The sequence below is a fragment of the Ostrinia furnacalis genome, unplaced genomic scaffold, assembly GCF_004193835.3.
Source record: "Ostrinia furnacalis isolate ACB-3 unplaced genomic scaffold, ASM419383v2 OfSCF7447, whole genome shotgun sequence".
NCBI classification, from domain to species: domain Eukaryota; kingdom Metazoa; phylum Arthropoda; class Insecta; order Lepidoptera; family Crambidae; genus Ostrinia; species Ostrinia furnacalis.
Window position 1 is genome coordinate 1 of NW_021137686.1, and position 71,262 is coordinate 71,262.

The 71,262-nt window shown below is 38.3% G+C and overlaps 7 protein-coding genes across 12 annotated transcripts; 2 read left to right on the forward strand and 5 right to left on the reverse strand.

The window, feature by feature from the left end:
- Window positions 1-1,548: 1,548 nt before the first annotated feature.
- LOC114364561 (glycosylated lysosomal membrane protein) lies at window positions 1,549-7,375 on the reverse strand. Its single transcript, XM_028320751.1, has 4 exons — window positions 7,063-7,375; window positions 6,371-6,619; window positions 3,484-3,666; window positions 1,549-1,806 (listed from the first exon to the last, which is right to left on the reverse strand). The coding sequence occupies exons 1-4, from the start codon at window positions 7,156-7,158 to the stop codon at window positions 1,564-1,566; spliced, it is 771 nt and encodes a 256-aa protein (XP_028176552.1). The 5' UTR covers window positions 7,159-7,375; the 3' UTR covers window positions 1,549-1,563.
- Window positions 7,376-11,526: 4,151 nt separating this feature from the next.
- On the reverse strand, window positions 11,527-17,833 carry Trm1 (tRNA methyltransferase 1). Of its 2 annotated transcripts, none has more exons than XM_028320761.1 (10): window positions 17,714-17,833; window positions 17,230-17,469; window positions 16,898-17,085; window positions 16,119-16,347; window positions 15,205-15,353; window positions 14,361-14,529; window positions 13,653-13,876; window positions 12,629-12,766; window positions 12,020-12,187; window positions 11,527-11,684 (listed from the first exon to the last, which is right to left on the reverse strand). In XM_028320761.1, the coding sequence occupies exons 1-10, from the start codon at window positions 17,756-17,758 to the stop codon at window positions 11,546-11,548; spliced, it is 1,689 nt and encodes a 562-aa protein (XP_028176562.1). In that variant the 5' UTR covers window positions 17,759-17,833; the 3' UTR covers window positions 11,527-11,545. The 2 variants fall into 2 exon arrangements, 1 of the variants encoding a protein (XP_028176562.1); XR_003656857.1 differs by having other exon boundaries at window positions 11,587-11,684; window positions 13,480-13,876.
- A 145-nt stretch (window positions 17,834-17,978) lies between these two features.
- Window positions 17,979-35,902, forward strand: Lon (lon protease homolog, mitochondrial). Of its 4 annotated transcripts, XM_028320756.1 has the most exons (17): window positions 17,979-18,521; window positions 18,898-19,159; window positions 19,523-19,817; window positions 19,944-20,073; window positions 20,219-20,359; window positions 20,723-20,886; window positions 21,322-21,551; window positions 22,152-22,273; window positions 23,053-23,123; window positions 23,581-23,686; window positions 24,528-24,609; window positions 27,068-27,243; window positions 29,363-29,528; window positions 31,136-31,322; window positions 32,087-32,276; window positions 33,945-34,094; window positions 35,784-35,902. In XM_028320756.1, the coding sequence occupies exons 1-17, from the start codon at window positions 18,117-18,119 to the stop codon at window positions 35,823-35,825; spliced, it is 2,919 nt and encodes a 972-aa protein (XP_028176557.1). In that variant the 5' UTR covers window positions 17,979-18,116; the 3' UTR covers window positions 35,826-35,902. The 4 variants fall into 4 exon arrangements, with proteins under 4 accessions (XP_028176557.1, XP_028176556.1, XP_028176559.1 ...); XM_028320755.1 differs by lacking the exon at window positions 23,053-23,123 and having other exon boundaries at window positions 22,152-22,344; XM_028320758.1 differs by lacking the exon at window positions 23,053-23,123 and having other exon boundaries at window positions 17,980-18,521; window positions 19,577-19,817; window positions 22,152-22,344; window positions 35,784-35,901.
- fws (Conserved oligomeric Golgi complex subunit 5 four way stop) lies at window positions 35,840-44,675 on the reverse strand. Of its 2 annotated transcripts, none has more exons than XM_028320759.1 (2): window positions 44,620-44,675; window positions 35,840-38,181 (listed from the first exon to the last, which is right to left on the reverse strand). In XM_028320759.1, the coding sequence occupies exon 2, from the start codon at window positions 38,144-38,146 to the stop codon at window positions 35,906-35,908; it is 2,241 nt and encodes a 746-aa protein (XP_028176560.1). In that variant the 5' UTR covers window positions 38,147-38,181; window positions 44,620-44,675; the 3' UTR covers window positions 35,840-35,905. The 2 variants fall into 2 exon arrangements, with proteins under 2 accessions (XP_028176560.1, XP_028176561.1); XM_028320760.1 differs by having other exon boundaries at window positions 35,840-38,192; window positions 44,625-44,650.
- On the reverse strand, window positions 39,156-39,858 carry LOC114364568 (histone H2A). Its single transcript, XM_028320763.1, has one exon. It carries the CDS (start codon window positions 39,569-39,571, stop codon window positions 39,197-39,199), a length of 375 nt encoding a protein of 124 aa, XP_028176564.1. The 5' UTR covers window positions 39,572-39,858; the 3' UTR covers window positions 39,156-39,196.
- A 429-nt stretch (window positions 44,676-45,104) lies between the features above and the next one.
- Ras85D (ras-like protein 1) lies at window positions 45,105-51,891 on the reverse strand. The gene is made up of 3 exons (XM_028320693.1): window positions 51,255-51,891; window positions 46,205-49,258; window positions 45,105-46,160 (listed from the first exon to the last, which is right to left on the reverse strand). The coding sequence occupies exons 1-2, from the start codon at window positions 51,648-51,650 to the stop codon at window positions 49,079-49,081; spliced, it is 576 nt and encodes a 191-aa protein (XP_028176494.1). The 5' UTR covers window positions 51,651-51,891; the 3' UTR covers window positions 45,105-46,160; window positions 46,205-49,078.
- A 1,579-nt stretch (window positions 51,892-53,470) lies between these two features.
- LOC114364543 (Dolichyl-phosphate mannosyltransferase subunit 3) lies at window positions 53,471-53,844 on the forward strand. The gene has a single exon (XM_028320734.1). The coding sequence runs from the start codon at window positions 53,472-53,474 to the stop codon at window positions 53,748-53,750; it is 279 nt and encodes a 92-aa protein (XP_028176535.1). The 5' UTR covers window position 53,471; the 3' UTR covers window positions 53,751-53,844.
- Window positions 53,845-71,262: the final 17,418 nt, after the last annotated feature.

Below are 71,262 nucleotides of genomic sequence, written 5' to 3' on the forward strand. Positions count from 1 at the left end.
GTAATTGGAAGAAAAAAAATTCTATAAATTTTTTTAAAAAAATCTCAAAAAATTTTTTGACCTCTTTTTTGTCGATAAAAACAGGTCTATACCTTGATTTTTTAGAATCCAGCAGAGATGTAAACAAACACTTTCATACACAATTACACCATAATCACTACGTGTTCATAATATCATACACACTATTTAACAAGCCCATGAAACCAACTTTATTTTCACGTTTATACAAGTTTCAAATCAATCTTTGAAACAAATTATTTTAGCAAAATACGTGGACGATGAAAATTTGTGACATTGTCAAATTGACTTGACGTTTAAAATCATGTGTTATCTCCATATTGTCTATGACTTGTCTCTGACACATCAGTGCCGTAACCTGTGAGTCATAGACAATAATCTGTAAATTTAATCGATATTATTTTAAGTATTCACTTATTTCGATTACTGATTAATTTTAAATAAAAAATATACGTTTTTTTTTTTTTTTTATTTGTGGCAATTAAACCTCTCTGGGAGGTTTATTTCTGCCAATGTCGAGTGAAAAATATTGACATAGTTATCAATAGAACGTGGGTGTTTCAGTTCTATTGATTTTTCATGGATTCCGTGGGGTTAAGTATGCCCGTAAGCAGNAACTATTTGCCCAAGGATCTATGCTATAGGATATAAATGTTTGTTAAATCGTTTTCACAGTATTTTTATAAAGATTTCGGCTTGTAAACTGACGCTAAAGTGGAAATTTACAAAACCTGTGTGGACTTATCTTGATAGAATTCTTAAATGCTAAACTAATCGCAATATTTTCTCAATTAACTATTTAGACGACGAAATTGCCTAACTATTTATGCCTATAACATATTTGTAGTATTACTGGTTAATGATTGTAACGAGTTGAAAAAGTACTGTTTTTGCGCCAAACGGCGTAAACGCTCTTAATTTATATTTCATACATGCCGCCCGCGACTTCGTACGCGTGGACCCCGTTTTACCCCCTTAAAGGTTGAATTTTGCAGATCTTTAAACCAGGGTTCGAAAATATCCTTATAAATATCGGATATTTTCGAACCCTGCTTTAAACCTACGTAACTGGTGTTGATATGGTATCTTTTATAGATAGATTGATTCTAGAGGTAGTTTAGTAGGTTTATTATACTTAGCAACTCCGGGTAGGTAAGTTCTACCTAATAACTCACCTCAAAGACCCCAGGCGTGTGTGTGTTTACTATCGTCCACACTAGCCAGCAGCACCCGCAGCGCAAACCGCGAAGCGTACAAACGTCTCGCGACGCCGTCAGGTTCACAAGGCTAATATCGGCGAGGGTGGAGTGGGAAATTGTGTTCTATCCCTTTGGTAATAAGTCCTAATCTAGTAACTCACCTCAAAGACCCCAGGTGTGTGTCGTCATCCAGACTCTTGCGTATAGCATAGCGCATCGTATCGTTACTGTCATCCACACTGGCCAGTAACACTCGCAGCGCGAACCGTGACGAGTTGTAGTCTCGCGACGCCGTCAGGTTCACGAGGCTAATATCGGCTAGGGTAGAGTGGGAAATTGTCCGAATCTAGTAAATTACCTCAAAGACCCCAGGTGTGTGTTCGTCATCCAGACTCTTGCGCATAGCATAGCGCATCGTATCGTTACTGTCATCCACACTGGCCAGTAACACTCGCAGCGCGAACCGTGACGAATTGTAGTCTCGCGATGCCGTCAGGTTCACGAGGCTAATATCGGCGAGCGTGGAGTTAGCTGTATGGATCAGATGTGGGAGTTCCACCGCGTAGTCCTTGAATGGGATCAGGTCTAGCTGTGGAGGAAAGGAAAAAAGTTAGAAAACATAATATAACTTACTAGCTTTCCGACCGCGGCTTCGCCCGCGTGGAATTTTGTCTGTCACAGAAAAACTATCGCGCGCGTCCCTGTCTCAAAAACCGGGATAAAACTATCCTATGTCCTTTCCCGGGACTCATACTATCTCTATGCCAAATTTCATGAAAATTGGTTCAGTGGTTTAGGCGTGAAAGTAAGGCAGACAAGAGTTACTTTCGCATTTTATAATATTAGTATAGATTGGTAATTTAATAAAGAAATAAGGAGATCCGTAGACGAACTAAAGTCGCTGACATAGCCCGACGGATTAGCAAGCTGAAGTGGCAAAGGGCAATAATGGGCATGCAAGGCACTGACGGCTAATGGGGCAGCAAGGTTCTGGAGTGGAGGCCGCGTACCGGAAAACGCAGCGTGGGACGTCCGGGACGGACGACATCATAAAGGTAGCGGGAAGGCGCTGGATGTTTGTTGGCCGCTACGAACCGGTCAATATAGAAATCATTGGGGGAGGCCTATATTCAACAGTGGATGTCCTATGGCTGAAATGATGATGATGATTGGTAATTTAGATTTAGGAGGATATTCATCTGTTCAAGGATAGATTCTCGCACGCATGCACAAGCCGGTTGCATAATTTATGTACTTTATTTAGAAAGACGCCAACGAACCACGTCATGCATTGATAATAACTTATTAGCTAAAATGTGTCTGTTAATTAATTGATACAGTACATTTCCAGTACATTCTGTTCAAGTAGACTAAAACAAAGAAAATGATAAATAATGTATATTTATTTACAACCAATGAAAGTGAGTTTTTTCTAGAACTGACACTAAAAATCATATTTCCAGTGTAATAAATCTGTCTCTGTATGTTTAATTTAGCTACGCATTTTTCCTTCCCACATTTCCCCATCATTAACCATTTTAGAAACAGAATTAGAGGCAAATTAGATTGCTTAATGAATGTAGACAAATTGAAATTAACAATGCATTATTTTTAACTGCATTCATAATACAATCATTTGCAGTATAGTCATCAAAGAATGTGTGACAATATGAGTCATTTTGGCGTGAAGTTTATTCATCATTATTAATTAAATAAAAACGTCGAGTCATAAGATTTGTATAGGACAATGGCATTTATGAACACTATCTTGCCATTCCCCCTTGCACGTGGCGGGGGTCATTTGACTGCCTTGACACAGATGTTTATGCAATCGCAATGTTTATGTAACTATGTACGCTTATTACAGATTTATTTTTATATAATTGTACGATTCTTTATCTGGTTGTTACGCGAATACGTGCTGTAAAGAAAACATCAGTGCTAATATGTGAGAGATAGATTGGAGTGATTGGACTTTCAAAAAGAGATTAAATATAAGAGAAAGGGAAAGTAGTCTTTTATTTATTTCAAAAAATCCTTGAAGAGGTAAAATAGGGGGTGAAAGATTAAAAGTATGAGGAACCCACACATTTACATATAGCCCATAAGGCTTTTAGGGTAAAATGTCCGGCTAAATTAAGCACTGAGTCCGGCTTTTGGGTTTTTGGACCTGGCAACCCTAGGCGCGACAGAAAGTATCTACGCGCTATAAGTTTTACTCGTTAACATGTTAAGAATTTGCAGTGCGGAGCTTCGTAGGTCTCACCTTAACATCAATCGTGCCATGCCTGTGCTCACTCCTCAGGTGTCCTCTCATGAGCACCATGACCTCGTCATCCGTCCGGACGTCGGTGGCGAGCCGCCACGAGACATGTCGCAGCGGCACCACGCGGCGCGGGCTACGCGCGTCTATGTACCCCGCGTCTTGAAGGTCGTTGTATTCGTATATCTGGGGAGGGTAAATAATAAATGACACGGTACATAATGAGGGCTATCGTTTTTTTACCTAACAGTTGGCACCTCTGGCGATTCACAGGACCTTACTCTACAGTGGCGCCATCTTGATGAGTGCAAATGCGATAGTCCTACCACTTTCGCGCTCACCAGCTGGCGCCACTGTCTTCGCTACTAGCAAGTGACAGGACCTTACTCTACAGTGGCGCCAACTGGTGAGCGCTAAAACGATAGCCCTCATTATTTCGGGGAATGTGATTGATGACCATTTCTATAGACTGCCTACCCCTAGACAAAGTACAATTTCGAAATTGCTCGCTGTTTTTTTTTGCACGTTCGTAAGTAACTATTTCGCGCCGTGAAGCGATCGCGAAATTGCATCTATCTAAACTCAAAATGTAACTGACGAGCTAGGGGGGCTTTTGCCGGGCACAGCGGAAGACCGTGAAGAAAAATACTGCCTTGGATTATATGGGAATTAGGGGATCATTGATACTAGCAGCAAAAATCATACCTATTTCAATTATTGTACAATTCTATTGGTAATAGGATACAATACATCAAAGTGAAGTAGGTTAAGCTCACTAACACCGATTACTGCAAACGCCAGTTGTCGGCCCGTGACTCACGGCGCGCGCGCATATTTTGATCAACCAAATATCACCACAATGGGCGACTTTAGTCACTGTATCATATTATTGCTTTGTGATATCAATTTCTCATGCATCATCAATAACTCCCCTCTAGTGGACTTCAATATAATAATGCTTTTTGAAAGGGAATTATAGCTTCATTACAAGGTCATGTGGTGCATATCCCAACTAATATTATAAATGCGAAAGTAACTCTGTCTGTCTGTCTGTTACGCTTTCCCGCTTAAACCTCGCAACCGATTTTGATGAAATTTGGCATAGAGATAGTTTGAGTCCCGGGAAAGAACATAGGATAGTTTTTATCCCGGTTTTTGAAACAGGGACGCGCGCGATAAAGTTTTTCTATGACAGACAAAATTCCACGCGGGCGAAGCCGCGGGCGGAAAGCTAGTGGGTCATAAATGACATTCTTTATTTCAAATCTTTATTGCACACAAAAAATGTGGTACAAAAGACGATCATTATCATTGGGGATTATAGGGAACTGTAATTTTTTGAATTGGCTAAGAGTGACTTATAGTGGAATATGAGCCTTTCTAAATCTGCTGGTGTAATTAAAGTCAATTAATTCCAATAATTAACTTTAATACACAAATGATGATTGTTTTGAAATTATAAGTAAGATTTATTTTGTAATGGTGATTTTTTCAAGATAACTATACCTTGATTTTTTAGAATCCAGCAGAGATGTAAACAAACACTTTCATACACAATTACACCATAATCACTTACGTGTTCATAATATCATACACACTATTTAACAAGCCCATGAAACCAAATTTATTTTCACGTTTATACAAGTTTGAAATCAATCTTTGAAACAAATTATTTTAGCAAAATACGTGGACGATGAAAATTTGTGACATTGTCAAATTGACTTGACGTTTAAAATCATGTGTTATCTCCATATTGTCTATGACTTGTCTCTGACACATCAGTGCCGTAACCTGTGAGTCATAGACAATAATCTGTAAATTTAATCGATATTATTTTAAGTATTCACTTATTCCGATTACTGATTAATTTTAAATAAAAAATATACGATACTTTGCTTAGTTTTCCAGCGATAACTTCGACAATATTGGAGATAACGTAAATTTATTTTTCTACTTTTAGTGTTTACTTTTTCGGAGTCAGTTTAATTTTTAGTCGGTTTTATTTAAACGAAATTATTTTACTTTTTTATGCAATTATGCTTACGTATTGTTCCATTGTTTATTTTTAAGAAAATAAAAAACTTCTTTCAATGAGGGTTTTCGCGATTGAAAAATCCGCCAGATGGCAATACGTAGACGCGAGGTCCAAATGCTGCATGATTGGTTATTTTTGACATGACATTGACAGATATGTCAAAATCCACCAATCACGCAGCAAGCAACAGCAAGCAACAGAAGTTTAATAACTTTACGGATATCATTGATTGTTTTACTGTCCAGTGTGCTTTTTGATTACATCTGTGCATACAGTTTGTTTCCTGTTCTCGAAAATTTCATAATCAGTTCACATTCAATGTTGCGACTTTGTTGCATATTTTTAGTATTTTCACGATCACCCGGCGATGATACGCAAGTACTACAACATTTCACTTCGCGATTAACGAGAGGTTTTGTCGCATCACTAGTTCACAGACTAAAAATATTTTTATGTCAGTTGGCCATATTTGATGACATTTCTGCTGATTTCTAAAAAATTAGACTGTAAACATTTTATTGAAAACTAGCTTTCCGCCCGCGGCTTCGCCCGCGTGGAATTTTGTCTGTCACAGAAAAACTTTATCGCGCGCGTCCCTGTTTCAAAAACCGGGATAAAAACTATCCTATGTTCTTTCCCGGGACTCAAACTATCTCTATGCCAAATTTCATCAAAATCGGTTGCGAGGTTTAAGCGGGAAAGCGTAACAGACAGACAGACAGACAGACAGACAGAGTTACTTTCGCATTTATAATATTAGTTGGGATGCTTAACATTTTTGATACATAATGCTAATTATTGTTAACCTAAATAACCATTGCTTTAGGTCTGACTAGAAAATATGAGTTTTCTTACCTTATCAATAACGGTTGCAAAACTATACTTTGGGGTCTCAGAAAACTTGAATCTGGACGGTACAGTGCCATCCCATGTAATGTTCAGTGTAGAATTGACTCCGGCCACGGACAGGATCACTGTGGGGGATCCAGCTGTGAAGTCCCATATTTGGTGGACGGTATCGTGGGAGCCTTGTGCTCGTGTGTACACTAGGGTGTTGTTTTCGTCAACACATGCATCGCAGCCCGGGTTGAATTTATATGTTATCTGAAAATAATTTTATGGTGATATAATGACACGGCCATGATTAAAACATGATTATTATATTGGGAATAGACAATAGTACTTCAAAAGAGCTTGATATAGAAAAAAGCAGTCTGATATAGTAATTCAAGAAAGTAATTGAACACATAAAAAACAACTAGGTAATTTAGGATTAGTAACAAAAGGTTATGTATTTTTTGTACATTTTATAATAATTGTTAGCCTGAATGTTGTTTTGATGAGAACATATGTTTCAGACTTCTGTTTTAATAATATGACCTTGTCTATAGATAAAAACATTTTTATCTTTCTCAAGATGTCGGGATTGATAACAATAACAATAAATATCAGGCTGACAATGCATTTATTGGTAACAATGGTTTTTTCATACATAAAAAGGGGGTGGTTGACAAAATTCAAAAGTACTTTTTATCACTTATACATACCTTTCGATCTTGCCCATTTGCAATTTGTGATAAGAAAACAATGAACAAAGTCTGAAAACACGCTTTTATCGTTGTTGGAATCATTATTCTTTCCATAAAACCACTATCTACTTTTATATTGTTGTTAATTAACAGAGTTCAACAGTAAAAAGATAAACACATAAGCACGTGCGATAAATACTCCAGCGTCTACGAGCGTCCGCAATAATTTAATGATAACACTTGAATGTAAAAGATAAATTCGATGAATTTCTCCCAGTAAAACACGACTCTTCCGTCCCTTTGCGTCATAATACTAATAACCAACAGAATAAAGTAGACACATTTGATAAGGACACTGGCGCTAGTAGCCTTACCTATTCTGCCGTCCTATCACTATAATGCCGTTAACCCACAATTGGTCAATTTTGACTTTTGAATACCATCCGAATCAGAAAAAAATGCTTAATCTAGCACTATTATCGAAATTTTTATATCTTGTTTAGTTCCTGAGATAAAAAAAATAAGAAAGCCGCTAACTGCTTCGCCTTTGCAAGATTACATAACTAAAATGCAGTTACATTACATTTCTTAGCTTAAACGCGGTTAAGCGTCTTTAATTGTTATTAGAATTAAACATTTAAGAAAAATTACAAAGCTTTATTGCCGTTATTTACAATTTCTAGTCAATACAGCCGTTAAGGTACTTTAACGACAATATTGCTAAGCTGCTCTTTGCAAAGCTTTAATAGACTCCTCAAGACTAAAACGCCGTTAAGTATAATTATTAGACTTAAACGCAACAAAGGTCCAATAACGGCATTATAGCTTTGTATTACATGAATTTATTTATTGAAATTGCACTAGTAAATTCACCATTAAGGCTAACCAAATGTAACAATCTATGTGTTTTTTACATTTTTACAAGACTTAAATGCCGTTAACCTACATTCCTAAACTATAATGCGGTTATGTTCAAAAAGTTGAATGAAGTGTTCTAAGCGTCGTTGCGTGCGTCGATCACTCAGTTCAGTCAGAGTTACTGATGTGCCGCTGAGAACGCTCCCGGGAATATTCCTAGCGTTCTCAACAAAATTAATTTAGTTTTAATTTTATGTTTGTTGTTTATTAATATGTGATGTGCAATGTTTCTCTTTTATTATCTAAGACTAGTCGTTATAAACAAGGTATGAAACGTGTTAGTGAGATATTGCTGTCTTGTCATTATTTTCGTGGCTAATGCGCACTGCAACTTTAGGACACGGCAGCGCGGTAATTGAGCTTCAGTGTGCCTCTGAGTTTTAAATGATGAACACGTTGCGGTTTGTTTTCTAATTTTAAAAATTAGTAAAAGAAGCCTGGTGTTCGATCATTTTAGACGAAGACATAACGCTCGTTTGTTTCAGGCAAATGTCGTTCAACGGCTGGACAAAGGTCTCCTCAAGGATTTCCACAACGACCGGTCCTGCGCCGCCCGCATCCAGGCACCTCTCGTGACCTTTACCAGATCGTCGATCCATCTAGAGGGGCCTGCCTGCCCACACTACGTCTTCAGGCTCATTGTCGCCACAAGAGAATTTTTCTACCCCATCGGCCATATTCAGCTCTGCCACTTGATTTTAGCAATTCTGCGGGTTATGTCGGTCACTTTGGTTTTTCTACAGATCTCCTCATTTCTGATTCGATCACGCAGGGAAACTATGCTTGGCATAGCACGCTCCATCGCCCTTTGGGTCCACATCACAAATCCGTATACTATCACTGGCAACACACACTGGTCACAGACTTTTGTCTTAAGACACTGCGGTATTATTTCGGACGTGAAAATATCGCGAAGCTTCCCGAACGCTGCCCAGCCGAGCTGGATTCGACGATCGACGTCTCTCTCAAAGTTGGACCTACCTAACTATCCAGTTAGTACCTGTACCTGAGACAAACCATCCGGTTTGTCTCAGGTATACATAATTGTCAACAACTTCGAGTGTAGTCTCCAACTTTCAAAGGAGTGGGTGCAACACGGACATTTGACATGATTTTTGTCTTGTCCATGTTCATTTTGAGACCCACTTGTTGCGAGGCTCTACTGAGGCCATCGAGCATTGTGCCTAGATCTGCCACAACTACGATATCGTCTGCAAATCGAAGGTGGGTGAAGAACTCGCCGTTGATATTTATGCTGAATCCTCTCCAGCCCAGAAGCTTGAAAACATCTTCCAGGGCGGTGGTAAATAGTTTCGGTGATATTACGTCTCCCTGTCTCACCCCTCGCTGCAACTGGATAGGTTTCGAGACCTAATCCTGGAGACGGACTGACATTTTGGCGTTTTTATACAAGTCTTTTTTGAAGAGGAGTACCACCATACTTCTTTGCAATGGCCGTAGGCGTTTTTCTCTTGAGGATGACGGAATCAAACAGCTTATGAAAAGCCTTGTACCGGCGTTCCGCCTGCTTTCAGAAGCTCAGCTGTGATTACATCATCACCAGGTGCCTTGTTGATTTTTAGCTGTTTGAGAACCATTCTAATCTCGTACAACAGACTAATATACGGGATATATTTGGCAAGTGTCGGGTCAATCTAGCTAGCACGTATTTTCTATAAAAATGTGTCAAAATGATCCGTCACATAGGCTATCCACAACTTATCCAGAAGTCGTGAAACAGGCCCTTACTAAGCGATTGTGAAATATGCCCTTAATGTCAAAAAACGAACAAATGGACAGTAACATTATGTAATTACGTGTAAAAAGACATTTCTGTCATTAAAACAACATTTCACGAAGAAAAAAATAAATTTAGTAAAGGTGTTATTGAGAATGTTATTGTGAAAGTTCTCGAGAATAATATTCTCGACAATACTGCAAATAGAGTGTATTGTTTAATATACACTTATATTATGTCGACTTAATTTGATACTATTTTACTTAAGAATTGTTGTTTATTTCCATTTGATAAACATGATTCTCACCATTCTCACTAACTAGATGATTATTATAAGCAGCGTGAAGTTCATTTATTAGGTAAGGCTTGCCGCGTTGTACATTATTATTGAATTAAATAAATAGATCTTAATTTTTATTAACTACAAAATATTGTAGTTGTAGCCTACTGAAACAGGCAAAATAATATAAATATTGCGGCATTGGTAATAAAGTGTCGTCACTTATTATTTTTATTAGGTATTGTGAAACTGCTAAGTTTGAGAACTTTCAATAGTTGGTTTTAATTGATCTCAAATAGGTAATGAAAATGTAAAGATTTTATTTTGTGTTGTCTTTTATGAGTATCTACTTTTTTAAAGTGGTAAATTTAAGAAATTATTATAATAAAACGTATGATTGATATCAACGAATGCTATAAATAGTAAAAAGTTGATTTTTTTTACATAAATATAGATGTTCAACACTAAAACAGGTTTTGTTATTTTTGACATAAATGCAATTTTCTTTATTTCCTGAACTACTAAGTAGCTAGTACTTAGCTTAAATGCCGTTATGGTGAAAAGTTTTGTTTTTAACTGCATTTTAGTCTTGTAATCAAAACGAATCAAACAGGCATACCAATAGTTTCGTAATTTATGTGTTAATACTAGACTTAAATGACGTTAGCTAACATTAGCTGCATTTAAGGCAAGTATTTTCACGTTAAAAAATAATAGTTTTACCGAGCTAAAACGTCGTTAAACTATTTAACGGCATTAAAGTTTAGTAGAATTATTAGTTAGAAACTCATTTTACAAATGTATCAAAGTTATTCAAGATCCAAAACTTAAACGCCGTTAAGGTAGCCATACCGGCGTTTTAGTTGTGTATATTTTGAGATATTATTTCAATAATACTGAGTTAAAATGTATAAATTAAAATATTTCAAAATCTATAATATGTAGCGTCGTGAGAGTTTGTGTCAATTGTAGCTCTTAAAAATACCTTTAAAATGATATATTTAAATTACAAATTACTCTTTTACTTTTGAAACAGCGAATTTTTTTTAATTCGCGATCTTTAAACTCGTTTTTCTCCGAAAGTGGTTTTTGCACTTAACGGCGTTATAGTGATCGGACGGCAGTATTAATGATGAAACAGAACAAGTTACTTCAATACGCCGTAACCTCTTGAATTTGGGCGCATAATTAGGTCGCGTTCAAAAATTCGTGTGTCAGTTTTGACTGCTGTCATTGGAAATAGGAACGTTCAGAAATAAATTACCTTCTATTTTTTTTAAGTGGCCTTTCCACTGCGCTAGAAGGGCTTTGTTTTTATCTTATTAAACTTGAAGTTTATCTTTTTGTCTTGCGAATTTGTAATTTTAGCAAGCAAAATCAGATTCTATTCTGAGAGCTTATGATTTAGGCATAATTTAGTGGCTTCGCCCACCTATGTTACTTTCTCTCGACCTTAACATAAAACCTTGGCTACTAACTTTTGATTACAACTGTATCATAAATATTATTATATGGGGCAAAAATGGGTAAAAATCATACTCAACATGTCGATATTCACATTTATTTTACACATTGTTCTCATCGTCAACATTACATTTCTTCCTAGTTTCCTCATCACTCTCCGAATGCTGTCGCTTTGCAACTTTATCTTTTGTATATTTATTTTGGTTGCGTTTCGCTTTTTCCATCCTGTTGTCTCCGGTACTGGAAGATAAAAAGAGGGTATAATAAGATTAATTTAAATCCTGGGTATATTATTTAAAGACAACAGCACATGCCAATACATAGAGATGACCTACACTGAACTGTCCCACCAAACTCATTGACAGGGCGGCGCCACCATCGTTCAACTACAATCGTTCAACTACATAGTTTCCAACATGCCAAAAATCGGAACCAGCGATCCGATATTGACGGTGACGCCCCCTGTCAATGTCACCGATGGGACGGTTCGTTGTAGTTGGACAATATTTTTGTGGAAAAATGCCTGTATAGGAATGACATTAGACGCCATTTTGTACAGCGTGGGGTTTACTTACTTGATGACAGCGCGGGAACCTGGCCCCCAATGCGGTTCAGGGTTAAACTGGAAACGCAGGCGACCATCCCGTCTGCTGCAAGGGTTAGCATCGGGCCGCTCGCTGAAGTCTATGGTGTGCGTTATTTCATGAGACAGGATGTGCTTCGCTATTGGGTCAGCTTCCACTCTGAAAAAAGGAATTGGGTTGGCTGATAAAAAATTTAGTGTCGCCAGTTTGAAATATTTTTTACAAAACTACAGGGATAGACCTCTATGTCGTTTCTTTTGTCCTGACAATATCGAGTTTCTTAGTTTGAACTCTTTTTCCATAAAAATTACGTAATCGGACTATTCTTTAAATAAATAAAAACGTAATTAATGAATGTGACGTGAATCGGGGTCACGTCATTCCGTTACTTGCTCCCAATGCGGTGCAAAGCACAACATCTGTTGACCTCTTAGGTTTCCACCAAAGAGGAGAAGAGAAATGTTTGGATAACCAGTCAGATTTCCGTACCGAAACTCAGCAAGTCTAACGAAATCTGATTGGTTATTCACTCACCTCTCCAATTTGGTGAAAACCGGGCTTTACAATTGATAGGGTGCTCCCAGTCTGTCCCCAACTCACCTCTTGGGGTTGACGGGGTGTTCCTTCGCCCAGGCACGGATAATGTCCCACAATAGAGGCGCGGGCGCGGGACTTTTGACGGACAGCTTCGACGCGTGTGAATACGACACCTTGTAGCCGGCGTTCAGGATCGCTGACCTGGAGGGAAGTTATGGCCATTTTAGAATATAAACTGTTATGTCGAACATACGAATGGAGTATAGTTTAATCTAGACACGCGGACGCGTGTCAAGCCAAGTTCAACAAAGGAACTGGCTAGCCAGCGCCGAGTGTAATATTACACGAACCATTTGGTGCCACTTTAGACCCTTCTCTAACTCAAAACCTCTTTAACGTAATAGCCCTACTGACCGCATGGGTCACTCTCCGGGGGACACTGTACCCCTACTGACCGCATGGGTCACTCCCCGGGGGACACTGTGCCCCTACTGTCCGCATGGGTCACTCCCTGGGGGACACTGTGCCCCTACTGACCGCATGGGTCACTCTCCGGGGGACACTGTACCCCTACTGACCGCATGGGTCACTCCCCGGGGGACACTGTGCCCCTACTGTCCGCATGGGTCACTCCCTGATGGGTCACTCCCTAACGGGACACTGTGCCCCTACTGACCGCATGGGTCACTCCCCGGGGGACACTGTGCCCCTACTGTCCGCATGGATCACTCCCCAGGGGACACTGTGCCCCTACTGATCGCATGGGTCACTCCCGAGGGACACTGTGCCCCTACTGACCGCATGGGCCACTCCCGAGGGACACTGTACTCGCGGACCATAGACAGTACGCCGAGTGTCCGGCTGCGATGGCAGCGCTAGGGTGGGTCACCCGGGGGCCACTGTGCGCTACTGACCGCATGAGCAGCGCGGGCATGCAGGTGACGTGCACGCGGCCGCACATCTTGTCCAGCGCGTGGTAGAAGGGCGCGTCGTGCAGCTCCTCGCGGACCATAGACAGTACGCCGAGTGTCCGGCTGCGATGGCAGCGCTAGGGTGGGTCACCCGGGGGCCACTGTGCGCTACTGACCGCATGAGCAGCGCGGGCATGCAGGTGACGTGCACGCGGCCGCACATCTTGTCCAGCGCGTGGTAGAAGGGCGCGTCGTGCAGCTCCTCGCGGACCATAGACAGTACGCCGAGTATCCTGTTACTAGTGCGCAGTGCGAGGGTGTCGTCGGTCTCCACGCGAGTCAGGACGTCCGTGACGAATCGCTCGCTGTGGATCGGCGCTGCCCACACTGGGCCTCCTAACTGGGAAAGAAATAGTAAATTAAAACTTGTATGGGAATGGGAGACTGGGACAAAATCTTTACAAAAATAATACAAGATAATATCACTAATGCTCGTTTTCACTATAAATCCCTAATTTTTAAGTGTACCGTATACACTTAAAAACCGTGTAGTGTGTGTTTGAAAACAAAATTCCTGTTATGTGTCATTCCTGTTCATAAGGGTCACTTAAATATTAGGAATTGATGGTGAAAACAGCCATAAGACCTTTTGTGATGTATGTCGCGGAAAGCAGTGGGTTTAGTTCAAGAATGTAGTAAGCTAAAGTGGTTTTGAGTCGGTCGTACTTACACATTGAAAAACACTCTAACATTAATCATGATGCACTGACCATAAAAAAAAAATCTGACAGTAACTGGATGAAATAAGCAGGAGATTTTTTTGTGCTTCTCCTTAGGAGGCATAATACGAGCAGCAGTATTATGCTGAAATATTAATGACTCACACTGTGCCTCTGGTTGCAGTTCTCACAGTGGGCACCCACGGTAGGCGCGGGTGGTAGCACGGCTTTTTGCTGATCGGGCCGCTTCTCTGTAGGGTTGGGTTTGAAGTCCCCTAGCGGTTGCAGTGTAATGTTGTCGCAGCCTTTGCAGTGGTACACCATACCTAGCTTGCTGTTGGAAAGGATACTTTTAGTTTTGTTCTGTTCATTTTAATTTAAATGATAGAGAGAAAAATATTGTTTTGCTTGTGTTAATTTATCTTAAAAATTGATAGGCGGCCTGTCCACTGAAGCGGAGCGAGCTACGAGCTGTTTGAATTGTTTTAAAATCCTGCTTGCATAAATAAAATGAGTATTACGAGTTTTGTTTTACTGTTGAGCCGCGTGGCGTCCAACCTGTTACCAGTTCGGAACTCCCTCCCTATCCACTAAACTTTAGTGGATAGTGGACAGTGTTTTTCAACCTTTTTCATTACGCGACCCCCCTAGCATGAAAAAAATTTTTGCGACCCCCCGACCCTTCGCTTTTTTTCATGCCTTTTACGAAGATGTTGCAGGGACCGAATTCTTCAATCTATACAACATTTATGCATTTGCATAATTAGATTTCGGATAAATCTAGCTTTAAAACTTTACTGTTTTTTTTTACTGAGGTAGTTTTTACGACCTCTCTTGACTCCCCTATAGAGGCTTTCCCACAGGTTGAAAAACACTGCACTAAAGAGAAGATAGATTTTAGGCAACTCTATTGGTGGATTTTTACCTTGCTTACCGCTCCGCTCCCGTGGACATGCAGCGTTACGATCACAACAATATTATATCGACGAAAATGTTAAAACATTCGAACCTAGTGGTCTGTTTGCATTGCAGAGCTCCAGTGTGCACCTTGACGAACACTCGTATGTAGAAGTCCGCGGATATACTGAGCAGCGGCTCTATGTAGCGGCTGTACCGGTTCGCATGAGACTCTATGCACTGCAGCAGTATTCTTAACGCCTGGAATCATCATTATCAGGTCTTTTAGGCCACTGCAATGATATCTGGTGGGCAATTTAATGATATCTGGTGGGCTACTCCGAAACGCTGTTTACGTAGTTTCGGGTCTATCTGTCACCGTCGCTCATGCTGGCATCTCGCTATGCGTGAGAGGGATGGCAGCATTCGAAACTTCGGATATATTTTTCGGAATAGCCCCCCTGGTCTAGAATACAGGACCAATACTATTTTTTAAATAAATAAATCCTACCAATTCTCCCGTTCATTTGATGCCTCACATAATGCAATAAAGATTTGAGTATTGAGTATTGAGAATTGGTAGGATGATGCCATAACTTAAAATATTTTTATCTCAAATATTTACTTGCTAGATACCTAGTTTTAACAATTAACTAATTTTTATTGACTAAGAGGCACCATCCAAATATAATTTAACTAGCTTTCCGCCCGCGGCTTCGCCCGCGTGGAATTTTGTCTGTCACAGAAAAACTATCGGGCGCGTCCCTGTTTCAAAAACCGGGATAAAAACTATCCTATGTTCTTTCCCGGGACTCAAACTATCTCTATGCCAAATTTCATCAAAATCGGTTGCGAGGTTTAAGCGGGAAAGCGTAACAGACAGACAGACAGACAGACAGACAGAGTTACTTTCGCATTTATAATATTAGTTGGGAAGTTGGGATTTGTGCTTTACACAATATAAAAACACATGAACTTAGCTAAATAAATGGAACAATAAATATTTATGTTTATCATATAGCTCACCATCTCATGGCAGCATTTCGTCTTCAAGCTAATAGCACCGTATTTACTGTAGCATGTCTCAGGCGAGTTGCCGGCCAGGACGGCCATATCCGTCGCCGTCACCAAAAGCAGACCGCCATCTTGCACGCTCTGAACTGCCGCGTCTAAGAAGGGAGACGGGCAGCCGTACGGGTCCAAGTCGATGGCGGCGAAGCGCGAGGATGGGTGCTTGTGTTTGTACATTAGCATGCTGGAATTATAGATAGACAAAACACTTTGTATGCCACACAAAACAAGAAAAGAAAGAAAAATACACAAGAGTTGCCACTATTTAGGCAATCTTATTGTTATGAAGTGGTTTATTCCAGATGAGAACCTCCTCCTTTTTTGAAGTCGGTTGACAACCATGATTATGCTTTACAAAAACTTCTTCTATTGTTACAATCCTAGTGTCAAATAACTTGTTAAAACAGTCCAAATATCACATTGTTGAAACTATAGTGAAAAAATCTAATAAACACAATACTTATGTTATTTTCATTTTGTTTTATTTTTATTTATTCTTGTAGCAGAAATAGAAGTACAATTTGGAATACACATGGACAACAGAAGAACATAAAAAAATGTTTATTTGAACCAAAGAAGTTTAGTACTACACTACACACCCACATGGTTACAGCATAACCCAAAAAAAGTTAAAACTAATTATGAAAGGTAAGAAGAAAAAACCCTATCAGCAAGGCATTAAACATTTTTTACAAAAAAAATAGAAAGGAATTTTCATAGTATGTGAAACTTACCAAGCATCATCTAGACTTGGTTCCACTTTATCAGCCACCAGGTTTTTTTCAAAGTTGACTTTCATAGTCTCAACAGCTGTCTTGCTGAGGTCATTGGCTACTATCTTGCTGAGCTTGGGCACCTCTTTAGCGTACCGAATACTTCGTAACCCTGTGGCCGCTAAAGCTTCTAGCAGGTTTACTTCAATCTACAAAGCAGATGAAAAATCAGGCATCAATAAAATATAACTTTTGATTAAGTTTTACTACTTAATAATTTGAGTAGAGAAAACAAATAATAAACAGAAAATAATAACCTAAAAATTAAAAAGTTGAAATGTTTAACTCCTCACCTGAGGTTGGCTATCTTCACCTTCATTTTTATTCTTATTTCTTTTCTTAAAAAGCTCTGTTTTTTCAGCAATATATTCATCTAAAAATACATTCAGCACTGCTATACTGAGGTCCCGGTTGAACTCTTGTACCGGGTTATAAAACACTCCGTCTGACACAAGGTGTATTTCGGCAGGACCCTCGATTATTTTTTTAAGTGTGACTTGCTCAGTAGCTGAAGTTTCCATAGTTTTAACTATCTATAATTGAAAAAATAAGTGTTATGTTTACATGGATAGAACTTCTGATATCACACATATCGTCGTTGTTAACATGTTATCATAATGATAACGACTAAAATCGTGGTAAGCAGGCGATTTTGGTGCCACTGTTGGCAAAAAAAGAATGTGAAACTTATTAAAAACAAGCTGTAACAATTTATTTTAGGTTAGGTATATGTAATGAGATTATAGGGATTAAATGTAAATAAATAGCCATACATACATGTCTGAACACATAAAAGATTGTTGTTTTCCTTCTCAAGAACATAAAATTTTAGTTTCCATACAAATAGGAGAAAAATTGCACCGATTTTGCATCAACATGCATTTAACACTTGTCAATTTTGACAGTGACAATCAGATATAAAAAAAAAAAAGACACAACAAGACTTCGTTCGGAAACAGAGGGGCAACCAGTTTTGAGCTCAGTTTATTGAGCTATGTACTAACACTCCCTAGGAATCATGCAAGCACTATAAATGTCATTAGTGTCAAAAGTATGTCACTGTCAGTCGCCTCAATATCTTGAAGAATCTGGAAAAATAACCTTTTTACAGTTAAAAACTTTAATTTATCAATGGACTTTGGCATTTAAAACCGTAGGGAGTAACAACAAATAATTAGCAATGCATTCTGCGAACGCTTTATTGAGGAACACGTTATTCTTCAACCCGAAGTTGAAGTCATCGAGACTTGCTCGTAATGTTGCAAAAGTTGCATCACACAAGAAGCCGGTGGACGTTCAGAGGAAGATATTGAGTGGGGGGTCCAGCATTTATGGCCGGGAGCAACGGATTTGCAGTTACAGTGGTAGTTTTTTGTCGGGGTCGCGAGAAGTTGGGAGTACGAGGTTATTTTCGACGAACAATAAGAATGACCCGCCTGAAGAGGATCCTGAGGTGAAGGATGAGACTCCGCTTTTCTCGAGCCAGCTGCCGGCCACGGTGGCCGTGCCCGAGGTGTGGCCGCAGGTGCCAGTTATCGCCATCAACAGGAACCCAGTGTTCCCCAGATTCATCAAATTGATTGAGGTAAGTCTATTGATTGGGGAATCAATCTGTAAAACTAATCAGAAATTAGATACTTCTGTTTATATCTAAAATGTTCTCTTCCTTTAATAAAGTTATTGTGTTTCTTCTGCTGTAAAACAAAAACCCAACTAAAATGTTACCAAACCAACTGCTAGTTTAAGACAAGCAGGTCTTACTCTAGCATTTGGTAACATTATCAACTTGTTCCAACATTTTGTTCTATAGAAGGTATGAGAATATAGTTTAAGTACAAATAAAAATTAAAAATTCATAAAATTCATTTATTTTTGCAAATAGCTTTTAAAAAAGTGCTTTTACACAGAATATAATTTATCACTTACAAATATTTTAGTAAATCATTATTCCTGCTTTTCAGATTTCAAACCCAGCTTTAATTGACCTCATAAGAAGAAAAGTGAAGCTTAATCAACCTTATGTTGGGATCTTCTTACGTAAGAAAGAGGATGAGAAGTCCGACGTTGTGTCAAACCTGGACGACCTGCACCAAGTGGGTGTGTTCGCCCAAATCCACGAAATGCAGGACATGGACTACAAGTTACGTTTGGTGGTGATGGCTCACCGGAGGATAAAGATCACTGGGCAGTTCATTGAGGATGAAATTGAGACTGGACCTGCTGGTAAGATTAAATGCTGATCGATAAGTTGCTACATTATCACGAAAGTAATAAAAAAGTATTAGGGTGTGAATATGATCTTAAGATATTGTATCACCCAAATCTGCTTATTTTTTTCTTGATTCTCTGAAGCAAACCTAGTATAAGTCAGTGCAGATTAATGTTACATTTGCATGCAATGTCTTTTTGACCATAGATAAAAGCTAATTATTGTAATTTGTATGCATGTAACACTACACTCACACCTATGCATTGTTCAAAATGTTGTATGCATGTCTTCCAAATTCATGCAATTCATTTCATAACTAGGCCACCACCACATTTATACCTTCCTTCACTTCTGAAATGATACGATAATCATTTCAGAAATGAAGTTGAAGTTCCCACTTTTTAACATGGAGTTTAACGTTGCGCGTGAAGAGTCAGACGCCGAGCGGCGCCGGCGCAAGTATCGCAACACGCGCAAACAGAAGGCGGAGCCCGAGCCCGAACAGAAGGAGAAGCCGGAAAAGAAAGAGAAAGCTGCCCCCGATCAAGTCATGATGGTGAAAGTTGAGAATATGATGCACGAGAAGTTCCAGCAAACGGAAGAGGTGAAGGCACTGACACAGGAGGTCATTAAGACTATTAGGGATATCATTAACTTAAATCCTTTGTACAGGTGAGAATATCGATTTACTGTGTTGAAATTACTAAGCACACTTTATGCTTTAATTCTCATGGCAAACTGCTAAGAGCCTTTGCCAATGATGTGTGAACTTCGTCAAATATTGCAATTTTCTTTCAGAGAATCTCTCCACCACATGCTGGCTCAAGGTCAGAGGGTAGTAGACAATCCGGTGTACCTTAGCGACCTGGGCGCCGCGCTTACTGGCGCTGAAACCACAGAACTGCAGGCTATTCTCGAAGAGATGGACGTAAGTATAAAAAATACTACACTATCATGTCTGAAACTAAAAAAAGTGCTGGTGATAGAAGATTATAATCATCACTCTAATGGCAATTCCAATAACAATCGTAAAAATACCAATAATCTTATCTTGTATGATTATCTTTTTACAGATTCCAAAAAGACTGATGATGTCTCTTTCCCTTCTGAAGAAAGAGTACGAACTATCGAAACTGCAACAGAAGATAGGCAAAGAAGTAGAAGAAAAAGTCAAGCAGCAACACAGAAAGTACATACTGCATGAACAGCTCAAGGTAATTTGATGATTTAGGCATTGACATATTTTCATGAGGTTTCAACAAGTAGTTTTAGATATTTTCAATTTTACATACCATTAGAGAAGTTCATCATCATCATCATCTCAGCCATAGGTCATAGTATTAGAGAAGTTAAATAGGCAAAAATAAACGAAAAGCACTAAATAAAGATTTGATCAGAAAATGCCCAATACTTTTCATTTTTCCATCAACAAGACTAATCACTTCAATGTCACATTTATCAAAATGGAATAGTTCCAAATAAAGAGAAGACAACAATTGAACAGAGTGGCTCAAAATGTCCCCACTCTTTTTATCTTTCGCCAAACAGTTAACTCTAATTTACAATATTTCTTGTAGGTGATAAAAAAAGAGTTAGGCCTAGAAAAAGACGACAAAGACGCGATAGGCGAGAAGTTCCGCGAGCGGCTCGCCGATAAGACCGTGCCGGCCGCCGTGCAGACCGTCATCGATGAGGAGCTCAACAAACTCAACTTCCTCGAGAGCCACAGCTCAGAGTTCAAGTAAGTATCTTCAAACCAATGCAACTTCCTTCATCTTTGTTGAATACAAATTGCTATTTCGTTTATCGTCTCTCTCTTCGATAACTCTCGTGATCTCTTCTAGTATCTTTATTAGTTGAATATGTTCTAAGCACTTTATTCAAAGCTTTTGACAATGTATCTAACCTTCATTTGCTCTATAACATGGTGAGGGTAGAAATCAGTGATAACTGTAATAACATTTATTGAAATTTCAAAAAACAAGCCAAATGGTAAAAATGAATTATCACTCAAAATGTGAAATACCGTTGGTGTTCCCCAAGGATCCATTTTAGACCCTATACGTCATATGTTTTATAAACCACTGGCTCAGGCCTTATCATAAATACCTACTGGCAGCTTAACGTACAAATTATGCCCGCTTATTTCTAATTCTCACTAATTCCTTCTACTCAGCGTTACACGTTGCTACCTCGACTGGCTGACATCCCTCCCATGGGGCATCACCTCCGAAGAAAACCTCAAGTTGGAAGATGCACAAGTAATCTTAGATGAGGACCACTACGGCATGGAAGACATCAAGAAGAGGATCCTGGAGTTCATAGCGGTGTCGCAGCTGAAAGGCACCACGCAGGGCAAGATCCTGTGCTTCCATGGACCGCCCGGAGTGGGGAAAACTAGTATAGGTAAGATTTATGACACACTCACTGCGGGTGCTCGTCGCACAGTCGCGACAGCAATATAATTACACGCGAGCGATAAGGATGGGTAGCTTGGGGTCATTGGACAAAATTCTACGTGCTCACGGACCAGGCTTTAATTACGAAAAAGTGAAATTGATTCATATTATTGTTGGAAGAACTTTTTAAAGTAATCTTCTTAAAAATACTGACACAGTAAATTGACTTTTAAAGAGTTCTATATTTTTTTTACATTCAGGAAATAATGTGCTGAAAACAAGCAGCACATTTTGAGTGATGATGAGTTTGGCACTTGTCTCATCGATAAGGGTGTATTCGTCATTATAAAGTAGTATAGTAATAGTACCTACCTAAAAATTACTCGGTGACGTATTTCCTTTTTGTGAAAAAAGGCGATTCCCTCATAGATTTTGTATGTCTGCTTACTGTTGATTGAAAACTAATTAAGCTTTTAATGCCCGTTTTCACAATCAATCCCAAATTAAGTGACCCCTATGGTAACACATAATAGGAATTTTATTTTCATAGGAAGTCGCTTAAAAATTCTAAGTATGATAAGTTTCATCAAATCGAACATGTTTCCAGCGCGTTCCATCGCTCGCGCGCTCAACCGTCAATACTTCCGTTTCTCCGTCGGCGGCATGACGGACGTGGCCGAGATAAAGGGCCACCGCCGCACCTACGTCGGCGCCATGCCCGGCAAGCTGGTGCAGTGCCTCAAGAAGACCAACACGGAGAACCCGCTCGTGCTTATTGACGAGGTCGACAAGATTGGCAAGTGAGTACTGAGTACCTACATTAGTCGCTGACAGTTACTCCGAAAAACGTTATCCGAAGTTTCGAATGCTGCCATCCCTCTCACGCAAAGCTAAATATACCACCATGCGCGACAGTGACAGATTGACGGGTAGACAAGATTGGCAAGTGACTGTGACATATTGATGATATATTTTATAGTTACGCTATCGGGGTTACTCCGAAAAACGTTATCCGAAGTTTCGAAAGTTGCCATGGCCGTCTCTCTTACGCAAAGCGAGATGCCACCATGCGCGACAGTGACAGATTGATGAGGTCGACAAGATTGGCAAGTGAGTACGGTATTATAGGTCCAGCCTGAGTCAATGCCTGAGGTATAAGAGCAGTATGGCAGCCGTGACATATGGCATACAAACCTGAAGCACATTAGTCGCTGACCTTTGACGTCATAAAACAGCAGTTCCCATAGATTTAGGAGTTACTCCGAAAAACGTTATCCGAAGTTTCGAATGCTGCCATCCCTCTCACGCAAAGCTAAATGCTAGTATGCGCGATGGTGACAGATAGACCTGTAACTACATAAAAAGTGTTTCGGGGTACTGCATATTATCCATGCCCGGCAAGCTGCTAGTGCCTCAAGATGGTCTTAGTTCGTGCTGATTGACTAGGTCGACAAGATTGGCAAGTAAGTACTGTTTAGGTTTACGTCGGCGCCATGCCCGGCAAGCTGGTGCAGTGCCTCAAGAAGACTAATACGGAGAACCCGCTCGTGCTTATTGACGAGGTCGACAAGATTGGCAAGTGAGTGTAAATATCTTGATTATTTTTTTCTGATGTATCCATTGACAAAAACCTCTCCCAATTATTTCCACAAGGTGCTTCCCGCTATTTTCACCAGATCGTCAGTCCACCTAGTGGCAGTCCTGCCCACACTACGTCTTCCGCCTCATGATCGCCGCTCGAGAACTTTTCTTTTTGTGTACATATTTATATTATACTAGCTTTCCCTATGTTTTTCCAAAATAAAATTTAGCCTATGTTAGTCGTGGATAATGTAGCTTTCGAATGGTGAAAGAATTTTTTAAATCGGCCCAGTACTTTTTTAGCCTATTCATTACAAACATACAAAAATAGGTACAAATCTTTCCTCTTTATAATATTAGTATAGATTCGCTATTCCCAGCAAGCTGGTGCATTGAGCATGAGTGCCTGTGCTATCGACTGTACTCTGTGTAAGATATGAATTGTTGATTCACAGGGGCGTGCACGGTGACCCGGCTTCCGCGCTACTGGAATTGTTAGACCCCGAGCAGAATGCCAATTTCCTGGACCACTACTTAGATGTGCCAGTCGATTTGTCCAAGGTGAGTGTATAAAGCTTTGAGCCCTATTTATTTATTTATGAATAGAACGGTAGTACCAATTACACTATTCGGTTGCACGAGTCATGGTCGCGGGCAGACTGAAGAGATGCGGCGTCGTCTGCTCCGGCGCGATGAGTTTTCTTCACCCACCCGCCTTTGCACAATATTTTCGTCAGTGGTACAGTCAGTCCGACAAACTACACTAACAGTGTCCGGGTCTCTCTGAGACGGCCTAGAACGCGATTTGTACTTCGTTATCACCGGATTCCACGCTGATGATAGGTTAAATCCATCTTCTCGATTGAAATTCTTATGCTTTTTAATTTCAATGGCTTCACGTATCAACCTAACATGGTAATGCCTATCAGTTGAGAGGATTTTCGGGTCATGAAGTTCCATCCAGTGATTAACGTCCGAAGTTAACAGATGTTCAGCTATCGCAGATTTGCACGTCTGTCGGTTCTTTACAGCCGCTATGTGTTCTTTGACTCTTTCAGCTATAGACCGCTTAGTTTGTCCTATATAAGAATTACCACAGCTGCAATCGATCTTATAGACACCCGGCGTCTGAAGAGGTATAATATCCTTTGGCGAGCGAATTTCCTTCGTTACTTTTGACAACGGGCTATATACAGTCTTAATGGAGTATTTGTTGAGTACTGTTCCAATTTTATCCGTTACCCCTTTCACGTACGGAAGGAAATTTAAGCTGGTTCCCTGCTCACCATTGGTTGCTTATCCCTCTTGATTTAATTTTATAGAAATAGAGCTTCATTATTACTCTGGCACGACTAGCGATATTTAACCTAACATGTATTGTTTTGTACTCTTCTTTCAAAAGGTACTGTTCATCTGCACCGCCAACGTCGTTGAACATATTCCCGAGCCACTCCGCGATCGTATGGAACTCATCGACATGTCCGGTGAGTGTAATACAGGGAAAATGTAGGTACAGAACATACAGTAATTTTCTCCGGCATTTCTGTAGGACTTTTTAGACATACAACCAGTATCGCCCCAAAACTACGCTCACTTGAAAAGGAAACGCTTTTATTTATAGTAGTGTCCGACCGAAACTAGTTTTACGACCGAAACCGAAACCGAAAACGAATTTCGGCAACGGTGTCTGTTTCGGCCGAAACCAAAACCGAAACCGAAACTTCCTTACAAGGCTCATATTTTGAGGGAAAAATAAAGAAAACGTTATTATAATCAGTCAGTCTTTATTATTTTCTCTTTCAATTGCATTAAAATTGAACTTATAAAGCGCCTTTTCGAATCGCTAAAATAAAGTGACAGTGGGCGGGGCACATAGCTCGTAGAGCTGATGTCCGCTGGGGCAGGAAAGTTCTTCCACTAGGTGGACCGACGATCTGGTGAAGGTCATGGGAGGTGCCTAGATGCGAGCGGCGCAGGATCGGTCTTCGTGGAAATCCTTGGGAGAGGCCTTTGTCCAGCAGTGGACGTCTTTTGGCTGAAACGAACGAAAGCGCCTTTTTACTCTAAAAGGTATCAAATTATGTACCTATTAAAAAAGAAAAGTCTAGATTTTTTTTAATTACTCGCAATATTCAGGACATCTACATAACCCGTCCCATGGTCGGGTCTTTTACCTTAATAATTTCTCAATACAAAATTGGTAGTAGGTACGTAAGTTCGTATCTACTGTATTTGCCACTTGGATACCTTGGTGATAAATACTAAAATGAACTTTAAAACACTGAATCCATAATATTATCACCATGAAATGCACTATAGTCATAACTAACTACCTAACTAATGTTTGTTTACGTATAGCATTTGCGAACCAAAAAAATGTATAGGTTAGATTAAACTTGATTATACTTTTATCAATCATATTGAATTTTTTTTTTTGATGTTTACTACCCGCTCTTGTTGTAACGACATAAAACTTACCAAATTCAAAATAAATCACTCGAAAATTCGCCACCACAACAAAACAAAACTAACAGCAAACAAACAAGCGAGCGAATCACGACATTGGCTCTGATCGGGATCGGATTCATTCCTCATTCAACGCGCCGAACATGACCGATAACAGCGCGGAAACTCCCGAATGCACATTCGGTTTCGGTCGTAGTTTCGGCAAGTTTGCCACCGAAAACGAAACTAAACCGAAACTCGTATTTTTACCGAAACTCAACCGAAAACGAAACCGAAACCGAACATTCGGTCGGACACTAATTTATAGTATACCGATATCAATTGTGCAGTACCAGTATGTCTTACGGCCGGTTCACACATGTCTCCGTTTTACTGTTCCGTTTTATCGTGTACGTTTTTTGTATGTATTACTGTATACAGAATACTGTGTCATGTGTGAAGTCGCTCATACAACTATAGCCTGACCAGGAACATAAAAACCCTGGCACAGAGGCGCTTCAATTGCATTTGATAGTGCAACACTGAGTACAGTTGTACATGTATTAAATTAATAGGCTAAATTTATGTATCAGGATTTAGGATTACGGGCTAATTTGATATTTTCATAAATTAACGAAAAATATTATTAAAGATAACCTGGTTTAAATAAATTAAATTAAACCATCAATCGAGCTAGTAGGATTTATTTTATTATTCATCAATAATCAAATTCAGAACATGAATATTCAACTGCAATGTCTGCTCATGAACGCTTCAAACTCGGTACTTCTTTCCCAATTCCATAAAATTCAAAACTTAGAAAGTGACAAAAAAACTTTAAAATAGGTAGTTGAAACAGACTACAGCTAATTTTCATAGTGGACTGTACCATACGATAAACATGTCAGTCAATTTGACAACCTTTGTCGGAAACATTATTCAATGAAAATATTGTCCGAACCCTTAGTATTTCTCTTCGACAAATACATTAACACATCGTGAACCACTTTTCTTTCACGACTATAAAAATATTTTAGCAATTTAATTCAGAAAATCAATTGCACACATTTAAAATAAAGTTTGTTTACACTTTGACAACAATAGACTGACATGCAACGTGACATATCAATGAAGTTTTCAGTTACTGTTGCCATTAAAAGAAATTAGTACCATTAGTTTTCCGCAACATGGCGAGGGTTTTTATGTTCCTGGTCAGGCTATACATACGCCATCGACGAAAAAAAAACGTACACGATAAAACGGAACACTAAAACGGAGACATGTGTGAACCGGGCGTTAGGGCGCCTTCAAACTGCCGTGGCAAAGACGTGCGGCTTTTGAGCTTCTAGAAGTGGCGTGGCAAGTCACAGTGGCGTCACTGCGGCGCTTTCTTACGCCTCTAATGTGAAGGCGCCCATGTTCTAGTGGTTAGAAATACTCAGCAACCAGGATACTTGATTCTAAAATAAGTATTAAAAACTATTTAAATTCATCCAGGCTACGTAGCAGAAGAAAAGCTAGCCATAGCCCAACAGTATCTGGTGCCGACTGCTCGCAAGAACTGCGGTCTAACTGACGAGCAGCTCGATCTGACTGCCGACTCCCTCCACGCGCTCATCAAGTCTTACTGCCGCGAGAGCGGCGTCAGGAACCTGCAGAAACACATCGAGAAGGTAGGTGGAAATTTCTGTGTTCTGTCAGGAACAACATCTTTTCAGGAAAATCCAACCCGTCTCAGCGTGGGGACTGTAGGCCAAATGACAAATCCTACATTTGCCTCTGGTAAAATTAAAGAGGGTCGTTCTTCTGTTGTGGAAATTAAATTACTTGAGGCTAAAGAAAACTCATTTTATGTATCACTCAATCTCACCTGATAGTCAGTTATGTTCAAATTTGTTATGGGTCATGCTTGCTTAGAACCTATTTATTTGAGGTATGATATTTCGAAAATTCAGCTTAATTTTCAGAATGAGGGTTTTCGCGATTGAAAAATCCGCCAGATGGCAATACGTAGACGCGACGTCCAAATGCTGCATGATTGGTGGATTTTGACATATCTGTCAATGTCATGTCAAAAATCATTATTTAGAAATCTGCCCCCCTAGACAAAACGCACTTTTTGATCGAATCGAAAATCGAATCCGTCAAAACTCCATACAAAAAAGGGGCTTTTCGACCACTTTTCGACTGGTTTGCGATTATAATTTGCACTTTGTCTAGACCCACTGGCTTATGTGTGCCAAAAACAGCTTGACATTATGTATTATAGAAATGTGATTTGATTAGATTTTGTTATTATAGCCTGACCAGGAACATAAAAACCCNAGCAATACTACAGTTCACACTAAAAAGAGAGGTAGAGCCACAGAGAGCGAGATAGATATAAGTAGGTATTTGACTCAAGTTTTGTTCCCAACTTTGCCCTCCATTTTTATCTGTAGCTTCATGGAAAAGACAGACAGAAAGAAAATGAAATTGAAAAAATGACGTAAAAACGAACTAATTGAATGAATGGTGAATGAGTGAGTGTGTCCAATCCAAAGACAATAACAATATTTTTTTATTTGCTTTCTACGAGTTCTTGAGGTTTATGGAGAAGTTATACGACTTATTTCACACAAGATTAGCAAAATCTTGCCTCGATTCGAACTTTAGGTACTATTTTTTTAACCTTAATCAGAACAAAAAAATGGTTTATCATTATTTTTATTTCCACATACTGGAGTACCAGCTGCAGCCTCAGTAGATTCACCCGGATGGATGGATTCCCGTCCAAATCTAACAAACTTTCATACAAACTTCCAAACCTCGTTTAAACCCCTTAAAGGTGGAGTTTCATAACATCCGTCCTTACCGGATGTCTACCTACACCCCTTTGGAAGTTTCTGAGATTTCGATAATCAGTGAGTCAAATAGTTCGTGACTTGGGTCTGTCTACGTAAACAATATTAGTAAGCAGTTTTAACTAAGGCTTAACAAAAACCAAGTATCCACTAGAAAACTAATATAGAATCACCAATGTTTGGTCGGGAATCGCGGGGTACGGGCCCCGTACCCGGCGCGCCGGGGAGTTTGATCCGAGAAATCCGTTCGTCATTATAATATAATATTCTATACTAGTAGTGACATCTAGTTGGCCCTTACGTAGTCGATCTTACTTCCGCTTCCGCCATCTTGCTTGAATGTTCTATTTACGAACTATAAAACACACTTTTGCTTTTAAGCCAACCAAATACTACAGTACAAATAGGTACTACCTTAAAAAAAGGATTTACTTCGGATTAAGAGATTTAGCTATAAATAAACTCGTGTTAAATTGGAAAGAAGAACGGTCATCTGTGACCCAGGCCCGACAGAAACGAGACATATCTCAGTTTTTTTGTCATGTCTTAATTAGTTAAATTATATATTTTTTATTTTCGAAATCTATGTATAACACCAAATTATTACCCTTTGTTTTTGTTCAGGCGTCATACAAAAACTAATACAAAATGCCTATTTATCACCAAAATTGGTAAATGTATGTACCTAAATAGCTGCTATGGAATGTATCTAGGTGACCTGGAGATACAGCCGAATTATACAGGGTGGAAACGAGAAGTTACAAAATCCAAAAATTCAATGTTACCAGCTTCCATAATCTGTAACCTATTATTGGTACCATTTGAAAGAGCTCGTTAAGCACTTTCAGAATCAGTAACTAGTTTTTCGANATGTTCCTGGTCAGGCTATAAAGATTAAAATAAAATAACCTTAAACTATACGGAACTCATTAGTGATGTTGTCCAACAGATCGCGCGGAAAGTAGCGTACAAGATAGTCAAACAAGAAACAGATAAGCTGGTGGTGACAGGCGACAACTTGACGGAGCTGGTGGGCAAGCCGACGTTCAAGCACGACCGCATGTATGAGATCACGCCCCCGGGAGTCGTCATGGGACTGGCCTGGACCGCCATGGGTGAGTTAAACGTTCTTCTAAAGCCCGGTCTGTGAGCACATAGAATTTTGTCCAATGACCCCAAGCTACCCATCCTTATCGCGCGCGTAATTATATTGCTGTCGCGCTCTCACACTCACTGCGGGCGGCCGTCGCACAGTCGCGACAGCAATATAATTACGCGCGAGCGATAAGGCTGGGGTAGCTTGGGGTCATTGGATAAAATTATACGTGCTCGCAGACCAGACTATAATCTAGAGATATCGCAAGATAAGATTTTCTTTGTTTTTGGGCCTTAAGTATTGTAAGTGTATTGTCGATGATACTGAATAAACATTTTTTCTCTCTTTCTTTCTTAATTCAAGTAAATAAAGTTAAAAATATGGTGAGAACTACAATCCTTTTGCCTTAGCCCTTACTTACTCCCACAATTCGGTTGCTGATTTGGCTTATCGCTGCTGGGGAAAGGAGTCTGATAGCTCACCCTGTTTTCTTTTTTCTTTAGGACATCGTAAAATCGATTTATTTTATCTACGTATTTATGATAGTAGCAAAAGCTTACTTCACGATGAAGTCATGTGATACGTGATGATTTCTATTGCGGAAATAGATTAAAAAAAGTAAAACTACACTCGGCATCAAATAAATCGCACCTCCCGCGACAAGCACTTATCAAACGTACCTATGCATCCCCACTTCCCACCAACGTTGGTACCATTTGAAAGCCTAGTTCTAAACTTCATTTCATTAAAGGAAAGGTTTTTACCCCAAAAATGTGTCTTTACAAGGATCCAGAGTCACTTCTTCAAAAAAATAGGTAGTTACGCTATAGACATTTTTTATGACTATAAAACTGTTAAGTTGGGATTAATCGCTATCCATCTGTTAAAGAGGACACGTGAGATCTTTATTTGGTTTTATAACCATAAAAATTGGTCTAATTGATCCCAGAGGTGAGCCCAAAGTGAGGTCTATTTTCAAGTCATATTTATGGTAAATGTTAATCATTTATTTAGAAATGAAATGTATTTTCAACCGACTTCAAAAAAGGAGGAGGTTCTCAATTCGACCCGTATGTTTTTTTTTTTTTTCTATGTTTGTTACGCGATAACTCCGCCAATTATGAACCGATTTGAACAAATCTTTTTTCGGCGTATAGGTAATACCTCAAGGGTGGTCCCATTTAAATTTAATAATAGAAAAAACAACCCCCAAGGGTGGAAAATTGGGGATGAACTTTTTTATACGCAATATCTCCGCCGATTATAAATCAATTTGAACGATTATTTTTTTGTTGATTAGGTATTATCAAAAGGGTGGTTTCATGCGAATTTGAAGAAAATATTTCACCCCCAAGGGTGGAAAATTGGGGATGAACTTTTTTATACGCAATATTTTTAATTTTTAGTTTTTTTTTTGTGTTCACGCATTTGAAGTCGGTTTTATTTTTTAAAAAAGTTAATTATTCTTTAAGGATATTTATTGGGCTTTCAAATAACACCAATATTGTTGGGGTATATTGTCAGAAGAAAATCTTTAAAGTTCGCGTCGCGGAAGGTGCGGTTTATTTGATGTTGAGTGTATTTTATTTGTTCCTACAAAAACAATTTTCTCTCTCTTTCCACCAGGCGGCAGCACGCTATACATCGAGACGGCGCTACGCAACGCGGAAACTGACGACAAGTCGCCATTCGGGTCTCTGGAGCTGACCGGCCATCTCGGTGACGTCATGAAGGAGTCTGCGCGCATCGCTCTCACTGTCGCACGCAACTACCTCGCGAGCAAACAGCCTGATAATAGATTCCTCAATACTAGGTAGGTGGATACATTTGAAGAGTTAATTGCTGGCTACAGCAGGGATACTTCGAAAAACGTTATCCAAAGTTTCGAATGTTGCCATCCCTCTCAGAAGCCAGCAAGAGTGACGGAGTCAGATACGTTAACAGCGTTTTGGAGACCCTCTCCATAAAACGCAACCGAGATTGACGACAAGTCGCCGTTCGGGTCGCTGAAGCTCACGGGTCACCTAGGTGACGTCATGGTTCGCGTGCATTGCGCTCACCTCAATATAATCAATCGAATTCAGGAACCAGTGACGTCATAGATACTTAATTAAAATTTAGTTTTGAGAGCTCATGCTCAACTCAACTCAACATCTTCGTTTCCTCTATTCATATCAACTACCCTTTTGTGTGATTGACTTTTGGAAGTCTTATTAAATAAATTTCCAGACAATCACACCCTCAAAACTGTAAACAAAGATCAGCCTAACGTCCGTATTCACAAACATTACAATGAGGTCTCACAGTGCGCGTGGTCGCACAGGGTGACACCCGAATCAATCACAGAGCTCTGTTCAACGCTGTGCGTTCGATTTGCTGCTTCACTCAAGCAAGCATCGTTTGTGAATACGAGCGTAAAGCCCAACAACATAAGACCTATGCCCGTTTTCACCACCAATCCCTAATTTTTAAGTGACCCCTATGACAACAAAATTCCTGTTAGGTGTACGCCACAGGGGTCACTTAAAAATTAGGCATTGATGGTGAAAACCGGCACTAATCTCCCACACCTTCCAGCCACATCCACCTCCACGTGCCCGAAGGCGCGACGCCCAAAGACGGGCCCTCCGCTGGTTGCACCATCACGACTGCCCTCATATCGCTGGCCACGCGCCGCTCTGTGCGGGACAACCTCGCCATGACCGGGGAAATATCGCTCACAGGGCAGGTGTTGCCTGTAGGAGGCATCAAGGAGAAGATCATTGCGGTGAGTGGAATAGGAAACCGGACACTATTCACATAGCAACTAGACACTATTCACAAAGCAACTAGACACTATTCACAAAGCAACTAGACACTATTCACAAAGCAACTAGACACTATTCACAAAGCAACTAGACACTATTCACAAAGCAACTAGACACTATTCACAAAGCAACTAGACACTATTCACAAAGCAACTAGCCAGTTAGATACTTTTATAATAACTAGAGACATTGTCATATTAATTAGAAACTATTAACATTATAACTTGGCACTATTCACAGAGTAACCACTTAGAAATTATTTACATAATTACTAAATACTATTCACATGATAACTAGACACTATTCACGTAATAACTACACTCGCGAGCAAAAATATGGAATCACTCTATTTGTTTCGAGCGATCACAAATACATGACTAATAGAAGACAAATTCAGTTCTTAAGAAGCTCGGACGACATTTGCATTGTAAAGGTAGCGGTAAAGCGCTGGACGCAGGCCGCTACCAACCGGGTAACATGGAAAGCATTGTGGGAGGCCTATGTTCCGCAGTGGACGTCCTATGGCTGAGATGATGATAACTATCCACTTCTTATCACATAATAATTATAACTTGATTTTTTAGAATCCAGCAGAGATGTAAACAGACACTTTCATACACAATTACACCATAATCACTTACGTGTTCATAATATCATACACATTATTTAACAAGCCCATGAAACCAACTTTATTTTCATGTTTATACAAGTTTAAAATCAATCTTTGAAACAAATTATTTTAGCAAAATACGTGGACGATGAAAATTTGTGAGACTTGTCAAATTGACTTGACATTTAAAATCATGTGTTATCTCCATATTGTCTATGACTTGTCTCTGACACATCAGTGCTGTAACCTGTGAGTCATAGACAATTTAATCGATATTATTTTTAGTATTCACTTATTCCGATTACTGATTAATTTTAAATAAAAAATATACGATACTTTGTTTAATTTTCCAGCGATAACTTCGACAATATTGGAGATAACGTAAAATTTTATTTTTCTACTTTTAGTGTATCCTACTTTTTCGGAGTCAGTTTAATTTTTCGTCGGTTTTATTTAAACGAAATTATTTTACTTTTTTATGCAATTATGCTTACGTATTGTTCCATTGTTTATTTTCAAGAAAATAAAAAACTTCTTTCAATGAGGGTTTTCGCGATTGAAAAATCCGCCAGATGGCAATACGTAGACGCGAGGTCCAAATGCTGCATGATTGGTTATTTTTGACATGACATTGACAGATATGTCAAAATCCACCAATCACGCAGCAAGCAACAGCAAGCAACAGAAGTTTAATAACTTTACGGATATCATTGATTGTTTTACTGTCCAGTGTGTTTTTTGATTACATCTGTGCATACAGTTTGTTTCCTGTTCTCGAAAATTTCATAATCAGTTCACATTCAATGTTGCGACTTTGTTGCATATTTTTAGTATTTTGACGATCACCCGGCGATGATACGCAAGTACTACAATAATTTCACTTCGCGATTAACGAGAGGTTTTGTCGCATCACTAGTTCACAGACCAAAAATATTTTTATGTCAGTTGGCCATATTTGATGACATTTCTGCTGATTTCTAAAAAATTAGACTGTACCTTTCTTTTCTTACCACCTCAGGCGAAACGCGTGGGTGTGAGCTGCGTGATCCTACCAGAGGAGAACCGGCGCGACTTCGACGACCTGCCTCAATTCATAAAGGACAACATCGATATCCACTTCGTGAGCCACTACGATGACGTGTTCAGGGTTGCCTTCGCGGAAGACAAGGTTTAGTATCTTAGCACGCAGCCTCGCAATCGGTTATATTAACCACCGTAGAGTAAATAGCCCCTAATCAGTGGGCCGAGTGAGTTTACATCAAACGCGCTCACTAGTGACAGAGTAAATACAAATGAGTAGGTCATCTTCATAGAAACGCACGGGCGCGGTTTGTATGTGAGCGCGCACCAATACGTATGCGGCGCGCACGACTATCCAAGCAAGATGACCTACTCATTTGTATTTACTCTGCTAGTGAGCGCGTTTAATGTACACTAGGCCCTCAGTTCCTTGATCGTTCTTCTGGTGTGCTGTCGACCGGCTCTGAGGGTTCCTTAGACTTCTTCCAATTTGTGTCAGCAGACGATCAGCATCCCCGTCAGGTCATTTGGTCTCCAATGTAGGAGCATCTTCATCTTTAAATTACTACAGGCAAATGGAATTCCGACGTTGGCCAATTGGTCTGTCGATGGCTGCCAAATACGTCAGCGTGACCTTTTTTTTTTTACTATTTCGCGGATTTATTGTCGCGGAGATTCTGTCAATTTGTCAATGTCAAGTGTTCAAGGAGACACAGACACAGTAGTATTTTAGATAATGCTGCAGTCTTTTCCCTTTTTTTTTAATCCAGCGTGCGTGACCTTATGTCATACATGTCCTAACACACAGAATAATACTAGTATTTCTTTTATGATAATCATCTGGATTCAAGTCTGTAATTATAAAATATCCTTTCATTTAGGGGCTATTTGAATTTATGGTGAAAATAGAAGAAAAAAATCGAATTATTTTGATGTATTTATTTCAAATTTTACATTTAAAACAATCTCTCTTGTTTTGTATAAATCAGATGGTTGTAAAAACTGTTTTAAATGTAAAGTTATCATATAAAATACATCAAGTTTAAATGTTGTTTTTAGTTAGTGTAAGATAGTGTAATTATTATTACAAGTAGCTAGCGTAACAGCTTCAATTATCACACAAGTACATTAATTAGTGGAGTATTGTATTGGGAAATTAAACGAACATGTTTTATTTAAGAAAATATTTGATCCAATGTAAGATATTGTTGGTATCAGGCAGTTATACTGTTTTTATAAGAAACTAAATGATGCGTTTCGAATTTAATACCAATTATCATTTTGTATCAATGCACTGCACTGATAGTGAAATTCAGATGAGATGTTTTGCAAATCACATCACATGTTATCTTTGACTGATGTTTTTTCTCCATCCGACTGTAATGATAATGGCAAGACTAGTAAGAATAAAAAAATAGTTTTTGAGCAGTATTTTTCAATTTAATTTGCCTTGCTGGAACACTGCCAGTTTATTGTAAAATTCGCAAATGCAAATGTATTAAGTTGCCAGTGTAAAAAAAAACTACCAAATCCTTGCATTTAAGACTTCAGTAGTGTAGTGTTTGGGCGAGTTGTTAGTAAGGTTGAGACATGAGAGAATACATTAATATTGTTGTTGTATAAAGTATGTATAAGCTGTAGTTTATTGTTGTATCTTGTTATATTATCTCTAAGAAATATAATGATTTTTTATAAAACAGTATTTTATTCTTTATTCCTGTAGAACTAGAATTCCTGTAGTCCTGTAGAATTCCTGTATTACATTATATTTTAGGATTTGTTAGATTAAAATAGAAATAACAGGTGCAGTTACTGATTTAGTTTTGTGTTACAACAGATGGGAGACATAGACTCGAGCAGTTCAGCTGTGTCCTGCTAGAAGACAAGACCCAGTAACCTGTTAAATAACTTTATTAAATAAAATGATGAAACTATACAATGTTTCTCTTAACATTACAATTATTTTTTCAAACTTTTCCTTCCATCTTCAAGTAATTGCACTAATACTGGGTACACCTCATCATAGGTCTGGATCTGATTTTGTCTTACATGGTTTTGGTATCTCTGTAGAGCACCAGCAACAAATTCAAGTCTTTCCTTTTCGTTTTTATGAGTATCCAACCACTGTGTAAGCTTTTGTATGTTCCACCCGGCGCACGCGTGAGGCGCGAGCAACTGCGGCCCGGCGTAAGAGAATAAGAACATAGAGACTAAGGAGTAGGGCAGGCAAGCCCCCTCAGACTGACTCTTAGCAATTTCTTGAGGGGTCCTCTCCAGAATTAAGTTCAAGGCTTTCAATTGCCTGTAATGATCACCAAGTTCAGTCACATCATTTATCAATGGGGATAATGCAATTTCCAGGTGCTTGCAGTCAATCTGAAGTTTCACTCGTCCATATTTACTCAAGGGTCTCACATTGCACACATGAACTATGAAACGCTCCACACAGGCCACTGAGATGTTGATACAGCACTCATTCAAAGCAGGTTTTTCATGAAACATAGACAAGTAAATGTCTTTACATCTAGAAACAAATTGCTGGAGCTCCTTCATGTATGGAGAACAAGATAAGGACTTTCCTGTTGGATCATCAGCTCTCACCAAGTCAGACTCATCATGCATTGTCATTAAAATGATATAAAGTGAGTTTTTAATAGATTCTGCAAATAATTGCAGTATTGGCATGCTTGAAATGTCTTTCAAACTGTTCTGAACGATCTGGATGCTCTCTGGTGGTAAGATTGAGTTCATGTTTAGAAGGACTCTTTTTATTTGGGAGGAAAAGTAGTAGAGTGAGTTGCAGAGGTCTGCATTCTTCTGCTGGGTGCTTGTAGGGGATTCTATAATCTGGGCCACATCACTGTCCATAGACAGCCTCTGTTCAGTTTCCATGTTCATTTGCTTTATTGACTTTGCCACACTGTTGGCTAAACTTATGCTCAGTTGCTTGTCACCAAGAGATATGCTCAGTGCCTCAGCAATCACTCTAATGGCATTGTCTATTTGATCCATATTGGGGACCTGGCTCAGATGCCACATGCTTCTGACTGGCTCCAACAGTTTTCCAAGGGATTTAGATAAAAATGAATTCTCCCATTTGGTCAAACTGGTACGGTTCATTTCCAAGTCCTTGCATTTTAACCTTGACAGCAAGTCATTGAAACATTTCAGGAGCTTAGGGAAGTCAATCTCAATAGACTGGCTCACATTATGTGGGCTTCTCTCCAATTCACTTGCAAAGGTGACTAATAGATCAGACCAAAAGTTTTTAGCGATGTTCCTGAAATTGCCTATGGCATGCAGCTCATTTATTACATTCTGCAACATAATAACTTTAGTGCAGCTATTGTAAATCTCCACTTTAAAAAGTTTTTCAATGTTTTCCCACAGTTTTATTTTAAAATCTTGTGCATTCATTATGTTGGCTTTCCCTGGTGCCATTCTCCCAGAGCTTGACTTTTTGACTTCAATTGAAACCATTTGCACATTGAGTGCTGTGGAGATTTCCTTCTTCAGGTCATTCAGAATACTTTGCACTGTGTTTTTTATTTGCTCATCAGTGCATTGCAAATTATGGAATACTTTGAAACACTGTAGGAGTTTGGTTTTATCTCCACTCAACAAACTGGTTTGGAGGGCTTCAGTGGAATCAGCCAGCAGGGTTTTCCTCCTGTGTTGCACCTCTCGTAATACTTCTTGCAGCAGCTCTATGCCATCGAAATCATAGTCGCCGATGAGTTCGTTCAGTTCAAAGAGGATGATAGCTTCTTTGGCTGGGTTATCTTTCACGCTTTCAAGTTTATTCCATAGGGTCAATATTTTAGAGCTATGTCTCAGCAAATTGCAAGTAGTTTGAACTCGTTCTAGCATTTTAGTTTGGTTTTCCAGAGCATAATAAGGCGTGTCCACTCTTTCTTTGAGTTTTTCGGCGCCGCGAAGTAAACTCTGGACCTGGGATTGTACTGACTCTAACGTAGTTTCTAGGTCTGAAATGTGACTTGCCTGCGTAAGGAGATCATTGTGCTTAGCTAGGACTTGTTTTTCTAGGCTTTTTCCCAATTTTTCAATTCCCAGGGCAAGTTTTGCGACTTGTTCGGTAACGGAGACGTTTTCGGTTATGACGGGTTTTATGGACTCATCCAAGAACTTACTGTAGAACTCATCGTTTTCTATTTCAACGCAAACGTCTTTAGCATCCATAATTACAGGTATAAACACAAATATACAGCAATTTAATAAAGTAAAAATTTTTTTTTTTTTTTTTTTTTTTTTCTGGCGCGCACGGCTTGTGCATTTGCCAATGACGAGGTGTAAAGGTTGGGAAACGGATTTTAAAGGAAAATANATCCGGTATTTTATATGAGAATAGATCTTCTACCGGCCTTTTATAATACTTAATCAATTTATTCGATTATGTATTCTATCATTATAGAACCCAATTAACGTTTTATTTTTTTGTTAACTACTTAGTCAATTAATTTATTCCATTAGGTATTTGATAATAAAAAAACCTAAATAAACGTTTTAATAAATAAGTAAGTAAGAACCTTATTATTTTATAAAGATTAAGAGTGCCAACCCTAACACTCAGTTGAAGTGTAGGTATTTAACTCGCCGAAAGGGCTAAGTTTCCGTACTGCTTTAGCTCATATATATACTGTGGCTATACAGTGCAAAAAGCTGATATTCGTTCGTCGTCTAGTGGCGTAGCAGTTGAAAATATGTATTTTAATTTAGCGAAATCGGGGCGCAGACTGCAACGGGCAACCGCAAGCATTTCATAAAGGTAGGCAATTTCATAAAAACCGTGGTGGCTTGCAGTTTAATATTTTTAGTCAGTGAATTTGTTATTTTGATTTTATAATTGGTTCAAATCACAGGTCGTAAAAAGAAAGTGACTCGGTGCCATTTTGTATCGAAAAATAATAATGTTAAATAATTTGCATAGAGAGCGTTGTTTCCGTAAAAATTTAATTCAAAATTATTATGGAATAAAGTCGAACAACAAAGACATTTGAGATTTTTTTTTATGAAGTTTAATTATTTAGGTACCTGCACCATCTTAGTACGAACTTAGGAAATCCGGAATAGCTATTAATTTATGTGTAGTATGTGGTTTACACTTAAGCTTGGACTTGCACTCTAATATCTACAGATGGCGCTATCTTGGAACCACATACTATACTGCGCGTGAGCCATGAANGCAGCAGAGTGCAGCATACATAAATGATGCGAAAACGCGGCGGCGATTTATGCCTTCTTCTCGGTCTTCTTGGGCAAGAGCACGGCCTGGATGTTGGGCAGCACACCACCCTGGGCGATGGTGACGCCGGAGAGGAGCTTGTTCAATTCCTCGTCGTTGCGTATCGCCAGTTGTAGATGTCTCGGGATGATCCTGGTCTTCTTGTTGTCACGAGCCGCGTTACCGGCCAACTCGAGCACTTCAGCGGCCAGGTACTCCATGACGGCGGCCAGGTACACGGGCGCACCGGCACCGACACGCTCGGCGTAATTGCCCTTACGCAGAAGCCTGTGGATACGACCGACGGGGAACTGGAGACCGGCACGGTTGGACCTGGACTTTGCCTTTCCCTTGACCTTGCCACCCTTGCCGCGACCCGACATGTTGTTTGTAGTTTGTAGAGAAATAAATCAACACACAAAGTGAACGTGTAACGGCGAGCGCGCGTCGAGACCGTCTGTGTCAATTTTTGTTGAGCGCAGAATATTTATAACGGCGCGCGCAAACCCATTAGTGGGGCGAACGTTTCACTGTCAGAAAGAGATAGATAGATATGCACGTCTCGCGCGAAATTTTCAGAAAGAGACACACTTGTCTTTCTCTTTCACTCGCTTCGCGTTGGTTTGTGACAGACCGTGCTGATATAAACGGGAGAAAAAAAAAAAAAAAAAAAAAGGGTTTTTCCTTTTCACTTCTCTATGTAGGCAGATGTATGTGTGGTATAAAACGCGTTTCTTTTGCGTGATGGAAAAAAAAAAAAAAAATTAAACGTCAGTGTCAAGCGCCGGCACCCGGCANATTAGTGGGGCGAACGTTTCACTGTCAGAAAGAGATAGATAGATATGCACGTCTCGCGCGAAATTTTCAGAAAGAGACACACTTGTCTTTCTCTTTCACTCGCTTCGCGTTGGTTTGTGACAGACCGTGCTGATATAAACGGGAGAAAAAAAAAAAAAAAAAAAAAGGGTTTTTCCTTTTCACTTGGTTAATTAATTTGATTTTTTTTTTCTTTATGTAGGCAGATGTATGTGTGGTAAAAAACGCGTTTTTTTTGCGTAATGAAAAAAAAAAAAAAAAAAAATTAAACGTCAGTGTCAAGCGCCGGCACCCGGCAGACAGGGCAGTCGGGCGGCGGGATTCTGGTGATTATTATAAAAAGTTGTGAAAGTTGAATGATAATTAGGTATATTGTGTTATCATTTTGCCGCNATAGTGATACTTAGTTTGTGCTTCAAGTAGGTATTCGGAGTGTGGCCTCCATTTTTATCTGTAGCTTCATGGCGTGAGCATGCCTGCAAGTTTGTGAATGCCAATCAAAATAAGGTTTCTTTCTTTGTTCGTCTGGGTATCACGTTGGCACCACTGTTGGATAGAAGTGATAGAACCTCACTTACTCTACAGTGGCGCCATCCCAGTGAGTACGATGCTAAAGTTCTCCTACCGCTTCAGTGATCACCAGTTGGCGCCACTGTGAAATACAAACAATTGACTTTATTATCTGTTATTATTTGCCTCCACCGCTTGGAGGTAAGTACTTCCGGCATATTATTTATGTACCTATTAGCAGGAATACATAAAGGAGACCAATAGTTTTAATAGTTTTGAGGTTGAATCCGGGGTTGTCTTAGAGTTGAGACTTTGGAGATGTTTTCTGAAAATCTTCAAGTGTTAAGTAGTTTTTTAATAGTTCTGAAAAATAACAGGCAAAATTCTATTTGTGAACCATGACTTACTTGGCAGGCTAGTGCTTCTTTTTATTACTTTTTTGACGCGGTGGAATGCTTTGCGCACCGTGTCCACTGCCGGGGAATCACCTGAAAAGGATGGTATAATACCCGCACAGAAGGGTATACTCGCTACAACCCGCGGCGTCATCGCCTGAGACCGAGTGGAGGTGTCACGAGTATCCGATGGCTGAGTGTGAGCTTATCAAACGTGATCACTAGTGAGCGCGTTAAAAATGTATGAAAATTTTAGTCCTTGAAAGTTTCCGCTAGGGGCGCTGTACAATCCGTCATGCATTTAATGTAATTTTTTACGCGCTCACTAATAGTGAGGGAGGACGTTTGATGTAAACTCACATTCAGCCCTCCGGTGCGACGCGAGGCGTCACACAATCATATTATATGGCGATGTAGGTATAGATAGGTTCAAGGAGAAGCGTTTTTGCAACACTGTTGGAGAAAAAGTCAGGAGACGTTTGTTGGTAAAGGGTTTGTATTTCACACGCAGTAGTTTTACAGACAGTGGTTCGAAAGGGAATGTAAAAATGGCCGTGCATGCAAGCAGCACGGACGTAGTGTGTAGCGCCATCTGTGGTTATTTATATGAATTAGTTATTCTAGTTAGTTCGGTAAGAAAGTAAGAAGAACCATAGATGGCGCTTTACAAACAGTTTATAGACGGGCTACGATACGTGAAGGCCGCGGTAGCTGAAGTGGCGGGAGACGCGGCGGAAGAAGCGGCGGGCGACGATGTTACTATTACGAACAAGACTGACAGGATAAATAAATAAATCTTTGGACAATTTCACACAGCGCCAGCTAGCCCCAAAGTAAGCAACTTAATGCTTGTGTTATGGGTGCTAGCTTAACGGATATACTACAATATACTTTTTTTTTAAATACATACATATTATAGATAGTCACACCCAGACCCGTCACAGAAATTAAAATTCATCATTTCAATTTCTGCCCGGCCGGGAATCGAACCCGGGACCTCTCGGCATAGTAGTCCGTTCTGAACCACTACACCAAACGGCCGACCGTTTAGGATGAAAGAAAGCTGCGGTAAAACCGCTGCAGGTACCGTGGCGAGTGACGCCGTGTGTGCCGCTGAGCAACCGACCTTTTCGTTAAAAATAACGTTAGAAGTAACTGGACTAGAAATATACGACTCAACCTGGCCAACTCACTCTTGATGCAACCTTAATGTCGTCCAATGCTGGGGCCTCCTCATAGATTTCCACAATGACCGGTTCTTTTTTTAACGTCGGAAAATGCTTTGAACATCACTGGCCTATGGGGTTGGGGACGACCAGTGGGCTATGCGAGTCTCACTAAAACCCGACGGTGTCCATTGGAGCCCAATGAAACGGAGCTCTCAGCAAACTCAACGCGTCTAATAGCAGATCCAAAACTGCACACTGAACAACGCCCCTCCTTTTCTCACTTTTCACTAGCGACTTCCCGAGGTTTAAGCCATCGCCGCTACAACCCACGCCGCCCTTTCCGCCCTCAGGTTAACCTTCCGCGAACATGCGAGCCCCGTAATACTTGCGTAATGAAAATCTCCATATTGACTTGGGGTTATCGTACCATAAGCAATTATCTGAGAATTACTTTGACTCTTCCACGTCCCACCCGAACCCTCGCCGGCGAACTACTCGCCGGACCCTCCCATGCAGACGTCGTACCAGGAACTTCTTCTTCCTTGTTCCCTCACTGATGAGGATCGCGACCACAGATAATGTTCCTCCACAGACTGCGGTTATAAGCTGTGTGGACCGCACGATGCACTCCCGCCCACCGTCCTCCTCACCGCGTCCGACCATCTCGTCGGTGCCCTGCCCCGAGCGCGTCTGCCTTCCATTTGTCCCAAGATAATTTGCACCACTTCAAACAACAAAAACAACCGATCTATCATCCTCGCCACGGTTCCCTTCGACCCGCCCCTTTTTTCGCGGTATCGGCACGTGCCCGGCCGCTTCTCTCCCCAAACCTCTGCTCGGTGGAGCTCGGACCTCGGCCTAGGGCGTTGCTGGGGGACGTGGTAACCAAACAAGGAAACATAGGTTTAGGGGGAGATTGTACATGTGCCGATACCACGAGAAAAAGGAGCGGGTCGAAGGGCTCCGGCGCATGTCGTCGCCGGCGAGGACGATAGGTCCGTTGGTGCAAACTGGTGTCCGGTGGTGGCTGGTGGCGGCCTCGATGGCTACAGTGACGTCGTCGTCAGAGGTCAGGATGTCTGCGTTGGAGAGTGGGTAGGACTGGCGGGTAGTTCACTGCCCCAGTAAAGGAATATGCTGTTAGCCATACTTCACACATATTTGGGCGCAATTAAAATTCCTGATGAAGAAGCGAGACAGCCGCCCATTCACTGTCTCTTTCTATGTTTTATATGCGAGCGAGATGGCCTATTCGCTATCTCTTTCTTAATTATGATTGGTCAGTCGTGGTGACATTGACGTAAGAAACAATGCACCCTGTCTAGCCTATAAATACAGGTTTTCCCTGGAGACCTTTATTAATATAAAATGTCGGAGTCGGAGTCGGGAGTCGGGCAGTCGGGCNGCCGGCACCCGGCAGACAGGGCAGTCGGGCGGCGGGATTCTGGTGATTATTATAAAAAGTTGTGAAAGTTGAATGATAATACATATAAATTGTGTTATCATTTTGCCGCTGAAATGGCGAAAAGTGAACGACGACGCGCATCAAATGCAAGACAAGTTATAAGTTAACTCAGGTGGCTACTTGTTGTTGTTGTTGTTATTCGTTCATTCAGTTAGTTGTGTGTGTTGTGCGGTAAAAGCAAGTAAATTGAGAGCGATTTAAACGATAAATGATTATGTGTGCGAACAAACAAAGTGCCAAAGTGATGCGTGTGATGTTGTTGTGGTATCATACACAGATACTTATGTGGTTTCTCCGTTCATAATTTCAGTTGGTGGTGCGTGAACAATGTGTGCTGCTGCTGCTGCTGCTGCTGCTGCTGCTGCTGCTGCTGCTGCTGGTGCTGGTGCTGGTGGTGTGGCGGGCGTGCGGGCGGGCGGTCGCTGTCTGCGGCGGCGGCGGCGGCTGGAGGCCTCCGCCGCCCTCTCGCCGTCGTCGGCCGAATATTATCATGAACCGAACGGAACGATGCGATGGGGTGAGTGAGTGTTATTATTAATTAGTTAATTACCCGACTGCGCCAGAAGGAGGGTGACTTGCGAAGAATCAATAGGAGTTGAAGCGGTTTGCGTTAGAGTAGTAAGTTCATTGATACATTGGCATTCAAATTCACTAGCAGTGCCGCCTAAATTAGATTTTCGATTCCTTCTCCGTTTTTTGTTGCAGTGTTTACAAACTTTATGCACAGAGGAACGTTTACGTTTATTCTTTGAATTTACATTCTTTCCAGACCCATCCGTGTCAAATAATGATCCATCGGTTTCCATATCGGTTAAATTATTAGAAATCGTAACAAAATTGGACGCCTGGGGGACTACGCCTCCCCCAGGGTCGTCAGGTTCACACATCACGAAAAAATCAAAATGCAATGACTTACCGAATAACTGATGAAATTACACAAGAACTACGTAAATACAGATAAAAAGTAACAAAATATATACAATACACCACTTATTTGATCCTTAATTCAAATTAAATTTACAAAAGCCAAAAAAAGACGCCTACTCAGTTCGCCGTTTCCCGCGCTTTTTCCAAAGTAAAAATTAACTTGTTTACATTTTTCTACAAGAACCCACGTCATTGCATGTTGTTGTCAATGTCAACATGACATGTGTCGTGTCAGAAACATACATTTGTTTTTTTTTAATTATTGATTTGAGGCATTGGCACTGTGCTGTCGTGAAAAAAAAAACTAAAATCTGTAAATACAGGGTGTTGATGATGTTCGAAACAATACAGTGTACTTAGTTTAGGAAATATTTCTGATGAGTTGACTATTTTCGGCGCAGACTCATAGTTGACGGTGCAATAAGACCGCGCATATTTTCTTTTCCTCTCGGACAGTTTATGCTGGTTAACTTATGTGTGACATCAGACAGAGGTGGGGATGAGAGTTGTGTAAGTAATAAATTAAAATAAATATTTGCGCACCTCTTGTTTCCAAAGTGTCTTATGGCTACATCGAGTCTGCGTCGATTAAAATAAAATATAGCAAAGCATTAACAACAAAAACACTCACGCGTTGATTCATCAATTTATTTATTTCAATTAGCACACATTCTTGTGCTATACTGTTACAGAATTAATCGAAAATACCTACTATTTCCAACAAAATTGTGCACTAGCATCAAAGTTGATTTTTATTACAATAAAATGTTTGTGATTTTCTCATTCGTCGCAGTATTTAAAATTGAAACTAAAAATAAATAATCCGATTAAAACATGAACAAATGTCAAATATTATGGCAAACAAAATATAGTTTTTGATGATGAATTGATTTCATGGCAGCTTTGTCGTTCATAAACTCTTAGAAAGCAATTAACTATACATGTTTTTCGTCTAATCAATTAATAATATTTATAAAGTAATTCCTTAAAACCTACAGAAACTATTGTTTAACCATGATTATTGTAAAAATTCGTTCAAAATATTCATTGTTTTACAGCAGACACAAATACATTGATGCAAATAAAAATCTATACAATCCATATGAATAAATGGCGCTCTTGATGACCCTCTAAAACTTAAGTTATAATTTATGTAAGTAAAAAAAACATTTCAATTCATAGGTACTTGATGGTTTTTGTTATAACAGTGAGCTGAAAAACTATTTTTATTGTTTATTTGTACATTTAACCACCCCATCATTTACTCGACATTAGAGAAGTGTATTAGATTCTTTCAATCTTTCGTACCTATAGCGTCATTTCACTATACCCAGAGTCGGAGTTAGAACGGGCTACATTTTCCCCTTTTTTAACACTACAGATCAATTAATATTTTAAGCTCTCTACAGACGGAAGTCAACACAATTTTTGAATAAATGTAGCTCTTCTTAACCATCGACATTCAGTGTGTAAAGTGCCTTATATTCGTAAAGCATCGTCATGCTCCGACTCCGTAGGTAAAACGAGACGACGCTATGAGAAGCAAGCAAATGCAATACCGGTATGACGTAGATGTGATCATATCCCATAGCAATCTAAATCGTAAATCCAGCTCACTGTACACGAATACTGCGATCATGTGTCTTCACATTGGTAACAATCGGCCGATCAACACGAGATATTAGTTTTGAAAGAAAGAAAGAAAGAAAGAAAAAATATTTATTTGGTACTTTATACTTTATTCCCCAATAAAATAGTAACTTAAGTCACATCGTGCCAAATTACAAAAGAATAAGTTTTCGGTTATGTAGTCGGGAAAGGAGTCACCAATGGGCAGACAGTTTTCATACATTTAATTTATGACAGAAAAAAATTGATGCTTAGCTATATGTACCAAGTTTCTGATAACAGACTAAAGAAAGGTCTATGTCTTACATGATTTAAATCATTTTTTCACTATTAACTTCATACAGACTAAAAGCGATGGAACGATACTTCATTTCAGAGTTTTACTTATTATACTATAACCCAGAGCAATTAGACCTTACTGCTAGTTTGTTAACATAAATACAGTAATAATCATAAGTTCAGTTGCATACAAAATGTCTTACAAAACAGTAGGAAGTACAATCAACAAGTTAGACTGTGGATCAGTGCGTCAACTGCGCAAACGCATCGAGAAACAATTTTATTTATTTATTTATTTATTTTGGCATTATCTATCTCTTTCACTCATGCAAATATTCCAAGATGAGTGAGAAAGATAGAATCAAATGTTATTAGTAAATACATTAGACGCCAATGTATCGATCGACTCACGCCATACGCAAAGGGCACAGTCTCACTAAATCGATTGCGTTTTCTTCAACTAATTAAAGTATTTAGTACCTATAAACAATCCTATTTGTCTGTGGATATGAATACTGTATATTAGATTATGAAATACACACCAACTTGACTCCAACATGCAGAAGTAAACTTGGCCAAGTAATGAGAACTGTGTGATCACTTCAGCAGTCTATGTTAAAACTAATAGCGGTAGAAATATTATGAAAAATTCCCTCTACATGTAAAATTAGCTACAGTAGAAAACATTTAACAATGATCTTAATATTTAATACACTATTATAACAAATAATTTGATATTTAAATTCTCATTGCTCAGATAGTAACACGCTCGTGTTTCATGATACAAAATTCAGACTGATTAATATAGTTTCGATATTTGAATTCAAATCGTACATATAAACTAGAGTTAAAATAAGCATGATGTAGCTCGCGTTATTATGTTTGTTGCTCTCAAAATGTTAATTGATTGTGATTCATCAACGTTGCAGCGCTAGGAACAAGGAGATAAGGCAAGGCCATAGGTCGAGGCGAGTGGAGAAAACGACGCTCCTCTCACCAGACTTTAATCTTCAACAGTTCAACTAACAAATAGTCGACTCTAAACGAAAACTTACGTTGTGCAACGGAGCAGAACCGTCAGTTAACTTGACCTGGTGGAGTGGTTGGATTATAATCATTTATTTAAAATTAAACAATGTGATGTAATGCACTCATTATAAAGCGCTAACAACCAATTAAAATTGTACTTGAAATAGTTTAAACTGTATTTGTGCACAACCATTGTTCAATGACGGTCGATCAAACGGACTCAAGCGAATAAGTATCGGTAAAACATGATTTTGGCTATGTTTTAATAGACTTTGTTTCTAACTACCTATATTGGAGTAGTTTAGAGTGTAGCAAGCTTAATTCTAAAAACCTGAAAAAACTCCTCACCGTAACGACACTTGATCAATATTTATAAAAAGACTATGGCAAACTGGGCGCGTCCCACTGCAAGTGTACTATGATTTATAATAGCACCTTGAGAGTTACGAGATTGAGTTTTTATGCCTATAGGTGAACAACACTATCACTTTTTATAGATAAATTCAATGATTTTAGCCGGCCGCCGGCATGTGTCTTAACAGTAGCGGAGATATTTTCTATAGGACAATTTTTGTAGATATTTGCCCTCCGAGGTAAATTGCGGTACGTTGTACAGATTTTACAAGTATAACAAGTAATAAAAAAGTTATTCTGCTATTTAGAATTCATACGTCATAAGCTCAGAGATTCATCTGGTAACCACGAGGACTTGCCTCTAATCAAATTAGAGACGCGTTATTGAATACGAAACTACGAATTGACGCTTGGTTCCAGTAATTAGGCACTCCAGAAAAGTTTCACAATCGCATCAACAAAAATATACAACAAAACAAAATTAAATTATGGCCGAATACAAAGTGTACATTGGATTCCTATCTATAATTCAAAACACGTTTAAAGAATTAAGGTATAGTAAGAAGCTGCTCTTCAGATCTAGTTATAGGCAGTCAAAAACTCAATCTCGATTTGCATCACTCACGAGCCCGTACCGTGTCATCCCGCCAGCACTTCGCACATGAGATTATTGGCCGAAGTACCGATGTGGGACCGACATACATTAGCTGTATAATACATAAGATTAGGTATCGACGACCGTGGACATTTCCTATTGACTCGTCAATGATAATATGGCAACAATGTATGAGGTTTGGTGGATAGACATCGCTATATGGAGGAAACCACGTCTTCTTTCCCACTGGAAGACAGGATTGGGTCAGTATCACAGCAATAGCATTAAATCAATGCTTTGAATCGAATTCGTTTTGAGGACAAGCCAACCAAAATGTCACTAAAGTGGATAAGTGGATCTTTTCAAAATGGTAGGTAAATTATTTGATTTCTTGGACTAGAACCATGGGATTCATGGACATCAAAGTTATGTGGAAATAAAGACAATCTGCTTAGTTATTCTTGTCTTACAGGCAAGTACTCGGCCCACAAGAACAGTTTTTATTTTCGTTGTAAGCAATGAGTAAATGTGGGTAACACGAAAACGTTGTTAGGAGTATCTTTTGGAAGCGAGTAATAGTCGCGTAAAGTTTTGGCGCGAGCTGAAGCCCTTTGGCGACGCCGATCGGCGTAGGTTGCATGTTTTAGATTCGCTCGCTCGGCTCAGCCCGCTCGCTTCGTATCCAAGGTAATGCCCACGCTCGCCAATGTTAGACGCGTTATTTACAGGAGCGCGCACTTGTTGAACCGGCCGCGCGGCATCTTGTTCCCTCTGCGGTTGCGCTTGCCGCGGCTGTCTTTGTCTTTGCGGATCTCTCGGACGAGCGTGTAGAAGGCGTCGTCGACGCCCATGCGCGTCTTAGCCGACGTCTCCACGAAAGGCACGCCGTAACTCCGCGCCACCTGAAAACGATGAGTTATTGCTTTAGTTTTGTAAAAAAATTGTTGCGAGTTGAGGAGAGTGGCCTCCTAACTTGACTTTGCAGTAGGACTTAGTAGATTTTTGTAGACGTAGGGCATTGTCGAATCCAGCATATTATGCTCCTAAGAAACTCGTCATCTTTATTAACGTTAACGTCACATGCCTATTAAGGCTTCCTAAGCGCAAGGGTCGATCTTTTGGCGTGCTGTTACATAGACGACTTGACCTCGCAGCAGCTGGAACGCTATATTAGTATCTGTATCACAAGCAGCAGTTCCCGCGCTTAGTCCTTTTGGCCGGCATTGGCGCGTTTTGAATGATGTGAAAAGCTAGCTGGTATTTTAGTTTGATTATTCATGTAGATAGATAGTAAACAGTAACTAATATTTTTTATCACATTGATGCAATATTTGCCTTTCGCCTTCTGTTATAACCTATGTGATCAATAATTGCACGAAATGTCCTAAATGTGGAATTATTAGAAAAAATAACCAATATTACCGGGGGCCATTCAGCTACATAAATGCCCATGCTCCTTATTTGAAATCAGGAAATGTTGAGTGTAGAAATAGGTACTAAAACATTACTTATTACAACATATACTTGGGACTAATGGTATTTAAATAGTAAGATAAGAATTTTGGCCACTGAGGCAGCTAAATATTAACAAACATTAATTAGTTAAATTAAAGTCTCTCGTGGGCCATAATGGTGAGACTATCTATGGACAAATAAATAAATAAATTATATGTATAATTGTCACAAAACCAACTTACATAAAATAGAACATACATACGAACAACAAATTAATTGCATACTGTATCAAACTAACAGCATAAATTGAAATTTCTTCATGATATTTGCATGCAATATGTAATTGGCTGAGTAGGATAATGAGCTTTTCCTGTATTCCATCTGTACCTGTACCCTACTTAATGGCAAATAAAATGTTTGAGTTTGAGTTTACATAAAATTTAAAATACATCTCATATTCATAAAGACAATAAGTAGGTAATACTAAAAAAAAATTATACAATGTATGTAGGACTGCTACTGGTTCCCTAACACTATAATTTCTCTAGGTCACTGTAAAAATACAACTCGACTTGGCAGGGGCATTGCCGTACCCACCGATATCACATTTTAGATTTTTTACATAATTATGTACTCCAAAAAGACCAATTAACCATACCTACTAATGTAAATACAAATAGTGGAATTTAGGAATAATCTACTTCTTAACATAAAAAGAAGTTTTTAAAATTACACCTTTGAACATGTTACTTCTTAAAATTAAACTACCCTCTACAATATTTAATTATTATCATCATTCCAATGGTTTAAAAAATGATCGTTATTTATTTTTCTTTTGATACACAATCATACTTTGAGTCGTTAAGTAATAATCATTATTTGTAAACATGTAATTAGTGAAATAAATAAACAATAAAATCTTAACGTTATGTGCGTTGGGTTACTACTTCCTTGTACATGCTGAAAGCAAACAAATCAGTCCTTTCCTATCTCCCCTTTATATTGTTTGTTTTCCTGTCAAGCACCACATTTGTGTTTACATTTTACATATTTACCTCAAGTCTGCAACCAAGGTCAAAGGATAACTATTTTAAAGTGTGTAGGCGGAAATATTTGAGTATTAAGAACAAACAGTTATTAGGATAATTAATACATTTGAAGTTTGACTTAAATTAAAACTTTTTTTTTACTACCTACGAAATAAATAACACATTTTAAGACAATACTGTACTCCTGGCTTACATATTTAGGGCTTTTTAAATGCTTTATCTTTAGTAATACCTAGAAATTGTAAGCAACAAAATTCAGAAACAAGTTATTGACACGCATTATCTAAACTTAAGAATTAAAAACTCATGGTATTTTTTGATGTTTTGTTGGAAATTAACCACAAGCTTAGTACCTACCTACATACTATGTAATAGTGAATGTAAACAAAGTTACCTCGCGCGCCTGCGTCATGTCGACGGCCCAGGCCTGCAGGTCGCACTTGTTGCCGACCAGCACCATGGGTACCTCCTCGGCGTCCTTGACGCGCTTGATCTGCTCCCGGTACGAGCCGATGTCCTCGAAGCTCTTGGCGCTGTTGACCGCGAACACCAGCAGGAAGCCTTCCCCCGTGCGCATATACTGGTCCCGCATCGCCGAGTACTCCTCCTGCCCTGCCGTGTCCAAAATATCCAGCAGACACGTCTCACCGTCTATCACCACTTGTTTCCTATACGAATCCTCTATAGTAGGGTCGTACTCGTCCACAAAATGATTCTGTATGAGTTGTATAGTCAATGCCGATTTACCGACGCCTCCGGCGCCCACCACCACCAACTTATATTCGGTCATCTTACGAGATAGGCAAAATATTTTTCACACCAACGATGTCACTGCACCACGAAACGACGCCCCTGCGACGTGCCACACCTTTTGTATATTACTCACATCGGCATGGCTGTCGCGACCTATGTTATTGCACTGCCTGTACCCGTAAAACGGCTAATTAATGTATTATTAGAGACAAATGCAATAAATAACAATGAGGCGGTTCACTCACCCTTTTACGACACAAGGGTCAGTGTTGCCAATTTAGTCGAAATTGAATAATGCGTCATACCGGAAATACCAGAAAAAGGAGGAATATTTTATGTCGATAACGTTATTGTTATTTATTTTTGAAATAAATTATTTTTATGGATTTTTTTCCTAGATTTTTTGGGATCTATGTACCACTTTCTCTTGAGGGCACTACTATCAACACTGACTGATTTGTTCCCAGAGCCCCGATTACGGTAACTTTTAACGTCAACAATCCAGACACGCTTCTCGATTCTGCGATACGATTGGTCGTTCAACAGCGTACGTCAGCTGTTTTGACCAATCGTATCGCAGAATCAGAAACGCGTCTGGATTGTAGACGTTATAAAAGTTACCGTAATCGGGGCTCTGCTGAAAATAAAAGGACTATGCTGCCTATCAGATTTTTCAAAAGCTTAATGATAGAAGACCGAAGCTCAATAAAACCAGAGTAAATAGGTACAAATTAGTACCGAGCGCGGTTTCTAAGTGAGCGCGCCAATACAGTGCGACACAAAAGAGTAGAAATTAAATGAGGGCACCACTGTCGTTCACATCGTTCACATAGCAACGTCCCTGATAGCGCAACTATAGATGACCCACGCTGAACTTGTATAAGTTTGAGTGTCAAGTGAAAAGCAAGTCCACCAAGAACAATGGGTAAGTAAAACATAGTTTATATTTGGGATAACAGATGGCGCTGTGCTCCTTTAGCTCGCGCTAACATTTGTTTTTTTCCTGGCTTTATATACCCCCTGGAAATGTATGCCCACCCAGGTTCAGCTAGGTTCAGCTAGGTTCATCACATAGCTTAGCTTTGAATCTCAATAAACAATGCTATTGCCTGTAAAATAGCTTTCATTTTCCCATGCACACCTCGCTATCGTAGGTTGTACAGAACTGTCCCGCCAAACTCAATGACAGGGGGGCGCTACCATCGTTCAACTATATGGTTTCCAACATGGCAAAAATCTGAACCAGCGATCCGGTATTGACGGTGGCGCCCCACTGTCAATGTCATCGACAGGACAGTCCAGTATTTTGGAACTATAGATTGGTCCAGAGCCCCGATTACGGTAACTTGTAACGTCAACAATCCAGACACGCTTCTCGATTCTGCGATACGATTGGTCGACCAATCGTATCGCAGAATCGAGAAGCGTGTCTGGATTGTTGACGTTAAAAGTTACCGTAATCGGGGCTCAGTCTAGTTATAAAAACCGATATTACCGCCACGACCTATGGCCACGACACGCCACAACCGGTTTTAGTCTTCATCTGTCATCAACAGCTGTGCGTCACAGCTGTCAAAAATGTCACGTCAACAGTTTTGCGAAGAAAACTGTGTTTTGTGAACTTTGTTTTGAATTAAATTAAGTATTTACAGACGAATTTCATGTGTCTGGCACACGAATTGTAATACTTAGAGAGACATAGAAACGTGTGCGTTGGAAAAAGTGTCTCTAAACTTCGAAGGCAAGGTAAACCCACTAAAAATCGGCTTGCATAATTAGCCGCTTGCGTTTTGATGTAGTTTTTGCTCGTTAATTGTTTATATTAACTAATATAGTTTATGTTTTGCTCCACAGAATTATGACGAAGTTATTGGAATGGATTTCTGTGATATCAGCGGTGTTCGCCGTCTGGTATTCCCTCATCGGAGGTTATGTCAAACATCCCCTCATTGAGAACAATATGAACTTGGTTCTGGTATCGCCGGTGATCTTCGTGATATTATTCGGGCTGTACGCGGCGTCTGTCGTTTTATACCGGGTGTTTACTTTCAACAACTGTGAGGACGCGGCAAAAGAGCTCCAACTCGAAATTGCAGAAGCAAGAAAGGATTTACTTGACAAAGGACTTAAATGGTGATTCTGTTAAATTACTTAGCTATTATATTTAAGATAAACTGCTGTAGTTGTTACTACGGAATGATGTAAATTTTGAATAAATATAATTTAATTTACCTTAACAATTTTATATTTAATTTACCTAAACCATTTGTAGATATTATTAATACATTCCTTCTGTGTTATTATGTTATATGACTTGGGGTTAATAATCAAAGGAGTAAAACAACAAAGGTGTATGTGATTAAGTTTATTTTAAGCTAATTTAAAAGTACATAATTTATAATTATGCATAGTAACAATAATATATTTACAGTTACAATGGGCTTCCTGGTAAAATAATTAAGTAAAGGGTTTTTTTGGACATAGCAAAATACAATAAAATAATTTTATGTAATAGTTTAAAGTGAAACTCACTATTATACACTTATTTTGATTCTTTTTTTAGCATGAACAGAAGTTTTCCACAATTGGTCCAATTCCAAAGGCTCATTCATATTCAAAATTCTTTTGAATCAAATAAGTATGTAAACCTGTGTCAAGAAGGTACAAGTAATATTTGTTTAGTAAGTTTTGCCAATTTTGTTTCAAGTGAATAGGCATTTAAATACATATGGCATCTTATACCTAAATATTAAAGCTGTTTATCTTAATAATTATCATGCAAATTGCAAAATATATAACAACCAGCAAAATATCACATACATTTATTATTTTCTTAAGTTTTAATTATTGCACAAACAAGAGAATTTTCATAATTTGTCACAAGAAAGTTCATTAGTTTTATAAAAACCAGTTGAAAAAATCTGAGAGATTCATGGAAGTGAGATGTGTTTCAAATATTAAAAGTATTGCAAGTCTTTTACAGCATAGAAAGACAAAATATTTATTAGGAGTAAAAATTATAAATTGAAGTACTAAGACCTGTTTTACTTAAATATTAAATTACAATATTATTACCTTCAATATACATTTACAAACTACCTAATTAACTTCTGTGAAGTATTTGGATTTATGTGAGACATGCAGACAACTTAGAGTTAGTAAACTCAGTCCAGCCATGTCAGCTAGTTCATGGATCTTTTATAGAAATCTTTAAAATTTATTTCCCTTTCACGAGTTTGTCTTATAAAGATCCTAGTTGCATTCATATGATTGCGGTATTTTATTTACTCGTAACGCGCGTGTGGCGTATTGGTTAAACAACGCCTAGTAAAATATTGCCAGCATTATCCATCATACTCATTAATTGCTCGACATCATAATATTTCGAGATTTATCACCATCATTAGAAATAACCTACTTGACATTATTATTTAATTAAATATCATAAACTATCTACATATGGATAAAAGAAACAAAATTCAAGAAATTAGTGTTTAGAATTAGTGCAGATAAATTTTTGAGGAATTATAATTTGAGCTAGACTTAATCATAGTGTTCATTTAGTTTTATTTGCCGTAGCTTTTATTACGATAGGCACAATAGACAGACGAAGTTTTAAAATCGTCCTAATATTAGTATTTAATTAGAAATCAAAGTCTATATCTATTTAAAGTATGTAGATTCAGGTGGTTTTCAGTAGGTCCTCTTGCACTTTAATTGCTTAGTTACCATCTTTTCCATTTATTAATTAAGTACCTAGTAAGTATGTACTAATTAAAGATTCTTAAATCTTTATTAAAAAAAACTTATCGACTTCAATTTGTTGATTTTATACATGCTCAGTTTTGATTCGTGAGATGTTAAGCAACTAAGCAAGTGGGCCAAAGTTAGACTAATTGAAGATAAAAGGTGTGCAATTGGACGCTTTGAGTGACTACGAGTATTTAGTAAATAATAATCAAAGACTGGACGCTATTATTCAATATTCCTAAGGATTTTACCTAGCCTACTCACTTCTCTAGGGCGTCCTAGCTATCTGTAATTTGTAGGTACCTCCTAGCAAATGGAGGGGACTTATTTCATAGGTATATCTGACATAATAGCACTCCAACTCCTATGCAGTGGTACTGTCTGTCCTGTAGCTATCAACTACGGACACCTACTTCCTCTAAATACGTGTTCCCTTTGACGACCGCTCGGGTTCCACCTTAACGTACCCTAAGGACCCCCCTAATCTTAATTTAAATCTCTTTATTTTACTACCTACACGTATAATCTATCTAATTCTAAGACTGCAAATAATGCGTGAATGAAATCAATTTAATCAATTCCACAGAAATAAAACAAAATAAACCGCAACGAGCTCTATACAGACCACTGAAGTGATTTTTAGGGCTATTTAATTAAAAAACATATAAATACAGTAATTAGTATAGACCGCATCCCAACTCTGTGGATCAAGCATGTGATATGGGGCATCTAATTTTAAGCCTTTGAAGGCCGGTATGTCACACAACGATATTCGCAAAAAATCTATTGTTTGTGACTCGCGATCCGATTAATTATGTTAAAAAATTGGGGATTTACCTTTTATTCTTAAAAACAAATGATAATTTAACTCAATGCACCTTTAGGTATTTTATATCTATGAACATTGTAAGCGTGACCTGTAGGGGTTGAAGGCGTAAATATTAATATTTTCGAGCACGTAATAGGCGACTCTATATTACTGTATCGGGTGATCGTGTACACGCGACGTAACGTGTGGAAAATTATTTAATAAGTATATTTTTTCGTAAAATTCCACACAAACGGTATAATTAGCGCAGTTAGATGAATAATAATATAGGTTGCAAGCTTTTATAGAGTCCGTAGCAATTTTTTCATCAAAATCAAATATACTTAGACCTTTCTTTTTCTTATTGGGTCCTATTTTCAAACGCAGTTAATCTTTGAATACTGGCATTTTACACGTTTTCTATGCCAAAACTGTTATTTTATTATTACATACTATTCTACGAAAGAGGAGAAAAACAGCCCAAATTAATGAAATGATTAGAAGTAATACCATAAAGTTACATAACATTTTTACCTAAAACGTAATCTACAAAGTTACTATATTTTATTATCGTCTGAAGTCGACTGGAGACTTCTATAACTATATAATATGTAGGTACATTTGCTTTACCTAAATATAAAATATGAAGGTCTAGGGTACAGGGACTACGTCCTCACAGCACAGGTCCTCGTGACACGATGAGAGTAATGCACTAGAAGGTAATTACACTAAATAGCCGATGATATGATATACTTAAAGCTACAATTCCGAAAGTGTTCTAGCTACGTGAATATTTATAGAAGTGTGAATATATTAATATGAGAATGACTATTTTAAGATTTGGTGACTTTATTTTGTGACAGTTTAGCTCAAACTAAATTTCGACATCTTATAACGGGATAGTGTTCTAGGGAATTTATGTAGAGAGACTGAAAAATGTAGGTAAGAATGTCTTTGAGATATTTTAGGACTGCATTTGTGGATCAAGACATTTTTATTGTCGGTAAACTCAATTTTTACAATAACCGTGATGAGAACAGCAGCACATAGACTACACTACGACACGAACGAAGTTGGACTCTAAACACACAAAGACAAAATTAATCCATCAAATCAAACGATTGCTACTTGTTACATAAAATTGGTCCAAACATGTATTTTGCTTAGGCGACTTGTATGACTATACGTAGCATCTTCACAGACAAATTATGGCACTGAATTGTTATTTACTAAATTGAGTAAGTTATGTACCTATAGAGGTAATTATGTATTTGGATGCAGAAAAGGAGATTTCCTATTTAAATGAAATATATTTGTCACAACTGTTCATTGGATCGTGCTACCCAATCTGTAAAAGGTAATCGACGCTAACAGACTAACATCAGCTTTGGTTTAAAGTGTAGCCTGAGAACCAAACGTCGAATGGAGTTAGCTCAATCATTTCCAATTAGTTAAACCTAATCTGTGGTCGGATTTCATACGAATCTAGCAACTGCTACAGCGAGGAGCGAGATGCCAGCTTTGAGCTTGACGGAGGGTCCTGTGTGGGGGGCTGAGGAGTTTCCAGCCAGGATGAGGGCTCGGAGACGCTGCCGCTCCCGGTACCGCGTGTCCTCCCCGGGAGGGTCCAGGCACTCGAACTCGCAGCATCGCTCGCCGACCCTGAAGTTCTTGCAGAACTGTAAAAGAATAGGTTAACTTATGTTATTAAAACACTAGTAATCAACACTACTACCAGCATTATAAATAGACGGTTTACATTATCTTTTGCGGGATTCGAACCTACGGCCGCTTATTTCATAGTGAGGTACGTGAAATACAATAACTTCCAACAAGTAAATGTGCAGTAGAGTCGATAATTTAATATCTACGTATATTTGAGCAGTTCCTACTTGCTTGTAGCCATACAAAATCGTGCGTATACTATAATAATGTCATTTAAAGTTTGGGCAATGGCTAGAGTTCATCTGTAATTAAAACGTAACTGTAGTCAATGAATAACTGCAAAGTTATTTCCCTAAATAAGGTCGACATAACCCGCCCTATTTCTAGTGCGACGTATTTGCGTCATGTCCCGATTGCCTACTTGGCAGCGGGTGTATCATGGTAATTATCAAAAATACATATCTGGCTCTTTGGCAAACGTTCGCCCATCATTAGATGCACCAAACATGGCTGCGGTAGATACTAAATTGAACAAAAGTTTAGTAAAATACCTGCCTAAATTACATAGGTACACCTAAATGGTAGAGAGAGATGCTTAGAAACTATTCTTCAAATACAATAAAGATTGCTGGTGATTCATAAAATAAATATGATATTACGAGTAGTGCGAATACCTACTCGTTACATAAAAGAGAATAAGCTCCGAAAATGTAATAAAACAACCATAAATGCTCTACTCTTTTGGCTAATCAGGTATAAACCAATAACATAATAACCCAGTTCTGGAACAAGGTCAAGTCCTTGTCACGGTGAAATAACGAATGTCAGCCTTGGAAATCGCGAGCTTGGAAAGTTGGGTGAAATATGGCCGCTGCACAAAGTGAGACAAAACAAGCGAAGGGCCTGTGGACGAGGGCCGTAAAAAGAAGCTAGATTTGGTACATTTTTCTTGCCTGTTGTGTCGTTGGTGTAAATAAGTTTCAATTTGAACTAGCAATTTTTAAACACATCTATCTACACTAGGCTTTATGAGGTTATCGTAACGCTCACGAGGATGTTCAGTCCGTTACAACAACTATAATAACACCTTTACAGAACCATTCAAGTGCATCGATTCAGATGAATGCTCTCCATGATATTCACACAACAGTATGTCTAGGGCTCAAACAACACAACATATTCGCTATTGGTAGGTATAAGTATACGGAAGGCGACTTGATTGTTTTCTGATAACCTTTAACTATTAATTTAGGGGTTTAAACAAACCTCAAGAGTAGAGTCACCTCAGAAATGCTAACTTTCAAAATTCTCACGTATAAGAAACCACCTCCATAATAGAAAGAATGAAACATAATTACAAATGACATCACACTGATATAAAAAGGTATGTTGTTTTGCTACCGTAGATTAGAAAGAAAAATAAAAGTGTACCAAGCAGTGCTACCTTCTCTTGCGCATTGTGCATTGCAATGGGACCCCACTCAGCATATGCCGTGACCCACGGTGAAGAGGGTCACGACACTAGTTTTCATGACTGGATAATACTTACATACGGCGGGTCGCAGTAGATGGCTTTACACCACATCGGCTCAGAGTGGTAGCACACGCACAGGGAACATACTCCGGGCCCGGGCACATACAGCAGGCCGTGGGGCACGGACTTGCCTTCCCAGTCGATGCATTCTTCCTCCACGCAAGCTGTGGGTCAGAAACAATCAAACTTTAGATGATAGGGGTCAAGCGTTAAAGCGTGAACTGTATGTAAACGTAACGTAAAGCAGGTAGTTGACTCGACCAGTCAGTTGATGTATCTTTTGTGAGCTTTCCTGACTGAAATTTTCCATAGATATTGTTCAACTACCCAATTCTCGATGAAAACAATACAGTCATTGTTAATTTATTTTCACAAAAAATCTCTTTACATCTTCATTTCACAGCTCTAATTTATTTTTAAAATGCCAAAAATATTTCAAAACCGCTAAAATTTTCATTCTATATTTCTATTGTAATCATATAACGTCTGACGTAAAAGCGGTCTAAAAATATCGACCGGGACATTTTTATTTTATACAATGCTCTCGAGTTTTTATAGGCAATAAAACCAGGTAAATGTACTTTTGAAATAACTGCCAAAGTTTTTAATATTATTCATTAAAACGAAATTCTTACTTTGAAAACGACATTCTTACTTTAGGATTTTTACAGAAAACAATCGATTCTAAGATCATGCTATGTACTGCCAATTGCATTAAAAGTATTGTTTTAAGTAGTACCTACACTACATGCTTTGATTTTATTTACCAAGAAAATAATAAACCCTGTAACTGAAAATCCATCTTGTTTATTTATTTCGTTCAAGTAGTCCGCGCTGTATTTTTCCCATATTTACCAACTGTTCTCACGACTCAGTTTATTATCTATCTCTTTTTAGTATCAAAATAAACACAATGTGAAAGGAAAGTGGTGTTTTTCTCCCTCATTAGCATATGCCTTGCCTTCTTAGCATGATGAGGCTGCCGTTACCCGAACTTGACGAGTCATAGTTGTAATTACTTGCACGAGTACAATGCGTGCTTAACGATAGTTTTTTGTTTCAAGTTATTTTTTATTTACAACAAACAGATTTTTTTTTCAAAACAAAGGCAAACTGAACTCTAAAAAAAATAAAAATATAAACTTATTTTACTCTGTTTTAAACCAGAAAGGTAAAGTTAATCTCTAATAAATTCTATCACAGTGTTTGTATTTGTGACAAAAGTCCTATGAAACGGCTTGACCGATTCTAATGAAATTTTGTGTATACCTAGTAGTAGTAGTTTATTTAGTAGCTCTGGGAATAGGACGAAAACTATTTTTCATACCAATAAGTGATAAGGGTTTTTCATGCGTACCTACACAACTAGTACTCTACATACATATTTAAAATCGTTATAGTAAGCATGACGCAATAAAGCTATTGACTATATTGTGTAGGTTGGTAAGAGGTAAGGTACCTAAATAGCTTTCAGAAAAATATAGGGTAGTATTAAATGTACACTTCGATGCCACTTTTACATAAGAAGTTTTTTCCTCTGGAGAAAACAATATTCTTTGTCTTAGTTTGGTATTATGAATAACTAAAATCTTCCAACCTTTAAAATGCGGGTAGGCGGCTCTGGTTTTAGGAAGTTCGCAAACTTGATGTTAGGTATTGTATCATTAATCAGTGGTAAACTTCTAAAAGAAGTCATGAATTTATAATCGTTCAGATTTCATTGCGAGTAGAGTGTGATATGCAACAAAAGGACAAAAAAGGTAAGGTAAGGTAAACATCTCTCTTTCTTTAGGTAGGTATCGAAGAAAATTGAGGCTGAAAAATTATACTTAGCCCAATTCCTGGAACAAACGTGAAGTTAACCAATATCAAATACAATGTTCATGGCAGAAGTTTTTCTCGTTTATTTTACTATTTACCATATTTTTTAAAGATACTCGGCAAATATGAAAATAAACTCGGGCGAGAGTAAAATTCGCGTCACGCTTTGTATGGCTATGGCGGCTGCCAAAAGCACTACACGGGCGTTTTTCGTTATTTATTCTGTAATATCACGTTACTAAAGTAATTCATTCGTTCAGTTACGCACGAGCAGAACGTTGGGACGAAGAATACTCAATGACAAGACTAAAAAGAAAATGTTATGTTTTTGACGTCACTTTTTGTAGATTCGAGTAACGAGTGAGTGTATAAAATGATTGTAGACATTCTGGTTCTACAGATGTCTAGATATTTGCACAAATCATTCAACAACCGAGTTCGCGAAACAAATTATGCGTAGTTATTCCGGTGCCAAGTCGGCGATAATTTCGTTATATTTAAGTGCTTGTTTTATGAATTTAAAGATGTTTTAGTGGGTATAATAAATAAAATTTGAAATGATAACAATTTGAAAGGGTTAAGTTGCCAATATTCGAATATTTTGGTTCTACCCTGCGTCTTAATTTTAAGTGTCTTTCGAAGAAATTGATTTTATGAATTTCTTAATTTTTACGTAGGATGAAACAACACAATCCGAAAAGAATTTATTTTAGGGTACTTCTCATCGCCACGGTTCTCATCGTCACCTTCGTGGCAAATTTTATTTTTAACTTATTTCAACTTTTTGTAAACAAAAATTGTAGCGCTTGATGTGAAGAGTGTATTCTCAGTAAATCAGTCAAATAGTGAGTCTCGTTTGGAAGCTTTAACGTTTTGAATTTTTTGATGCCACGAAAGTGATTCTGTACTTCACAGCAATAATTTTTTCAAACTTTACTACTGTAAATGACTCTTAAGTATTTATAAAACATATGTTTTGTCTTATTTTCATAGATAAATGGCAATAACATAATATAAATAGGTAGGTACTTAAATACAAGATAAAATTTTACCGATAACGTCACCTACTAAGTTACAAGATTCTACGCAATTGGTTTTAAGGGTGATACTGGTGGCATTCTGAAATGCTAAAGAAGCAAAAAAAGGATTATCAGTACCTCAATTAAAAAGAACTCTTAACTTATCAGTCCCTCAACAAAAAATATGTTTATTTATTGAGGCCAGATGGCCTCGTATTTTTGTTGTACAACTTTTAACTCAAACTTCAGATTAAATTTATCTTACAAACAGATACACAGTCAGTCACATATACATACAGTCATACAGACAAAAAAATACGAGGAACTTATTTTTTTATTGATGTACTGAACTCTACTTAACACGTATAATTTATTCGTTATTAAAATATTGTAAAAACTTAAACACCAGTCATTATATTTTAAAATAAACCAAAGCAAGAAATCACTTTCGTGGCCTAAAATCACCTTCGTGTATAAAACACCACGAAGGTGATGCCACGAAGGTGACGAAAATTTTAGTTTTTTATTCATTATGCCTAAATTTGAGTTTAACGGTTCAAGTCGAATACCACACAAATAAGTCTAACATGTTAAGTTTTCAATGGCCTAAGTTTCAATTAAATTGTTTAAATTTTAGAGGTAGAAAATATTGATCAAGCAAGCGACGGAATGTCTATGGATAATCACAAAAAGTTACGTATTTTTTTCGCGGAGCGACGATCGACTTATCTCACCTCCGCAATGGCAGGAGCGCGACTGACGTTAACCGAATAGAACACAGTGTTTGGTTGATGGTGTTCGGTTTAACGGCAATCTTGTATGATTACTCAAAATTTTAGGTACCTAAAATCGTGTGACCAACGTATTTTCCTTCCTCAATTCGAAATAATTATAAGAAGATATTTTTTTTACTATTGTGTGGAAAGTATATTTAATTACGATGATTTTAGTATATGCTACACACAAATTGAATGAAAATTGTGAATGCAGTAACCAAATGTTTCATTGCAACCGAAGGTGTGACACGATGAGAACGCGAAAAATGACCCCGTTTTGTATCGTTTCATGTGATGTTTTCGTATTATTTTTGCTTCTATTACGGTAAAATTTATTTTGTATGTAGCTAAATAGATATGTTATCACCTGATTTCAAAGTTATTGTTCTAACTTATACCGTTTATGAACTATTATTGTGTGACCATCAAATTTGAGTGTAAATGAGAAGTACCCTTTAATATTGGTCAAAAGCTGCATTCCGTATCTAGCTGTTCAGGGGATGAGAACTGTTAATTCATTTAAAGTGTTGCATTCACGAGGCTCCGTAACAAAGTATGTAGTTGGTCGCTGACGTTGACATCTGAGAGCCGAGTAAGGGTAACTACACAACAAATGAGAAACGTACGGTTAACGGTTACGTAATTAAAATTAAAATTAACCATGAACCATAGTGGTTAATAGTGATAAACTCAAATAAGGAAAGACGAGACTATTCCCACCGCTGCAACTCCTGTGTAGCCAGGATCTACAGCTTGACCGCCAATAAAAACCCAACCAGTGAAGGTCAAGTTTGTCCCGGGGGAAAGTTAAACTGTCATTGAACCCGCAACGAAATTAATCAGAAGAACATAGGAGGAATTCGAAGTAGGTTCGACTTCCCTCCGTTGAAAAGCGGATAACAGGTGACAAACAAAAGGTAGTAACCTTTATGAAAAGATATGCATGACGGACAATAAACTCAATAAGGAAGCTGCAGAAGTAAACCGTGGAACTTTAAACGGTCGCATGAGCCCGCGGTAACATTGATTTCTATTGCGTCTCGAACTCTCAATTCGCGGTTACATGAAGGGGAACGTAAGTTCACTAGAACCACCTACCCAGATTTATTACCGTAAGCTATGCCATTAGTGTGAACGCAGCCTTACTCCAGCGAGCAATAAACTACATTGTTCAGATCCCGCCGTAGCGTAATCTACAGCTTTAATTTAAACTCCTTAATGCTGAAAAATATCCCGTTGCGAATCCAGCACAATAAAAACACATTTTATGATCATATTATTATGCTGAAATGAAGGTACGATCAGTATCCTACAGTTTAGTGCTGAAAAACATTAACTTATTTACATTATTATACCTACTTCATTATGCAACAGGATTATCGCGATCGCGACTTTGTTTAAACAGATTCTTACACTCGATCTTTATAAAAACAGCTTTACTAAAATTATTACAAATAAACATTTTCATTCATTCAAGTTACAGTTAAATAAAGTTTTTGGACCAAGCGCTCCACGCTACGTCTGAAAAGGATGACAGCGGGTAATAAAAGGTCGAAGGGATTAGATGACTGTTCTTTTCTGGATCAAAATTAATTATCTCAAATCAAATTTATATTTTTACGAGTAGTTGTTACGTCACAAAAGTTTAAAGAAAATAAACGATGGTTTCGTAGCACGTAGCGCCGTAGTGGGTCATGATGTGGGCGCGTGCTACGAAAAAATGTCGTAGTTGACGCTCGTAGTCCGTAGCGTAAATAAGTCCTAACTGTAGCGTAAACGAGAGTCCTTGGTTTTGAATCATACACAATGGATACCACAGAAACTAGGTTATGTAGGTAATTGGCACCGAAATAATATGTCTATTCCACTTTGATCACCTGGCTTTGATGACCCAGGTGATCAATGTCCACTTCCAGCGACAATTTAGTGTCTATTGATCACCCACGGAAATGATGCCCTGGGTGATCAAAGTGGACTCCAGTTAAATTATTATTTTAGTGTCCCTTGATCACCTACATACAAATCACATCTCCTCTTATACTTAATGTACGGACAAACATTGTTTAGGTAAGTAACGCTTTAAAATATTTCATGCTGTAAAAAAAACTGTCTGTATTAAGAAAATGTTTGTATTTACAACAATTGGACATGACGTGTCTATTCAGAGGAGGTGTGATTTGTATGTAGGTGATCAAATGATACTAAAATAATAATTTAACTGGAGTCCACTTTGATCACCCAGGGCATCATATCCGTGGGTGATCAGTGGACACTAAATTGTCGCTGGAAGTGGACTTTGATCACCTGGGTCATCAAAGCCAGGTGATCAAAGTAGAAGAGACCAAAATAATAGTGGCAATACTAAATAGCTACATAGTTTCTTTGAATTACTCTGGCAATGAAAATTAAGTAAGGGGGAAATTATGCCATTATCTAGGCATGAGTTAACCATGGTCATGGGTTCTGGACAGGTGTGAAGCGTTATGACGAGCAATGAATAGCATATTTAATTATTTAATGAAAGCGCAGAACCGTGCAAATGGAAGCAAGGCCACTCGTGGCGTGCTTTCAACGAAGGATTTGCGGTGTGATTTGGAACAATAGTAGTTTTGTACCATGTACAATTGTACATCATGCTATAATAAAATATGTAGTCCCATAAACATTTTTTCACGCTACTAAATAGATACATCACTATTTGTTTTCATCTGTGGCGTGGAACGTAAGGATAACCCTTACGGAGGAAACCTTGGTAGGTCCTGTGGTAGATAGCAGTAAGACCACGGTTAATAGGAAAATAATAAGTCGGGATGAATTACTGTCATCTTTTTAACTAAATACCTGCTTTGTTTATACGAAAAAGAAGACCTTACGGTGACGATAGAGGTTTTTTGTTTGCGACTAAATCCTAAAGTGTACTTTAGTGGTTCAAGGGAAGTTATTACCAAGGTTATGATAATAATATTATAACTGGTAGGCGTATAAAACACAATTTATCACTTACTTAGAAGCAAATATTTAATAGCAAATGTGACAAGAAGACGGTGTTAAAACTAAAAGCGGAGCTTTTCTAGAAAATGCCCAGGCAGACAATAGAACGTTTACAGAAGCTGACTTCTCTTGACTTGAAACTAAGAACGTTTAAAGGTTTTGACAAAAGCTTTTCCGCACCTGAACGATCTTGTAATTTAAAGCTCTTCAAAATCGATGTAGCGACCTAATGGATTCGTGAATAATGAGCGCTAGGCTGTGCGGTAATAACGGAATAACGGTATAACGGTATAACCCATCTTCCGAACATACGAGGAATGCCTAGTCATTTGCAATGCAAATCCAGGGCCCAGGCATTTAGCTATGTAATACAGTTACACGTTTTTGGAATCATGGAGATAGTGTGCTTGAAGATGAAATTAAGGTTATAAAGTCTGATGGTTCAATCAGGATAGGGAATTGAACGAGTTACTCTGTTTGGGAAAGATTGTGCGGGCAAGTGGTTTAAAATATAACGCACTTTCTCCATCTAACTTGCCTCTAGACAAAATGTAACATTCGCCATTTATTTTCGTAACTAGCTAGGCTCCTAAGATATTCTTTTAACTTTACGGTACAAATCAACAATCAACAATAAAAAAAACCGATTAATATTAATTGTTAAGCACAAACTCTTTTCTATACGTATATTGGCCAAGCTTATACGAGTACAATATCGTTAGGAACCTAGTTACATTAATTTAGGATGGTATCAGTGTTGCTCCAGACCTCATACGAGCAGGCAACAAAAATATGAAATATGAAGTGTCGGTTTGACGCCGGTCAGGTCTTAATTAGGTCATTACTGACCCTCCTCGCCGCGATTTAGGGCCTCTCAGAGGTTCAGTACACTAATTATACTTTATAGCACGCCGCAGTCGTAGCGACGGTACTTATTGGGCCGGAGAGGATGGTAGAGTCGGAACAAAAAAGAAAAAAAAAAACAAACAAATTGAAATGGATATTTTACCATCTTAACCATCAATTATAGAGCTATTAAAAATACCCAAATAACATAGCAAACTGGTCTTTAACAAAAGATCTTTTAGCAGTTCAATATGTTTCAGAAAAATAGATTGTTTAGCCATAGTTGAACATACGAGAAAACTACTAATTAAACTAGAAAAGTGCCATAAAGATTGTAAGAATAACTATGTATAATTTAGTGTATAATAATGTAAGTTCAGTATGTAGGGTAAACCGTATAGCTATTGCCCACTTAAAGATTTCAAACACATGAAGATGAAAAATTAAAGAAAGTATTTTAATTATCGACCATTTATGACTTTTTTCTTATAACTCAATAAATTGTTAAACAGAATATTAACAGTTTTTAGTTAAAACTTACGTAACTTAGAAAATATTGAAATAAATTTAAAATCCTCCAAAAAATACAGTCATTGCCCATTACTTACACTAATTGCCCACATCAAAGCACAGTAATTGCCCAGTTTCTTAAAACAAAATAATCAATTTTAAAATGATAAAATAGGCTCTAAATAAACAAAACATAACATTAAACTTAAATTCTAGTAGTACAGTCTTCAAAATTTCAAAATAAATTACGTTTGGCCTTATTAACTATATTATCAAATATTTCTTGAGCTGATGTTGATGACTCAGAATCGGTAGAGACAGAATCATCTACTTCAAAACATAGACGACGCAAACATTTGAATTTTATAAATGTATTTATTTTTTATCTTCTTTGATATCAGTTCAAGTGGTTGCTCAGAATGTTCAATTAGCTGTTGGTTATTCTTCCCTAAAGTTGTATCTATTTCCGTACAATTAACATTTTCACTAGTAGATTTAACGTAGGATTTTCATTTTTTTGTATTTGCGTTTGAATTTTTATCAATTTTTTCAAGCCAAACCATATTTTTCAGCAATTTATCTTGTAGACAAATTGTTGGATACATCTTGTACAGCTTCGATCGCTATTTGCAAATTTTCTTTGACATATTGAACTTTTGGAGTCTTTGGCATACTGAAAATGAAACATTAAAAGCAATTTCAATATTTATGCCTGTAAATTGCAAAACAAGTCTAGCAATGAGCAACCTAAACACTGCTACTGCATGGTGGCAACACTCTAATAATAATTGCCCTGGGCAATAACTATACATTAACATATGGCAATAACTGAAATGATGGTGGGCAATAACTAAAAATATACAGATTTACGTGCAGTGATTACCCACCGTTAAAATGACCGTTAGAAATCAAATTTTATCAGTTATTTTCATTGACAATAGAGGAAACACTTATAATTTCATCATGACTATACACTATTAGTTGAATATTAAATAACTTGCAAAAAAAATTTAACCTCTAAGCAAGTAATTCCTTAGTAAAATTGTTAAAGTCTTTACCTGTTTGAGTAACATTTTCACCCGTCTTGACAAAATCCGTCATAACTGTTTTTTTTTAGTGTTTCCTATTGTAAATTTTAAATCTACTGTACATTGATCTCGGAGCCATCTACTTAGTAAATTCAAATCTAACTAGAGTGATTCAAAGTCAGCTCCTGACAATATTATTCTTAAAGCGGGCAATCACTACCAGTGGGCAATCACTCTCTGGTTTACCCTACAATCAGACAAAGAAAAAAGAAAAGTACACGGAACGTCAGCAAGGAAGGAGGAAATCCGAAAAAGTTTTTGTTGTGGTGGCGCCGCAGCGCTGTCGCCAGCCACTTGCCACTTGCCTTTGATACGGCGCCGGCATTTTACGGAGGTCGGAAACCGAGAATACTCTTTGTTTTATTTTTATGAAAAGCAAACATCCCTCGGACTCTTTTCATGTCATTTCACTTTTTTTAAAGTACTCATAATCTTAACACGACACTGGCCAGTGCAAACCGCATGAAGCCTAACTTAAAAAAAAGAAAAACCTATTAATAAGTTAGGGGATTCTTTCGTATACCTACCTAGTTAGTTTCTGTTTGATTACAGTTATTGCATGTCCAATTTTCCCTCAGTAATACTTGTAACTACTTTCCACGATGTAATTACAACTTACTTATTTGTTGCCCATCAATCATTACGTACAGGCGTACTAAATACAGTAGGTAACTACCAAACTTAGTGAACCAAAATAAAACAAAATATATAAAGTTATAGCACAGGTTACAGTAACGATTAAGAACATGATATTTAATATTAATTTAGGAGCCAAAATGGTCTTATGGTAATGAGTCACAATTCATTAATCAAGGCATTGATCAAATCTAAATAGAAGTTAAAGTTTTACCTTCACTAAAATGGTAAGAGCTTTATGATTATTGTTATAGTAAAATCCTACCTACTACTTGGTCTACCTAAGACGTATTTAGGCAATATAGGTACTGTAACTTGTTTTTGATAGTTTATGCTACCAATATACGGTAGTTTGAGGATTTACTTGCTACTTATTGCAAAATCTGAAAAACTGTACCTTGTTTATAAAAAACCCAAATGGAATTGAGCAAAATATTACTCTAAACTCGAACAAACCAACATGCTAAAGTAAACAGCTATAAACTTAGCAAGACAGCTGAACTTTCACTAGGTGAAGTTCACAATATGTTCATGCATGACATGAGCCGTCACTTTGTCGCGATCGACAGCGACTTGTTGAGTGGAGTCGTAAACAAGTAAACACATCTATTCGATATGCTACATTTTTAATGGCCAGGCTGACATTTCCAGGGAGATCGTTCAACCCGGTTTAAACTATGATCAATATCCATTAAAGACCTCAATAATTAATAATTACTTCCTGCACGTGGACTAGAAGAATTATTCATTAAACGTTTGTTTGGATACCGAGACATGAAACTTGAAAGAAGTTGTGAATGAAAGTTCGCCTTTAAAAAGACTATCAAGGTACTTTCACCAATAAATTATGATATAAGATATGAAACTTTCGCGTTCCATTTCAACTAAAATAGAGAAACACGGGAAAATTACATAAGTGCAAAATATTATTTACTACTTATGTAAAGGTTAAAAAGTTATAAGAGTACGTTTAACCACAGGCCCTCTTCCCAAGTAATAACAAACAAAAAGGTTTCAGTTTCAGGATTATATATATATATATATTAGTTCAATACGTGCATTATTCTCATGCGGTAAAAATGTAAGACCTAAACTAACCTACCCAGTGAAAAATAAAAGTTTCAATTAAATTGGGCTAATTTACTTGGGTTGAAGAGAAATATTTATTTAGGAACTCCAATAATTCATCTTATTACAATGTACGACCTTCGGACTAGTGATCGGCTATTGTTGCCGCAAAAGCAATCAAATCGACAATTGTTCAAGACTCGATTGTCGATTTCGTCGAAAATTTAATAAAAATATATCAATCTAATAATTTCATTCAAGGTAAGAAACCTTTTTGCCACAACTGAGGGCACCGTGTCTTACTTCGTCTCAATATGCCTTCCAAAGCATTGAAACATATATTTTCGGACTACCATATTGTGCTAATGAAATTGGGAATGGAACTCAGAATCGAGGGAGTGAAACTTTTTAATCAATGGACTACAGGAACATTGTATGTAGAGCTACTAGGTGCTATTTTGCTTGCTACAAAAATGTAATAGTTTAGTGTCGTTGTGCATACGAAAGAAGAGGATCAAATGAAAATTATTCAGCATAAAATCCGTTATACTAGTAGAGAGGACTTGCGCCTCTGCACGCGGCAAACATTCATTACGGTAGAGCACACTTATTTATCACATTTAAGGCTTAAAGCTTTACTTCATTGTTTTCTAAACTGTCGAGAGAATAATCTATATAAATAAAAGAAAGTCGTGTTAGTTACTCCACTTATAACTCAAGAACGGCTGAACCGATTTAGCTGAAAATTGTCAGAGAGGTAGTTTAGAGCCAGGAGAAGGACATAGGATACTTTTTGTCCCGTTCGAAATTTAAAAAAAAGTCTGCTTATTTATNGGGAAGAGAAGGATTATGATAGCGAACTAAAACCTTTGGGGTGCCTACTACTCGTATCGCAATATTATACAGACTAGCGGCCGCCCGCGACTTCGTACGCGTGGATCCCGTTTTACCACCTTAGGGGTGGAGTTTCGTAAAATCCTTTCTTAGCGGATGCCTACGTCATAACATCTACCTACATGCCAAATTGCAGCCCGATCCGTCCAGTGGTTTGGGCTGTGCGTTCATAGATCACTATGTCTGTCAGTCAGTCACCTTTGAGTTATATACAATTTAAATACTCAATACATAATTTCATAT

Coding starts and splice junctions, on each gene's coding strand:
- Lon (XM_028320755.1), top strand. CDS start 18,117: ATGCATTCTGCGAACGCTTTATTGAGGAACACGTTATTCTTCAACCCG. Junction 20,887..21,321: donor AGCCACAGCTCAGAGTTCAA/GTAAGTATCTTC, acceptor CCTTCTACTCAG/CGTTACACGTTGCTACCTCG. Junction 29,529..31,135: donor ACTGGCCTGGACCGCCATGG/GTGAGTTAAACG, acceptor TCTTTCCACCAG/GCGGCAGCACGCTATACATC.
- LOC114364568 (XM_028320763.1), bottom strand. CDS start 39,571: ATGTCGGGTCGCGGCAAGGGTGGCAAGGTCAAGGGAAAGGCAAAGTCC.
- LOC114364543 (XM_028320734.1), top strand. CDS start 53,472: ATGACGAAGTTATTGGAATGGATTTCTGTGATATCAGCGGTGTTCGCC.
- Trm1 (XM_028320761.1), bottom strand. CDS start 17,758: ATGTTCTTGAGAAGGAAAACAACAATCTTTTATGTGTTCAGACAT. Junction 17,470..17,713: donor TCTTTTATGTGTTCAGACAT/GTATGTATGGCT, acceptor TTTCAATTATAG/ATAGTTAAAACTATGGAAAC. Junction 12,188..12,628: donor CACCCCGTCAACCCCAAGAG/GTGAGTTGGGGA, acceptor TCCTTTTTTCAG/AGTGGAAGCTGACCCAATAG.
- fws (XM_028320759.1), bottom strand. CDS start 38,146: ATGGATGCTAAAGACGTTTGCGTTGAAATAGAAAACGATGAGTTCTAC.
- Ras85D (XM_028320693.1), bottom strand. CDS start 51,650: ATGACCGAATATAAGTTGGTGGTGGTGGGCGCCGGAGGCGTCGGTAAA. Junction 49,259..51,254: donor ACATGACGCAGGCGCGCGAG/GTAACTTTGTTT, acceptor CATCGTTTTCAG/GTGGCGCGGAGTTACGGCGT.
- LOC114364561 (XM_028320751.1), bottom strand. CDS start 7,158: ATGGAAAGAATAATGATTCCAACAACGATAAAAGCGTGTTTTCAGACT. Junction 6,620..7,062: donor CAAATGGGCAAGATCGAAAG/GTATGTATAAGT, acceptor AATTATTTTCAG/ATAACATATAAATTCAACCC. Junction 3,667..6,370: donor TTGCAACCGTTATTGATAAG/GTAAGAAAACTC, acceptor TACCCTCCCCAG/ATATACGAATACAACGACCT.